The sequence below is a fragment of the Balaenoptera acutorostrata genome, chromosome 11, assembly GCF_949987535.1.
Source record: "Balaenoptera acutorostrata chromosome 11, mBalAcu1.1, whole genome shotgun sequence".
Taxonomy (NCBI): Eukaryota; Metazoa; Chordata; class Mammalia; order Artiodactyla; family Balaenopteridae; genus Balaenoptera; species Balaenoptera acutorostrata.
This window is the reverse complement of record NC_080074.1, coordinates 2,175,045-2,247,133: the sequence shown is the minus strand read 5'-3', so window position 1 is coordinate 2,247,133 and position 72,089 is coordinate 2,175,045.

The following is a 72,089-nucleotide window of genomic DNA, read 5'->3' as shown; positions in this document are numbered from 1 at the left end:
AAATCCCCTGGGCTGGATGCTCAGCTCTGCGTTCATCCCGGTCAATCCACCCTCCCAGATTCAGGCGGTCAACTTTCATAACTTCTTTTTCCTTAAATATCCATTATTATCGAAACACCCCACCCCATCTTATGACCTCATTTCTTATTTCACACACAAAACCGAGAAATAATTGTAAGAGGCCGTCTCCCCATCACCAGGAAGCCAAGCGCCCCTCCCCCGTGACCCTGTGTCCAAGAGCTATCCACACCCCCACTGTCTGCAGGTCTATAGCCAACACCCCCGTCACATGTGCACCTGACACTGACTCTTGTCCCCTTCCGAGGACTTTGTATGGTTGTCTCCACTCTCCAGCATCACTGGTTTTTCCCTTCTTTTGTGGATATTCCCATAGCCGTACAAACGTGCTCTAAAATCACTCTTCTAAAAAAGTTATTTCATGTCACATTTCTTTCCAGGTACTGGCCCGTTTGTTTGCTCCTCTTTATAACAAAGTCCTTTACAAGAGTCATCTCTCTGCTTTCTCTCCTCAGAGTCTCTTTCGAACTCTAGATTCAATCACATTTTTAAAAACAGCATCTGTGTTGCCGCATCCGACACCGACACCCCTTGAGCTGGCAGAGCTCGACCGCCCCCACCATGCCCTCCCTAACACGTTCCCTGCTCTTGGGTCCAGTGCGCCCCGGCCATCTGGTCTCCCTCCTGCCTCCCCAGCCACCCCTCCAGGTCTCCTCATGGACCCTCCTCCTCATCACAGCCTTTCACTCTGGCTTCGCTGGGGTCCCATCCCTGGGCCCCTTTCTTCTCTGCCTTCCCAGAAGATCTCTGGGATCCAGTCCTGGGTTTCTATCACCATTTCCTCCCTCATCTTTAAGCTCAGGAATTGTGCACACAAATGTTCACTCTGCATCTGTACTTGTTGTCTAGTGAGTTTCTAAAATTTAGCACGTTCAAGTCTAAAACTCTTGTCTCTGCACCTTTCAAATCTCTCTCATTCTTTCTTATTCATTGAGCTTCCAAAATTTACCAAACTGCGGAGGCAAAAACCTTAAAATCACCCATGATTCCCCTCCCCTTTCTACCCCATATCCAATCCACATCCATCACCACTCAGAGGGAAACTCAAGCTGCATCCTGACTCTGAATAGCTCTCATACGTCTTACCACAGTAGCTGATGCCTCCCTTTTTGCATCCCCATTTTGGCCTATTGTCTACACAGTGTCAATATATCATATTCCCCTCCTACTTGAAACCTAGTTAGGGGGTCCTTGTATTTAGAACAAAGTCCTTAGCCCTCCCCTGGCCAACAACCTCACACAATCTCCCTGGGGGTCCAGAATTCCAGGAGACATCCATTTATTTTGGATGGGCTGGGATACCAATGTTTCAATCTTAACAAAAATACCATTTAAGTTGAACAATTTATATCTTGAGATCAAGATCAATGACTTAGGGCTTCCCTGGTGGCGCAGTGGTTGAGAATCTGCCTGCTAATGCAGTGGACACGGGTTCGAGCCCTGGTCTGGGAAGATCCCACATGCCACAGAGCAACTAGGCCCGTGAGCCACAACTACTGAGCCTGCGCGTCTGGAGCCTGTGTTCCGCAACAAGAGAGGCCATGATAGTGAGAGGCCCGCGCACCGTGATGAAGAATGGCCCCCGCTTGCCACAACTAGAGAAAGCCCTCGCACAGAAACGAAGACCGAACACAGCCAAAAATAAATAAATAAAAATAAATTAAAAAAAAAAAAAAGAGATCAATGACTTAATCATCTGATGTAGGCAAAACGGTGGAACAAAGTGTAGTCTACAAGTCTGGGGAGGGGGGAACAAGTATATACATATATACAGCAACACAAAGCTTCTATTTGAATAAAGGCTCTTTCCGAAGTCCAAAACTTTCTGAAGAAATGGAATACAAACAAGACAGACTGAAATAGGTATGGGACTGTGGAGAATTTCCATGTATACATGACAGAGATAAGAGAAGATAAAGATGAACGGGAAGTATCCTGCCATCAGTAAAAAGATAAAGATATCATGGTATCAATAACAAGATACCAGTCCTTGAGAAAAATAGCTCATAATAATAATACCAATAATACCAATAATAGCTCATAAAAATAATACCAAGATTATCAAATGATGAATGGGGTATTTGAAGATTAAAAAGTCCAAAAATTAAAAAAAATAAAGTACAACCAGAGTTACCTTATAACTATCTCCTCACTCTTATCTTGAATCAGAAAGAGGTTTTCAGTGGATGAAAATATTTTCATGAAAAAAAGCCCACAAAAAAACAAACTCAGTACTCAACCATCATAAAACCAACAACAAATAGTGTTTCTTATGATTGCATTTTAAAGAAATAGATTTTCATATTTGTGGTTACTTTTATCCTACACAGTGTTTATTTTATTTCTAATACTTTAATCGTATTATTTTTTCTCCCAATAATTTATGGAACAGGAATGTGTACTTAACTACATTTTTAAAGATTTTATATTTCAGTTGATTTTTTTTAATATGTTTTATCGTTTTTGGTATGTATATCATTTAGTTTCAATTTCTTTTTTAAGTGAATGTTGAACACTTAAAATAAAATGTCTGTGTTTTGGCCCTGCATAAAATACCCCAGGGGCAGTACTGTTACTTCATTACAGCCTAGGCATCATCGCTAACCCCTCCCCCAGTCCACTCTAGCCCCGCCAGCCACCTGGCTGGACTTCACTGTGCACAGTGGCCGCTTTCTTGGCCGATGGCACTTGCTCTGTGTAGTGCCTGGAGCGTGTTACTGGGAAACGCAAATGTCCTCTCAGTTCAGGCTTTTCTGCACGTCATCATCTCAGAGATGTTTCTTGACCATCCTTTCTGGAGAGATTCCCTGTCACTCTCTGTGCCTGTACCCTGTTTCATTTGTCTTAATGGAATTAATTGATCTGAGGTTAAATAATGTATTTGTTGCTTGTGATCCGCCTCCCTTGTTAAAATTAATCACCATAAAAGCAGGGGTATTGTCAGGGTTGTGATAGAACAGTACCTGGCACGGAATGACATTCAATATGCATTCCTTAAATAAATGAATGAGCATCGCCCAAAACAGGGGTGTGGGGAGGAGGAAAAATGAAATGTAAAAACCAGAGCTCAGAAGTGGAAGGAAATATCAGAGATGTGGAAAGCAGAAAAAAATGAAGTCCAACGTTACTGATAAGTGGTGTCCCTTAAAAAAGAATCCAAATAGTGTCTTTGAAAATGTAAAAAAGTAATTCAAAATGTTATTTCAGACATTAAAGGAATCTTTAATCCACCCATTACAGGGCACCTCATTATCTGGGAAAAATTGATGTCAAACAAATCATCACTGAATCCTATCACAATAAAATTCATTGAATTTTAAAATAAATAATTTTTGAAAATGCATGCTAAAAGATTAAATCATCTAAAAGGGGAGAAACATCTCTTTGCTTAAGACTTCTCAACTATAATACTCAACACAATGAAAAAAAAATTCCCCAAAGAAAGAGAAAGAGACCAAGAATCTACTACCCAGCTACACCCTTTATGAAAATAGAAACAACAGATGCCCATTCTTAACACCCGGGACCCATGGCCACTTGACATATAACAGGGTAAACTTTGCAGGTTAGTGGGTAAAGAATAGCTCTTCAATGAATTGTGCTCGGTCACCAGTAACTATAAGAAAATAGTAAACAGATCTCTACTTTGATGTAAGAACAAAGGTGATTTAAACACTCAAATCTAAATGACAAACTTTGAACATCTAAAACAAAATATAAGAGAATGCCAGGGAGAGGTTTTTAAAAATAATAACACTGTAAACATACACCTAAAATTAATACTTTGTAAGTTAATTAAAAATTAAAAATAATAAAAACAGTGCAAATCATAAAAGAAGAGAACTTCTTTTTTGAAAAGTTACCATGAAGGAAGGGAAAATTCAATCTACAAAACATATTAGCAATTCATGTGATTTATAAAGAACTAAAATTCAAAATATGAAACAAAATAACTTTTCAACAATCAATAGTTTAAAACAATCCAATTGGCAAAATATATGAATAAGCATTTTATAGAAGAGGAAAAGGACAATTAATACATGAATCAATTCATGTATTCATACATGCCTGATTAATAACCAGGGAAATGAGAATTTAAAATGACATATCTTTTAAGCCAAAAAGATTGACATAATTTTTAAAAATTTGACATTTGTAGGCAAATATGTAAAATAATAACATTGCTTAAATATTGCTTGTTACAAACACTTTGGTAGTGAAAACAATTAGGCTTTATCTTGTAAAAAGTAAACATATTCATAAACTATGACTCAGCAGAACCATTCTAATTATATACACCTGAACCAAAAAGGAAATAATCAGAACACAAAAATTTATATGAGCACAGCAGGAAACATACAAAGTATTCAGAGCAGCTTTACTTATAATAGCATAAAACTTGGAAACAATCCAAATGGCAATAGGGCAATGAATGAATAAATTGCAATAAAAAGATTCTGCACTATATAACAAAAACATTGAATAGAGTTATGTCCATCTATATGTATGAATCTTAGACCTTCACCATTGAGTGACAAAAGCAAATTGCAGAAGATTGCAGAAACACTGGTACCATTTGTATAAAGTGCACAAGCAAGAAAAACTAAACAATCTGCAGCTTAGGGATATATATTAGTTTGGTAAAATAATAAAGGAAATCAGAAGATTCGTGAAACCCAGACCAAATTATTTGGTACCTTGGTGGGATGGAGCTGGGACGAGGAAGAAGCACATGGGAAGCATTAGCTCTGTCATTCTGTTTCCTAAACAGGGAGGTGAGTGCGCAGGTGCTGGTTTATTATAAACATGTATAATATATCTTCTTTTGCATATATTGATGTATATCTTTAGCTCCTAGAACACTGCTTGTTACATAATATATACTCATAAATATATGTTGGGTGAATGAGTGATTACACATTTTCTCAGGATGACCTCCAAGAAAGCAAGGGAGTAATTCACAGGAGACCTGTGATCCAGGAAATCGGGGATCCACCAAAAGAGCGAGTTAAAGACATCTCAGAGGATTCTGTGAGCCCACCTGAGGGAGCGGGAGACATGCAGGGGCCAGAAGTGAAATGGATAGAGAAACTGGTGTATCTGCCTGTGACATCATGGCGATGGGTTTGCAGCTCTCTAAGGGGATCTGGTGAAGGATTCTTGGTCGTATTTAGATCAGCAAATGAGGCATTATTGGCTCCAGGGAAAATAGCAATGGTTACCATAGGGAAAGCGGTCATGGAACACTACAATACTGACATGATCATTATGCAGTAGGTACTGAAGGCTGATTCCACCAACACGGTGTCACCACCCATGGTGCTGGGCAGACAGGAGGAAGGCGAGTGCATGCCTGGGGTGGGAGACGGGGGAGGAGGAGATTGGTAGGTCCTCATCTTCCGACTCTTGCTACGGTGGGCTTGTGAGTATACAGTAGGAAATGTCTACAATTTACAAACTAAGACAGAGCAGTGTAATTATATAATTTAGAATCTTGGAGACAAGTAAAAGATGAAAGAGCTATAAGAGATGAAACTAGGTCCCTCTGGGGAAGACTCAGGAGAAAGAAAAGGAAGGAAAGAAAGAAAGAAAGAAAGAAAGAAAGAAAGAAAGAAAGAAAGAAAGAAAGAGGAAGGAAGGAAGGAAAGAAAGAAAGGAAGGAAGGAAGGAAGAAGGAAGGAAGGAAGGAAGGAAGGAAGGAAGGAAGAAAGAAAGAAAGAAAGAAAGAAAGAAAGAAAGAAAGAAACAAAGGGGGAGGGAAGGAGGGAGGGCGGGAATAAGAAAGGGAAAAGGATGGGGCCGTTTGCTGGTCATAAGTCTTATTATAACAACATCTTGTTAACCATATACACTCATTTCTTTAAAAAGTTAAAATTAAACATAAAATACTTAGTTCTGTAACTTAGGAGAACAAAAGCAAAAAAGGGAAAAATAAAATTTCCAAAATATCACCAGAGGGGGGAAAATATATATATTTTCATCCAGAAATATATATATTTCATCATCTAGAAAGTTATTTTATTGCTGTGAAAACCTTATTCTTTTGCAAACTAGCTGTCAGGCTCTCATTTACTTCACTCTATAAGGGTGTGATTTTACCTGAATTTACTACAAAATTAATGATGACCTTTAATGAAACAGTGTTCAGACCCTGGTACAACCTGGTTACCTAATTGCAGATGTGTTTCCTAACATTTTAACAGCACTTTATGGCTTATGAAATCCTTTCTAACACCATTTCGTTTTATCCTCTAATGCTACTTTTAAAATTATTATCATGTTGCCCATATTTGGATTTCTCTCGACACCACAAAAAAAAAAAAAAATCATGATATCCTCTGACAAGCTTTTGATGTGAATACAGGAACACAAAGCTTTGCTATTTATATTACTTCCCTTGAGTTTGTTTTATCTTCCATTTTTTTTCCAAAAGATATTTCTGACGCTTGAACAATGATAAGTCTCAGCATTTTTCTCCCAGAAATTTTCTTCCCAAGACCATGCTCCCTTGTTCTATTTCTCCCTCCACGCTAATAAAATGCCATATGCTTTCCACAGTTGGATCACTGTTCCCTGTAACTCTAGTTGGCTCCAAAAGCCTTCTTTGAGGCACAAAGGGTTCCTTTCCTCTGACTCAGTCTCTCTTGCTATTTAAACAGTCCAAGAGTACAGAAGAAAATTATAAACCAATCTCAGTATCAATATACATATGTGTGAAAGTATTACTTTTGTATGTGGATTTTTAAAATATCTTTTATCTATCTTGTCCTATTCTGAATCCCAAAATCTTTCTTTATGGAATATTCTATTTCCACCCTTCATTTTTCAATAGGAGCAGGTGGATTTTGGAGTTCACTTTCAAATTGTTCGGTCTGTTTAAAGATGAAGTCCAGACTCAACACTGACCAGGTCTCTCCATTGTTGATTCAGGAACTGGTCACATGCTCACTTATAAATGAGCCCAGAGTACTGTGGGGGCTATCCAGAGGTCCCCATGGTGAGGATGAGACAAACTCTGCTGATAAAAACCACAAATAACACATACCCAGGAAATTATCACCAGAAACTGCCTGTTCAGATTCACTGTTTCCAGACACGAATTCCCAAAGCTCCCATGTCACATTTCTTTGCTCATAAATTTATTTTCACCTCCAAGAATTCTGGTATCTCTTTTCCTGTCAGAGTTGATGCTAAAATTTTCACCAGCCTATCTTCTATTTTTATATTTCCATAATTTAATATCTCTATTCTCTTATTTCAGTAATTTTGCTCATGATTTTCTAAGTCTTTTGTATATGTATGTGGGCTTGTTACATCATTTTGATGTGTCAAAAATTCATATTTAAAAAGTATAGGGCTTCCCTGGTGGCGCAGTGGTTGAGAATCTGCCTGCCAATGCAGGGGACACGGGTTCGAGCCCTGGTCTGGGAAGATCCCACATGCCACGGAGCGGCTGGGCCCGTGAGCCACAACTGCTGAGCCTGCGCGTCTGGGGCCTGTGCTCCGCAACGGGAGAGGCTGCGACAGTGAGAGGCCCGTGCACCGCGATGAAGAGCGGCCCCCGCTCGCCGCATCTGGAGAAAGCCTGCACACGAAACGAAGACCCAACACAGCCAAAAATTAATTAATTAATTAATTTTAAAAAAAATTAAAAAAAAAAAAGTATAGACAGATGAAATTAAAGAAAATATTCTCTTTATACTAGGGATATCAAATTATAAAAGTGTGTAAGAATAAACCCAAATAGAAATGTGCAGTATTGTGCAAAGAAGAGTATTAAACAGTACTAAGGGATTCACCCAGAAAATCTTCAAACAAATGGAAGGTCATAGAATGGTCTTGGCAAAGCAGCCTGGACACCTTTAGATGTCTGAGAAATATATGATTTCCCTGAGAAATATATGAGTTTAAAGTGATTTCACCAATGTATACTACCCCAATTATGGTTGCATACTTTCTTATATCTCCAGTGGTGTGTTTGTGTGTACAGTATATATATATACACACACACATTATATATATAATATATATGTCATATCAAGTTGAAGTATCCATATATACTAGCAAGAATATCCAAGAGAGATATGTTTTAAAAAAGTCAGAATTTGCACTATTTACCAGATATCATAACATAAACTTACACCAATTAATACACTAAATAAAACAATGTGGTACTGGAATATCAATAGATCAATCAATTAAGCAAAATGCATAATATAGAAATTCACCCAAGTGCATATAGTAAATTAATATGAGATAAAAGCATCATTTCAAAACAGTAGGAAAAAATGGAAAATTTGATAAATGCGTGGAGACGAGCATGGCTATTTGTAAAGAAAAAATAATCCTGTGAGATTTTTACCTTATGACTCACATCACATAAATTCTCCATGGATTGCTTAAAGGTAAAAAAGAAAGAAGGATAGAAGGGAGGCAAGGGAGGGAAGGAGGGAAGGAAGGAAGGAAGGGAAGAAGGATGAAAGGGAGGGAGGGTGGGAGGAGACAGGAAGTGTAGCTGGTGAGGTTCTGCCCAGACCCCATTGCCGGGCTTTTCTTGCCTCCCTGGCTGCTGCAGATGTGGGCGCCAAGGGTTCCCACTGACTCTTCCCCGGAGGGTCCCCCTGTCTGTGGGGACACTAGGTGCCCGGAGCCACCTGCAGCCAATGACACTTGGGAGGGACAGTGCATCCTCTTTGCCCCCCCCCAACCCCGGGGGAAGGGGAACATGGCGCTGCCTGCATTCCAGAGCCCCCATGGGGCCGAGCAGAGACCAGGCTCCTGAAACCAGGAATCTGCTGCCCTCTCTGGCACGGTTGTGCCCCTCACTCTCTGACACTAAGTCGCCAGACCAAACACCCGCCCTCAATTCATCACTGGCCAGTGATCTCCAGATCAAGTTCTGCTTCTAAGTGATCTGGCCCAACACAGGTATTTAAAAAGCATAGGACGTTTTTTGAAAAAATTTTAGAGTAAGGAAGCCTTTTCTAAGAGATTATCACTAAAACTGTAAACTAAAAGAAAAAAAAATGAATTCTACTAAAATTATAAATATTTAAACAGCATGATAAAAAAACGTAACATAAAGAAAGCCAATAGACAGAAATAAAACAAAAAATGTGTAGACATATGTCTCTGTATAGATACAGATTTATATCTATATGTATTATAAAGAGATAATTTTCTTAAAATTTCAAGATCGTTATCAAATCATTAAGAAAAATGCTAACAACTCAATAGATAGTTAAAAGATATGAATGAAGATTTGGCCAAAAAAGGAAATGCAAATATCACTTAAACAAATGATGGGCTTCTCAATCCACTACAAAAGACTAGAAAGGAAAAAAAACCCAAAACACTACAAGAAGACATTGTTTTGAATTTGTCAGGTTGGAAAACCAAAAAACCAAAACCCCCAAAACCTCACTGGGATCTCCGTAAATTGTCAGGGTGCTGGTAGACAGTTATGCTTATAAATAACTGAGAAGAGTGTAAAATTTTCCAACCACTTTGACAGTCTGGCAACAGTTGTGAAATTACTAAGGTATCCACCCTTTGACTCAGCAGCTCTGCTTCTAGGGATTTATTGTACAAACATTCTTATGCATGTGCGGGATAATATATGACCAGGGATATTCACGGCAGCGCGGTTGACAGCAGCAAAAGAATAGGGATAAAAGGGAATGTCTGTGAACAGAGGGGAATGTTTAAATAGATTGTAATACAGCCCTACAATGAAATGCTCTGCAGTCATTAATTTATTTAAAAGAGAGAAAGAAAGAAAAAAAAAGAGTACCATATTTATTGAAAAGGAAACTCTCTCCAGTAAGTTTTAGGTGACAGAGGGGGTGCAGGACAGTGCACCCATGCTAGAGTCTGTGTTGAAACTGGCAGCATGCCCTTGAGAGCGTTTTGCGCACATCACAGAAGTCGGCAGGAAGGATGCCCAGTGAGCTGCTGCTGACTGTCTCCACAGAGCGGAGTTTGGAGGCTGGAGCAGGGCTGGAGCGGATCTGCATGTGATACAAGTGAATTCCTCCGAGTGAGGGATCAGGTCCTGTTTCTCCTCGAGGGGAGGAAAGCCTCTCCCGTGTTACCTGCTCAGCCCCCCTCCAGAGCCCCCACTGGTCAGCTCCAGCTCCCTCCCGCTCACCCCTGCTCTCCATCAGCTGCGGTTCCTGGCGTCCCGCCGTCCACTGCTCCTCTGACGATGGCCACAGCGCGTGTTCGGTGCCCACTTAGTTGGCCAGGCTCCGCAGTATGTTTTACTAGCACCAACATCATCTCCATTTAGTCCTTTGTCACCAACCCCCTTGTAGAGATGGGCAAAATCCAGCTCAAAGACCCAAAGTCACAGGAGAGTAAGCGTTCTACATCAGGGTTCCACCGGGTCGTCCTGGGGAGCCAGTGCCAGGCAGGTGCAGGAGGTGGTCCTCCAGCTGGTACCCTCAGGGCAGTGGGCTGGCTTTTAGCTGACCAGCCTAGTGGGAGCAGACTGCAGCCATTTCTACATCTACGGTCAGTTCCCTGTCACAGTGAGAAAGCCCCAGGCCTGGGGCGGGGGGGTCCCCCAGTTCTGGTCAGGAAAGGAGCGTGAGTGGAAGCCACCAGCTCAGAGAACAGCAAGGGCCAGACCACAGAGACCAGGGTCGGGCATTCACCCTAAGGGCTGGAGATGGAGAGGAAGCTGAGGGTGGGGACCTGGGACTGTCCAGGACCTGCATCTCGGAGGGTGGGCATGCGGGAGGGTATAGAGCCTCGAGTTGATGGACAGGGTGTGTACAGGTAGCTGACTTTACCCACCAGCTGGCTCAGGCCCGGGTGGCCCGGAAGGGGGTGCATAGACAGCTGTGAGGCCTCCCTGGGGCCTGGGCCTGTGCTCTGGGAATTTTCATGGTGAGTTAAGGCCAGGAAAGCTATGGTGCAGAGTGACCAAGGCATGGAAGACATCAGCCTGAAGCCGGGGTGTCTCACCCAGGGTCTCCATGACCCCCAAAATGCATCAGCCACACTTTGGCACGTGTGTGCACACTCCATCCCAATTGTCTGCTCCAGGACCAGGGACCCTGAACGGGGAAGGAGAGTGAGGGCCAACACGGTCCCCGGGGAATCCCGGTGCTGTGTCAGCCGTGTGCCCCAGGGGACGGTCACTCCTCAAGAGGCCAGAACAGGCATGCGGGTGAGTAAGAGGGGGGCTTTGAGGTTGTGGATCTGAGCCAGAGCTGCTGCTCAGCTGCCGTGTGACCTCGGCAGGGTCAGGCCCATCCATGCTGGGAGCAGGGCACCCCGTCGAGGCTCTGGCCCAGCTGGCATCCAAGGGAGGCTTAGCCAGTGGGTGAAGAGCCCGGCCCAGAGGTCAGCACACAGGCTGCTCCCTGGTTGCCTTGTGTTGAGCATCTGGTCGGGGGCTGGCCTTCCTCCCCTGGATGGCAGCGTCCATCTGTAAAGCCACGCTATGGACTTCTGACAAAGCATCTTTCCCACTGACCTGCTGCTCTGCATGGCCAACTTGATTTATCTTCATACTGGACACACTTCCACCCCGGACAGGGTCCTGGCTGCTTCTGGCAGGGCTCAGACTGAGGACACTCGCTCTGGAGTACATGTCGGAGTCCGCGAGGCTTCTCTTGGGCCGTCCCTCTGCCTGTCTGAGCCTCAGGCCACCACAGATGGGCATCTCACCCACCCCGGGCAGTGCCCGCTCCAGCCCCGCACAGTCGTCCTTCAGGGGCAGCTGGAGCTCTCTGGGATGGTTGTGGTCATGCCAGCGGCGCCCTGGCTGGGAGCCCTGCCGTGCGTGGGGGCGTGTCCACCTGGAAGCCGTGCACAGGCCAGCACTGCCGCGGCACCGGGACTCTGCCCTTGCACTGGCACTGCCTTCAGCCACTGCTGCAGAGACAGAGCCTCCCCAGCCGGGCACCCGCAGGCGCTGCAGCAGCCGTGTGTGGTCACAGAGGCCTCCAAACCAATGAGGGAGACGGAGGCGCCTCGGAAGACCCGGAGGAATCGCGGGGTCCCAGCTCCGTGACTCAGCCTCGCTGGCACGGGCAGTGGCCACTTCTCCTAACTCCTGCCCCCCACGGGGATACATGCCCCCCGGCGTCCTTCAGTTCAGAGACCTGCGTACGAGACGGTGGGGACACGTGTCGGCAGGGAGCGTGTCCTGCTTCCAACCGCCCACTCCTTAACCAGCTGGGAATCCTTCGGTTTGTGGAAGAGAGAGCACAGAGCACGTGTGGCCTCATTTCAACCGAAGAGCGAAACCAAAAACAAAGAGGCAAAAGGGAGGTTGTTTTCTCCCCGCATCTAAACGAACACAGGGCCTCATCGGGAGCGTGACGCAGCCTGGAAATCAGGGTGGGGACGGGGTCCGGGCCGGAGCGGGGCCAATCTGGGCTTCACGAGAGCCCACGGCTCCCGCCTGGAGGAGCAGGGGCTGCGCCCCCTCCTGGCCCACCCCACCCCGGGCGCAGCCCTCTGAACACCCCTGACCTGAGACCCTCAGACGGTGGTGGTGTCAGGGGTCAGGTGGTGCTGTTCTTGCGTGCACAGCCCCTGGCCCAGAGTGAGGGCGCCAGGCCACCACCAGGTGGACGAGGTCCACCCCCCGCCCCCCAGGGTGAAAGGAGCTTAGCGATCAAAGCCTGAGTCTCTGGATGGAGAAGCTGAGCAGAGAGCAGTGATCTGCTCCGAGTATCCCCTCTCCTTGAGTCTGCGGCTGCTCAGCCCTGGGTCTCAGTCCAGCATCAGGCTGTCCGGGTGTCTCCCTGCCTCTCAGACCCCCGGGCGTGGTCCCTCCTCAGTCCAGGCGCTGGGCGGAGCTGCAGCTCAGCTCCATCCGCAGGGACTGGAATGCGGGGAGGAGGGAGGTCCCAGGCCTGGGAGACTCACAGCAGGGCCCTTGACCTGCTGGGGCCACAGAGTGAGGGTGCCGGTTTAGAAGGGAGATGTGCACACACGTCTTCCCACCATGCCAGCGTCACAGACCCGGCCCACGTCTGAAACCAGGCGGACGTGGTGCCCCGTGTGCAGTCCTCCGACGGCACTGCCCTGTCCTGCGGGTGCCCCGGTGGGGCGGAGAGCAGGAGCCTGTCCACTGAGGCCTCGCCCTCCCATCCTGACGCCCTTTGAACATCTACACCTGCCATTCTCGTGGGAAGAGAGGGCCGTGGCTGGGGCGAGGACCCGTCCGGCAGGGCTTCTGCTTCCTGGGCCAGCGGACGGGCCAGGCGTAGCTGTGAGCCTCGTGGAAAGATGCTGGGAAGCGTCGATGTGGTTGGAGCGATGGCTGCCAGGCCCGCGGGGTGTGAGCCGCTGGGCCGCCATCTCCCCACAACCTAGAGGTGCTGAGTCGTGAGATTCAATCCTTTCATCTCCCAAGAAAGGAAAAGGAGCCTCGATTCCCGGCAACCGTGGAAAGGCTCCAGGTTTGCTCGGCTGCATGGGGTTTGCACGTGGTGGGTGGTGATAGCCACGGAGCTTCCCGGGCTGGCATCTCAGGGTCAGCCCTTCCCTCCAGCCACCCCTCTGAGCATCTTCGGTTCCTGGAGCTCTGTCCACGACAGCAGGCTAACTCCGCCTCCAGCTACCGCTCTTGGGGCCCAGTGGCTGGCGCAAACCTCGGCTGTCCATCGCATCCTGGAGGGGCTCAACCTCACCCCCTGCACAGGACCCCCAGGACTTCCTGTCCCCCTACCTGCCCTCGCGGTCCCGTGTCTGCCGTGTGACGCTCCCCGGCCACTGGCAGATGCCTCGTGAAGCAGCCGGCACACGCAGGACCAGAGGTACAGGGCCTCCCACCCACTTCCCCACCTGGCACTGCTCCCGAGCCCCCAGGACCTCAGCCGGCTTCGGGAAGAGGTCGTGGTCCGGGGACTGCCAGCTCAGAGTTCCTGGAGGGACAGATTCTTCCACTGACAACGTCGCTGAAGTCAGCAGCAGCCTCTCCTCCTGTAGCTGATCTCTCACAATTATAAGACTACAAAGTCTGCTTTTACCTTATTAGGCTGCTTCTATTCTCGGCGTGCACTCAGAAAGGCACCGTGGGGCTGTCAGGTGTGGGTTGTCCCTGATGAGGAGCCCGTGGGGACCGTGAGCCTCCACAGAGCTGCCTTCACCCCGGCGCTCACACCGTCATCCCCGTCAGCCTGGAGATAACCTCCTGCATCCCTCCTGCCCCGGCTGGTCTTCCGAGTCCTGCGGGGCATGTCTGAGCCCCTGGGGCTGGTCCAGCATCCCTGGCAGGAGACCTTGGGGGCAGAGATCTGATTCTGAGGCCCAAGGACCAGCTTTGAGGATGTGCTGGACAGCACTTTCCAGGAGATTCCGGGAGAGCCGGCCGCCCAGATCTCGCTCTCCAATTCAGGACCTACAAGCCACGTGTGGTGTTTCACCCTGAAACTGTCAAAACTAAAGAGGTTTCAGGATTCTGCTCCAACACTCTGCTTTCAGGCTCCAGCCTGAAGGCGCTGTAAGGAGGGTGGACGATGAGGAGGGTGGATGGACCCGGCCCAGCTCAGCCGCGCTTCACTAATCCAGAGCCTGTCGCTGCTTCCTTGGTCCTTAGCACCCACATCTGGAGGAGCTTTGCCCTATGGGAGGGTCTAGAAGGCTGAACGAGGGCTTCTAACTGTGACTCTGACATGGGCGGAGGAGGAAAGAGGAATGTGCATTTCTGGAAGTCCCGGGGCTGTTCCCTGCAGGGTCCAGGATCCCAGCATCACCCAGGACTCTGCTCATTTCTTTCTTTCTTTGTTTTTTAAATGAAATCTTGTGGGGGGGGGTTTTGTTAGTCTTGTTTTGTTTTTTAAATATTTATTTATTTGCTTATTTGGTTGTGCTGGGTCTTAGTTGCGGCACGTGGGCTCCTCAGTTGTGGCATGTGAACTCTTAGCTGTGGCATGCATGTGGGATCTAGCTCCCTACCAGGAATGGAACCCGGGTCCCCTGCATTGGGAGCGCAGAGTCTTAACCACTGCACCACCAGGGACGCCCCTGTGCTCATTTCTCACAATCAAAAATACCCAGTGTTCTCGTCCAGTTGAGCGCAGGGCTTGAGGGTGGGCTTTGGGCAGAGCTGGGGCACAGGTACCTCTGGGGGTCATTGGTGAGTGACAGTGGTGACCGTGGCTGTTGTGTGTTGCACATTCACTGCCCAGGGTGTTCTGCACATGCATGACCTTAAATCCAGAGGCATTATGACGAAGGGATGCTCATTTCCACTCAGCCGTTAAGTGAGCTAAATCTCGGGAAGGTGGAATCAGACGGTGCACATAAGATGTTCACAGTGTTGCCTACACATCGTAAGCTCTAAAAAGGTCTCCGTTAGCAAAATCATCTCCATCGTCATCTCCATCCCCGGAAGTCCTGCATCTCCCAGTGTCCAATGGAACATCCAAAGCAAGATTCTCAGCCTGTAAAATGTGAGGGCATTCCCGACACCACCCCAACTCCTCTGGAGGGTAGCGCGTCCTTGGCGGTGGTGGTCCCTCAGGGGCAGCTGACTCCACGCACTGTCCGTGCCCTTCACCCCGCTTCCTGCTGGGTTCTGTCCAAAGGCTGTGTTACCTCTTCCAAGCATTTATTGTTTTTACCCCTAAGGAAAGCTCACACCTTTGCTGAGAACTACATTTATTTTTATCTGTTATTTATTCCCCTGACTCATGAAATTGCACCCTTCAAGATGCCAGTACAAAATGTTAAATAAAAATTAGTAAAAATGCGTAAAGTGGATGAAAGTTGTTAGGCTTCTTTTATCTCCTGAAATATGAATTTCAACACTTTCACTTTAGGATCCTGAGAGAAAAAATTAAATAAAAAAGTAAGCACAAATCAAACTCTCACTCCTTCAAACTTAAATTGAAAAAAATTAATAAACGAAACCCAAAGCCTTGGCCCAGAACAATAGTTTTGCTGTCCTCTGAATGGGCAATGAGAAATCATTTACTGATTTACTGAGTGGTAGGTAATTACTCCAACTTCAGCCCCAGCCCAGGTGTCTGCAGCCTGATATGCCCCTGCCCCCTTCCCCCACCGCCCCATCCTAGACCCCCGCCTGTGGTCCAAAGCCGCGGCTGGGAGGGGCCCTAGTTTCTCCTGCCTGTTGATGGGGGAGAAGGTGTGAAGCCCCCAGCCATGTCTGCTCTGTCTCCTGGGGACACCAAGGGCACTTGAGAGGCAGGCTGGTGGGGGGCCAGGCTGAGCACCCGGAACACATGGCTCCAGACCCCCAGATTGGGACCGGGAGGGTGAGGACCCCCATCTCCATCCCACCCCACCTGCCGGTTGGGACAGAAGGGCAGGAGAGGGGCGAGCTCCGCCGTTAGCCTTAGGCTCCTGGGCAGTTTCTCCACTGGAGCAGAGGGTTGGGGGCCAAGGAGAGCCCTGAAATGAGGCCACCACGTGTCCTGCCCTGGGGAGTTGCCTACTCTGGCCTGAAGCATCTACAGGCTCTGAGCTGAACATGGACGGGAGCTGTAAACAAGGGTAGGTGGGGTTGTTTTGTACCTGCCATGTACTGGACACTCCCAAAGGTTCCATCCTTTCATTTTACCACACATAGGGGGAAGCCGGGCTCCAAGGGTTTAAGGGACTTGCTGTGGGTCCCATAGCCAGTGGAGCAGAGGGCAAGCCCAGGTCGGCGGAGCCCCTGGCAGGACACCAGGCAGCTCTGCAGAAGCCACTGAAAGAGTGCCAGGATCGAAAGCCTGTGTCAAGCCACCTGTGCCACTTGGAGGGGACGCGTCACTCCCCACGGGTGTCACCCAGCAGAATAGAGACAGAAAACCTGCCTGAAACAAAGCCAAAGGGAGGAATATGTCCCGGAGCTCAGTACCGGTGCCTCGAGTGGCATGGATGCTGGCTCAACCCCGGGGCCTCTGGCCGTGGAAACCGTGTCCTGAGTGAACTGGCCTGATTTCAAGTCAGTCCACGGGCTCATACACATTGAAAGGTCAACCCTCCCTCCCTGCTAAGACTTCCTAAATTTTACATGGACTGAAAGCCATCTTAGCAGAGCCTGCCTCGCTAACGGTAGGGGTCCTTGGTGGAGGACGAAGGTGTCAGAGTGTGGATACACAGCACACGCAGGGGGCAGGGAGGGGAGCTGGAAGGGGGGTTTCATGGTTGAGGGCTGATACCGGGATGTTTCCATCACAGCAGCACTGAAATGCCCTGATGACACCTGCACACTCCACCGAGCTACACTGCACCGGCCCCAGAGTGCAGAGGGTCTGAGGCTGGGCACCACCGGACCCGGGCTCCATTCCAGCCTCTACTACCAGCCACTTTCCCTAAGTCCTGGTTTCTGCACTAAAATGGAAAATTAGTGCCCTTTCAGGTTGTCATGGTGAAGACAGAGTGAATCACCAGCAAAACACAAACAGCCTCGGAGACACCCTGTGAACACTGGTTGCTTCCTCCCCTCCCTTCTCAGCCTGCTCTGTTTTACTCACAGGAACTTCTCGAGACCAAATTCAAGTTTCTCTGGATGACACAGGTGTCACTTGGGGCCGATGGGTGATGCCAGGGTTGGACATTTATAGGGCACCCTGGCAGGGCACACTGATGCACTAGTGACGTGTCTTCTCCTGGGCTCTGAAGATGGGCTCAGGAAAGGCAGCTTCCCAAGCACAGAACTACCTGGGCCCAAGCCCGCTTTACACCTGGTCCGCCCCACTATGAACCTGGGATCGTTCTCATTGGGGAGTCAGCCAAGTGTCTAGTTGGGGACAGGAATGAAGTGATGGTCCTTTCCACCCACAGTTCAAGATGTTACTGGTCATGCAAAACTAACATAGTGCACATTCAGAGCCCTCAGTGTGTGGCTCTGATTAAAGTAGGAAACGAGGGCCAGAGAAAGAGAGGTTTGGGGGCCTAAGTAATGGAGGGGCCTTCCTGGAAGTCAGGGTACAGACCTGTGTGTAAAGACTGGGAGGCTGTTGAAGAACTGTAATAAGAAGGAGAGGCACCAGGAGAGGGACCTCGAGCACAAATCAAGGACCAGGAAATCACAGGAAGAGTGATGCTCATCCCCCTGGTGCTGTGGGTGCATATCCGTGTCCCCTGAAAATTCATACCTTGAAGCCTACTCCCCGATGTGAAGGTGTTGGGGGCAGGGCTGAAGGAGGTGATTAGGTTGTGAAGGTGCAGCCCCATAAATGGGATCAGTGCCCTTATAAAAAGGGACAGGAGAGAAGCTCTGTCTTCACCACATGAGGACATGGCAAGAAGGCAGCCGTCTGCAAACCAGGAAGAGAGCCCTCACCAGGGACCAAAGCTGCCAGTGCCTCGATCTTGGTCCTCCTGCATCCAGAACTGGGGGAGATAAACGCATGTTTAAGCTCCCCAGTCCGTGGCATTTCCTAAACTATAACAAGCAGCCTGAGCAGACAGGAAACAGGGGCTTTTGGGTAAGTTTTTAGAAGAGCAGCCCTTGAGCTGAGTCATGAAGAATGAAGAGGGTCTCCAGGAGCAGGGCCACCGTTTAAAACAGATGCTTATAACACGAGAGGTGGGGTTTCCCCAAGGTCCCCCACACCCTGAGAGAGGTTCCACAGAGAAGAGACAACACTTCTCCTGCAAGACCGGGGAGGGTCTCAAAGGGCCAGACTCAGAGGTCAAAAGTGGTTGGATGGATTAAAGAATGGAGAGGAGCTTTGGGGAAGAGAAAGTAGGACCTGAAAATCACGGAGATGCAGAGAATGGCGCATCTGGGAGGAAGAAGGTGAGGCCAGCTGAGACGGGAGAAGTGGGCTGGGAGAGGGTCTGAAGTCTTGAGAGCTTTCAACTCCATCAGAAGACTGTCAGGATTTATCGAGGGAGGCAAAGAGGGACTCGGCAGAATCTTTAGACGGAGGAGAGAGCTCGCCTGAGGCCCTGCTTTCTCTGCGTGCCCCACAGTGCCAGGCTCACCTGTGCCCACAGAGCTGGTGCTGAAATCACAGGGTTCACTCTGGAGCCCAGAGAACAGAAAAAGGGAGGGTTGGGTTAAGGTGCTTCTTGGGAAGCTAACTTTGGGGGAACAAGCAGTGGGGAAGGGGCGATGTCTTCACTCCGAGCCTCTCTGCGAAGAGAAACTCTCCTGCAAGTGGCTCGGGTGCAGGATGGCAGGAGATGGCTATTTCTGAGCTCAAATCCAGGATCTTTTATGATGATCCCAGCCCCCATGTGAAGGCGAAATCATTTGGACTCTATGCTATTTCTGTCCCAGACTGAGCCCTATTTGAAGAGAGACAAATTGTGACAAATGATGTGCAGTTGTGTTCTCATGGGGCTGATTGTCAAGACCAAGTGAGTTTCCTTGAAGGTCTCCCCAAAATGGAGCCGTATTTCTCAGGAGTAAGGAGGCAGGTGCTTCTCTGCCTCAACCCCTGCCTCTCTGACCCTGACCCCCTCAACCCCTTCCCCACTCTGGAGCAGGAGTGATGAAAACTGGAGTCTCTGTGGTCTTCATCATCGCTGCCCATACTAATTGACCCACTCCAAGTGGAGAAGGGCTGGCAGATGACACTCTAATAAGGAAACAGGTGCTTCTGTTTTAATGGGGCCGTCACAGCCACCTGCAGAGCCCGGGGCTGGAGTGCTTCATTAACAGGAATAGAGTAGCCCAACTTTGAACTTGAAAATCATTACAGAACTTGCGTTTCAAATACCTCCCCAGAGGCTTGGGGTTTTTCTTTGCTGTGCTCCTAATAAGGAACATTCTTCCAAAGAAGTTTTTATATCTTAAAATTTTATTTTTAAATCTTAGAATCATGTGCATTCTTCTGCCCCTCTGCTAGGTGAAAAATATGTTGTTAATTGTGCAATTCTGTGCCATTCACTGGGAAGTCAACACAGGGACAGGCACTTCATGATCTTTACAGAAGACTCAACACAGGTTAGTTTCCAAATTAGCAAAGGTCACAAGCAAAAGGTTCAACCAGCCCAGCCCTGATGAACAAACCCATTCAGAGGCATTAAAAACCAAATGAAGTGTCATTGCTTTGAATGTGGTCCAAGAAGGGAAGCAAAGTCTTTTCCTCAGAGGTGTGTGGAGTAGAATGTTTTCAAACGAACACACTAGGAAGAATTTTCTACACTAAAATGATAAAAGTTGGACAAGCCTGATGACATGCATGTCTGAGGACACACCTCAACCTCCAAGACATCCCAAGGATCTCCCTGTCCACTCAGTGTCCAGAGACTCTGAGTTCTGCTGTGTCCTACGTGCCATGTGTGGTAGGTACATGAATGAACAAACAATCAGACAATTCTAACTCCGGAGACTTATTCTTACTTGTCTCAAGCCAGAGTGGATTTGATGAATGGTTTTGAAAATATGCAGAATTCCTTGCATGCATCAGAAGGCTTCTGCTTGAAATATTGGTTTTTATCTTATTTGAAAATAATTATTCAGATAAATATTAATCTTGGATGACAAAGAAGCCAAGAAACACGTAGAATACCAATAAGAAGGCAGATCATTTTGAACACGTGGGAGGCTTTGTACAGAATCAGAAACACATACATGGTTACCTCTTCAATGGACACCCCCAATCTTTGTGCCCGAGTGCCCTAGCCAGACTGCTTTCCTGACCGTGGGAACATTTTGTTCTCTCATTAAATGTTTTCTGAGCGTTGGGCTGCTCTGTTCTTGGAATTCTGCCTTGTGCAGAAGATACAGTCAATAAAGCACAAGGCTGGCCCTTAAAGTCGCTTGTAGACACAGGGGACAAATAAGTAACTAGACAAGTGACGTGTAGAGCAGTTGGTGTGGAGAGATCTACAAGCACCCAGGTGGGCATTCACAACTGTGCTCATCTGCTCGGGCTGCTGTGAAAACACACCAGATGCTTATTGTTCACAGTTCTGGAGGCTGGAAGACCAAGAGCAAGGTGCCAACAGGGTTGGCTTCTGATGAGGACTCTCCCGGGGGTAGCAGCTGGCTACCTTCTCTCTGCGTCTCACATGGTCTTTCCCTGGTACTTGTGCCCAGAGAGAGAGAGAGAGAGAAGTTCTCTAAAGTCTTTTCTTTTAAGGGCACCAATCCTGTGGGATCAGGACCCAACCCTCATGACCTCAATGAACATTAATTACTTTTTGAAGACCCCGTCTCCAAATATAGCCACACAGGGGTTTGGGGTTTCAACATGTGAATTTTGGAGACACAAACATTGTCTGTAACAACAACCAAGGCAGGGAGGAGCAAAGGGTGTTTGTGTGGGTAGGTTTTATAGAGGACAGTAGGGTCTCTAGGACAAAAGGCCAAGTGCAAAGACCTGGAGAGTGGAAAGAATGTCGGTGATGGAGGAAACCAGACTGAATCATGTGTGTGAGTGTGTGCATGTGAGTTCTTGCCTGTGTGCACACGTGATCATGCGTGCAAGCACCCGGGTGCGTGCATGCGTGTGTGTATGTGCACCCGTGCCTTTGTGGTGGAGGAGAGCGGGGCCTGGGGATCATTCCCAGAGTTGGGAGTTGAGGTTGGGAAGATCAGAACTAAAGAGCCACAAATGCCATACAAAGGAGCCTGGAGTTAATCTCGAAGGTAGTGATGCTCCCTTAAAGCAATTTTCTGAAAGAAGCCTGTCAAAGGAACACGCATCTGAGGAAGAGACTGCAGGATGGTGAATAGTGGAAGTGGGCGATGCGGAAAGCCAGGAAGACCAGTCCCTCAACAAGCCAGCAGGAAATTCTCACGGGTCGTTGTGAGAAGTCGTGAGATCAGCCACATGAAGAGCGAAGGCACCGGACATCCAATGACGTGAGCAATAGTGTGCCAGTCACCTGTCTGCAGGTTCTTCACCTCCACAGGGTTTGGGTTCTTCAAGGGAAGGGCCAGGGTATCTTTCCTCTCTGAAATCCCTATGTCTGGCACAAGGCACGTGCCCCACCATTCAGTTTTACAACTGTTCCATCTTCCTGGTGAATCACACCTGTATGGCTAGGAGATGTCTTAAAATTCTGTTTTAATGATTAATTAACACACTGTAGCTCCAAAAATTACACATCATGATTATTCTCTATAATCAATATTTGTTTAGGTTTACTAACATGTTTACCATTTTTTTGCTCAACAATCCTTTAAACATCTTTTCCCTTGCCTCTGAAATAAGTATATTAGACATTTCTTTAGGGAGATAAACTCTCTCACTGTTAATTATCTAAAACTGTCTTTTACCCTCATTGCTGAATAATGGTTTCACAGGTGAAAATGCGAGTGTAACTCTTTAGAGACAGAATTCCACTCTCCTTTGGTTTCCATTGTTGCTGTTGGAATATAAGCTGTTGTTTCAAGCCATTTCCTTGCAGGTAATCTGGAGGCTTCTACAATCGTCTCCTTTTCCTCTGAATTAGGGTTCTCCATTGGTGTGTCTTGATATTAATTCATTTCTATTTATTTGGATTAGGATTTATTAAACTGTCAGTATATGATGATTTATGGTCTTAATCTGAAAAATTCTTTGCCATTATGTTCAATTTTGCTTTTTTCCATTTTTTCTTTCTCCCTTCCTTTCTTCCTTTCTTTCCTTCTTTCCCTTTTTTTCTAGAAGTCATATTTAAATCTAGACGGTTTTTCTCACTCTATCCTCTACTTCTCTTAAACAGTCATATTTCCCATATCTGATCTCTCTGTGTTGAATTTGGGGTGGTTTATTGAGACCTACCTTGCATTCTACCTGTCTTCTGCTCAAGTACTTCAAATCTTCCGTTTAACCCATCCATTGAGAATTAAATTCAATTGATGAGATGCTTCACTGTGAAAGTGCTATTTGCTTTTCAGCTATGCCTGATCTTTTTGATTTTCTCATTCTTTTTAACATGTTTACTCAAAAATTTATTTTCTTTAAACATATTAAACATATCTGTTTAATATTCTTTTAAAATATTAAGCCTTGTGTATATAAGTCTTCTGCCCCCCACCCATACCTTTCACTCTTGATGTGTTTTACCTGATTTTAGTTATTTCTATTCTTAAGCTGAGTGTTTTTGTTCTTTGAAATCCCATTGAAGTCATGGATGGTAGTTTTTGAGGGGAGTGGGTACCACCAGGGAGGGCATGTGTTTGCCTCAACCAAGCGCCTGGGAGTGACAGCAACTGAGAATGATGTTAACAAATGCATCCACTTGGGACCCAGCTTCTCATTCTCAGTGGTAGCTCCTGTTTTATCTCTGGTACCCAAGGAAAATTACCTTCTGGTCTCCATTGGCATGAGGGGTGGGGGGAGTATTTTCTTTGCACGTCCACTTTCTCTATGAGGGGGTAGCATTTATTTAAGAGTCTCAGTTCAAGCCCCCCTCTCTCCTGGGGCCATCCCCATGTCTCCCTCACAATTGAAGTCTCCAGGGTCCAGGGTCATAGAATCCCTTTGAGGCAGTACAGCCATCAGCACAGCATGGATTTGTGCCATGAGGACTCCCTGTGCTTTCATGGAAGCTTGACTACACACTTAAAATGCTGTTTTAACATGTAGTTCAGCATGTTTAACCTTGAGTCATAGGAGGTTTTCCAGGGTGGGAAACCCACCATGTGTCCCACAGAAAAGTTCCCCTGTGTATTTCAGACACATCTCAGCCACGGCTCTCTCCATGTCTGTTTACCCTCCCTATTGTCAGCCACTCAAGTACAGGGACCTTAGCTTCCCCAGCTCTGAGTCTCCTGCACCCGGCACAGGACCCTCCCAGGGGAATGATTTCATATCACGAGCATCTTCTCATCCATCATGTATTGCACCTCACAGCTATTCTACACTCCAGGCGTAGCAGATGTTTTCCCACTTTATCATGTGGGTAAAACCTGAGACTCAGAGATTTTTAAGTGACTTGCTTGTGATCACACAGCTCATAACTGGCTTGCTGACATCTCAAATTTTTTTTCATGAGACCCTGATCACTGTCTGCATGCTCTGCCTTCATGACAAAGCTTTATCTGTGTCCATGCAGTGTGTCGTATTTATTTTACTGCCTATGATGGGTTCACAATAAATTGCAGACATTAATTTTACAGCCAGAGGGGCTGTTCATTCCTCAGCACTTTTAGAGCAGAGTTGCTACTGCATTTTCCTTTAGAGGGAAAGTTCTTTGAAACGTCCTGAAAAGTTTTTGCAGGATTTGACTGAGGAGTAAAATTTGATGAGTGCTGCAGAGGATAAAATAGACCATCATACTCAGTGGCTTTGACCAGAGGACTGGCAATTGCTGCTCCCTCAATTTCTCCAGGTCTCTGTTCAATTTCACCCTTCCCGTCAGACCTTCCCTGATGGTCTCTTTAAAACAGCAATCCAACCTCCACCCGTGTGCTCCCCACACCACTTACCATGCTCTGTTTTTATCTATAGCTTCTACCATCATCTGACATGCTGTATGTTTTGTCTGTCTCCCCCATTCGAATGTCAATGCCACAATGGTAGAGACACTGGCTGCATGCTTTATTAATGTGTTTCCAATGCTGAAAAGAATGACAATGATATAATTTACAAGTATGTGGCTCATTCTTTCCATTATTTCAATTGAGACTGGTATCAACCTTCTGAGATAAGCAAGGGAGAAGTACAATAACTCCCCTACATACGAACCTTCAAGTTGTGAACTTTCAAAGGTGTGAACATGCGTTCGCATGTCCAATCACGTAAGTTAGTTCACACGTGTGGCGTACATTGTCACATACGTGCATCCTCTACAAGTGGTTGTGCTTTTGTGTACTTTACTGTACAGTACTGTATAGAGTACCATAGTACAGTATCTTTATTTCAAGCCCAGGATGTCCGGAAGCAAGCATAAAAGCAGCGGTGATGTAGCTGGTACTGCTAAGAAGTGCCAAGTGATAACGATGGAAACAAAAGTGAAAATAATTGAGAGAGTGGAGCAACAAGAGGAAGAAGAAGTAAGTGAAGAACTGATGAGATTCACAATGCAGGAAATGGCAAGGGGATTTTCTTTATTTGAGGAGGCACTGTTAGTTTTTGAGGCACAGGACCTAAACATAGAACTGTACATGAAGGTTGCAACAGCTGTTCAAAATGCAATTCAGTGCTACCATGTCATCTATGATGTGAAAAAAAAAGAGCTACTACCCAGACATCAGTGGATCATTTTTTCAAGAGGGTAGATAGAATTGAATCCAGCAAGGAACCAGAACGTCTGCCACCAGCATCAGGTGTGAGTGAAATTGCAGCTTGCCCTCCCTCTCCTATTGCTGAAGATTCTTCAGCTCTACCATCTCCCACCTCTTCTCCCTCCTCCAGGCAGTAACTCTTCACCTGCCTGTTCACTTGATGCCAGTCCCTGTATGCCAACTGTAGTACTGTATTACTGTACTTTTCAAGGCACTATACTGTAAGATTAAAAATGTTTTCATTTTGGTGTGTGTTTGTTTTTTATGTATTATTTGTGTGAGAAGTATCATAAACCTATTACGGTACAGCACTATACAGCCGATTGTGTTAGTGGGTACCTAGGCTAAATTTGTTGGACTTATGAACAAATTGGACTTGCGAATGTGCTCTCAGAACAGAACTTGTTTGTATGTAGGGGACTAACTGTAAATGATGGGAATGCAAGGATACTCAGAGAAACCTCTGTGACTGAGAGCTCGGGACTCATGACCAAGATGGTGGCCAAACTTCACAGCAGCCAGTGACGGTTCCCAGAGTTCCCCTGCTGCCCAAGGGCAGGGAAGCCAATTAGTCACTGAGTGGCTTTGGGTAATATACTGAGTCTTTCTTTACCTAAATGTTCCCATCTGTAACCTCTCAGGTGGTTTCCAGATCTGAGTCATTGTGAATGATCTGGGGTGCTTCTAGACCAGTGACATATTTTTATCAAATCCTGAACATATTTTTTCTGCATTATCTCCTGTACGTACACGTGGTCTCATTCTAACTCCAGATCACTTCTTCTACCCACAGTTTATACCCCACAATGTCACAAACACACAGTATTCATATGAAGCCACCTGGTAAAAGCCCTAGATTTTCTACACCACATGGTGAGGTTAAAAATAATAGTACTCACATCTCACAGTTGCCTGGTTCTGGATAGGCACTGATTGTCTAGTTTGAGCATCACAAGAACGTGAAGAGTCCCATCCAAAGGATGAGAAACCTTCTAAAAGTTGTGGGAGGACCCTCGTTGGTCAGGACCCCCTCTGATGTCCAGAGTTTCAGCCCTATGTTCCCCAAATCAAGGCCAGTTACTAATGCCACTTGTGCATTGATGGTCACCCCATGGACAGGTTTCCGTAGCCCAAGGGCCCAAAATAAGTACCACATAACACACAACACAAAGGTGGTCCTTGGGTTTGTTTTTCATTCTGGCAACTGAACAGAATTAATACTTTCACAAGATTTGCTTTTAAGAGTACTATGGGGATTCAAAACTGTCAAAATAATCAACCAGAATGTATCAGTATTCCTTATTTGTTCTCACCCTCCAAAATCCACATGTTCAACCTTATAGGTTTTCTCAAAACACAAACCATTTAAAATTCCCAGCCGGAGAAGGAGCCAAGAAATGACATGTCTAAAAATGAGCTGCACCATAAAAAAGAACTAAATAATGCCATTTGCAGCAACATGGATAGACCTAGAGATTATCATACTGAGTGAGGTAAGTCAGACAGAGAAAGACAAATATTATATGATATCACTTATATGTGGACTCTAAAATATGACACAAATGAACTTATATACAAAACAGACTCACAGACATAGAGAACAGACTTGTAGTTGCCAAGGGGGAGTGGGGGTGGGAGGGATGAACTGGGAATTTGGGGTTAATAAATGCAAACTATTATATATAGAATGGATACACAACAAGGTCCTACTGTAAAGCACAGGGAACTATATTCACTACCCTGTGATAAACCATAATGGAAAAGAATATAAAAAAAGAATGTATATATGTGTGTGTGTGTGTGTGTGTGTGTGTGTGTATAACTGAATCACTTTGCTGTACAGGAGAAATTAACACAACATTGCAAATCAACTATATTTCAATAAAAAATAAATAGATACATATCAAAAAATGAGCTGCACACACAAGTACACATGTGCACACATGTACACACACATGCACACACACATACCCACACACACTCAAGTGGGTTTGGGTTTGGAGCCATGGGGTTTAGGACAGCGGGTCAGTGAGATTTATGAATTGTGACCCAGTAAGGGGCAGACCATTGTTTTATGAATTTCAGCTTTTGTGACAGGCTGTCATGACGGAGGAGTTCACAGCATGCCCAGCTGGGCTCACAGTCTCAATATTTAAGTATCATTCATAAGTTTATGAAACTGTCTGAAAATGTTCATCTCCCTGTTGATTCTAAAGATTTATTCTTCCTGGAACTTTTATTTATGTAGCTAAGTCCTGGAACTGAGACTCAGAGCAGGATTTTATTCTATTTTGGAGGGAAACGTATCTGTTAAACAAGTAGGTGGTTTCTGCGGCACTGAGCTGAAGCACCTGGCTGGGCTGGGAAACGTTCAAACCAGTGGTTTCCAACAATTTCACAGCAAGTACGGCATTTGTCATTTCCTTCCTATTAATTCAGGTTTTTAAATAAAATAGTTCTGAAAGAACCTGACTACTGAGTGCTGTTTTACAAGTTCCCTCTGTCTTCTTGGTCAGGGTTGTACACCTCCAGTCTGGGCCTCATGCCTCCAATGTTCTATATGCTCTTTTCTTGTCTGTTTGGACTATTGGTGAACTTTGACCTCCCTAACACTCTGTGAGCTTGATTTTATCCTGGCATTTCCAGTACGTCCTCGTATGATGCCCGGCTGCTATGTGCACCCAGAAATAGCTATTGAATGAATGGATAAAGAAGATGTGTGTGTGTGTGTGTGTGTGTGTGTGTGTGTACTCAGCCATAAAAAGAATGAAATAATGACATTTGCAGCAACATGGATAGACTTAGAGATTATCATACTAAGTGAAGTAAGTCAGACCGAGAAAGACAAATACCATATGATATCACTTATATGTGGAATCTAAAATATGACACAATGAACTTATCTATGAAACAGAAGCAGACTCACAGACATGGAGAATAGACATGTGGTTGCCAAAGGGGAGGAGGGGTGGGGGAGGGATAGACTGGGACGTTGGGGTTAGCAGATGCAAACTATTATATACAGAATAAACAACAGGGTCCTACTGTATAGCACAGGGAACTATATTCAGTATCCTGTAATAACCTACAGTGGAAAAGAACATGAAAAAGAATATATGTGTGTGTATATATATATATATGTGAATCACTTTGCTGTACAGCAGAAATTAACACAACATTGTAAATCAACTATACTTCAATTTAGAGAGAGAGAAATACCTACTGAGCTGAAATCCAGCACATACTGGAACTCAACAAGCCTGGGAGATAATTAGCGTGGCTGTGCTGAGTCTCATCGTTCAGCTGCAGTAAATGACATCAATGGAGTGGCTACAGGACACCACTCTTCCTTGAGGATGTAGATGATTGCTGTTTCACACCCTAAAGTCCCTGAGATCCTTACGTCTTCTGGCCCTTGACGGACCACTTGAGTTGGCAGCGGAGGCCTTTGGGAGCCAGAGGACACTTGTCCTGGGGCTGATGCTGAATTGACGGTGGTCCCAAGGGGGTGGATGTACTGACAAGCCGTCGAAGGCTGCAAAAAGTGGATGAAAAGGGGGCGAGAGACAGGGCAGAGAGTGAAAGGTTGGGAACAGGCTCTCAACCTGCAGGTGTGAAAATATATTCTTTGCAGACCATTGTTCAGAAAGAGCCCCGATATGATATTTGCATTGATTGGTCTGTAGGAATTGAATATAACACTGTGTGTGTATGTGTGGGTGCGTGGACCTGAGCTTATGTGTCTGCATGCTTGAGGCACCACATTGCTATTCACTGGCATACACACATACACCGAAGCAGAAACTCGTAGGGGTGAAATGATTTGTATTGTTTACAATCGTGTTCACGATGCACAGGATTTGTGCCGAAGGTCTGTTTGCTTTGCTGCAGCTTTTGGTCCCGGGGGTGCTGCAGAAGCAGGCTTCCTCCACCAGTGGGGACAAGCAGACAGGAGGCGGCAGAGGTGGAAGGAAGGAGGAGGGTGCTCAGTGAGGCTGCATGGATGCTCGGGTCCGGTGGTCCAGGCTGTGCTGTTTCCGTGATTGCATTTCCTTGCTGGGACCATGTGGCTGCGCCCCTTCCCAGTGCTCAGGGCATGGCTGGACTCCCAAGGGACTCAGGAGAAAAGCTGCCAGGTCTCCTGTTGGACCATATAGGAAATGAGCTGGGATCTCTTGGGGGACAGATTCTGGGCCACCGAACTTCTCCCTGATCCTCGAGATGCCTGCTGTCTCCAGTCTTGTCAGTTTCCATGTCCACAAGCTTGGTATATCAAGAAGAGGTGGTCAGCTCAGCCTGTAGGGATGGACAGGGGCATTTTGGGAGAGAAGGGGTCAGCTGTGAAGGGTATCATTAATTCACTCAGTCATTCAACAGACACTTATTTGGTATCTACTGTGTTGTTTCTTGTTAGGATTACATTTATGGCTAAAACAACCCCCCAAATCTAGGTCTTCTGCAGGAATTGGGAAAAGTTCCCATCAAGGAGTCAAACTTTTTCCTCCAGGCAGTGGGTGCCAGTTTCTCTGTGCTCTAGTTGTTCCAAAATTCATTCTGTACTAAAATCTACATTAGAGATTTATCTAAGTGAGGGGGAAGGTTTATTTCTTCCTTTATAAAATGGGAAGTGAGAACTAATGGACCTTAGAAGTCTTTTCCACATCTAAGAAATGGTGACCCCCCAGCTCTATGACCTGCACTTGGGGTCATTTCTTCTGTCACTGCTTCCATTGGATGGTGTCAGATGGGGGCAGTTGTCTCCCCTAGATCATTTGTCCATCCATCTGTTCATCTGTCCATCATCCCCCTCCAAACAACTACCTATCCACCCATCACCCCTCTATCCATCCACCCACCTACCCACTCACCCACCCATTCATCCTTTCATCCTTCCAATCTTCCACCCATTTACCCAACACCCATTCATCTCTTTACCCATCTATCTGTCCATCCCTTCATCCCTCCATCCAACCATCTCTCCTTCCTCCCTCTTTCTCTCTATCCATCCACCCATCCATCCATCCATCATCCATCCATCCATCCATTCTTCCCTTCCTCTTCCCTCTCTCTCTCTCCATTCCTTTCTTTACACTAAGCCAAGCACAATGAGCTCACCTATGCTTTCACCTGGGTAGATGCTGGGGTGAGGATGAGATGGAGAAAAACATGTGTCCCTGGCTTCCTCCGCTACAAGCCAGCAGCTTACCTGGAAGACAGTCACGAGTTAACACCAGTATCAAGTCAAGCCTGCTGCGTGGCAGCTCCAGCCAAGCTTCCAGGATCAGGAGTGCAGGGCTTGAGACCCAGCCTTGCAGGAAGGCCCTGGAGCCCTCTCTGGACAGTAAGCCTGGTACATCAGGCCACATGTGTCAGAATTAACCCCTGAATCCAGGAGGGGCTCCCATGTCTCTGCTGGGTGAGGAGGCCAGGCCTGGCCTTGCCTTGTTTCCTGTGTGCTAGATGGGAATTCTAGAATACTCTGCTCCATGTCCTTCACTAGTGTTTTTTGTTTGTCTCCTTCTTATTCCACAAAGCCTCTTCTGTGATCACTGCAGCCTCCCCTCAATTCCACTTGTTCTACAATAATTACTCTAAATCAGTCCACAGTGAGGGAGTCAGTTATGGCATCTTTCCCGGCTTTCTGGGATCACATGGAGCAGACCCTCTGCCTTCACCATGAGGACATAATGCTCACTCTGCCGTCTACACTTCTGTGTTAACCCTCCTTGGTTATTTTATAAGTAGACGTCTTATCCAAACATCAGTTTCCATGTGGCTGTGAGTAATATCTCGATTTTCTTTCTTTATCTTCCACAAACCCCAGCACCATTCTGGGCAAACAGTGGGGGCTAACTTGTTGGTTTAATTAGTTTGTGTTTCCAACACCTGCCCTAGTGTTTTCACAGCTCTTCTTAGCTCTCTGCCACAGCCTGAGCTGCGCTTCCTCCTGGAGGCTGGAGATACCTGCTCCTACAGCCCATGGTCTTATGCCTTGAGCAGCTCTGACCTGATCGCCACTCCATCAGAACACAAGCGAGTTCTGATCACAGCTTCCACACAGGGAACCTAGGGCACTTGTGCTATATCTCTACACTTCCTCTCCTGCAGCCTTCAGAAGCCCACCCTGGCCCCAGAAAATCCCCTTTGATTTGATGTGTGTTATCCCCATAAGTTCTCCAAAATTTACCTCTGACCACAGACACAGTCCCTGTATTAAGTGACAAAAGAAAAGATAGAACCTTCCAGAATGTGGTGCCGGGCTGTAAATCTCAGACAGTGCACTGGGGGAGGGTGCGTTGGGATCAGGCATCAGGACAGGGTTGTGTGTGGGCTTGTGCGCTTGGGGGCAAAGCAGGCAGGAGGAGGGGCTGTGCTCAGTGTCTGCAGGGGGCCGTGAGGGACAATGCGCTCAGCTGCCCAGTTCTAGTACTGAGATTAGGGACACGGAAAGCACCTGCCACGATCTGTGCTGTAAATCATTTTCTCTGTAGATGAATCCCAAACTCCTTATGATGAAAAACATAAAAAGCAGACAAAAATCAATAGTGCCACAGGGTGAGTTAAAGAATGCCCAGAAGCTGAAGATATCCTTATAGTGCATCCGCTGAAGGATGGGCCACTCGCCAGGGTCTGTGAGGTCTTGCTGCCACCACTCTGTCCTGAGGAATCCAGAAACAATGGACCAGCCCATCGGGGAGAGAGAATGTTCTCAGGTTCAGAGCCAAGGTGGAGGTGGGCTTGGGGGAATTAGGGCTGGGGGTACAGCATGAGCCTGGATTTTCAGTGCCTCAAATGCCAGCCTCAGTGGTTTACCTTTGATCCTGGAGCCATGGGTATTTTCCTGCGTGCAATCCAACTGAAAACTCCCCAGCACCCATTTGATATCCTAAGTGTCGGCAGAGGGCTCCTCTGTCGGAGGGGCTGGGGTTCTCATTCCTCCTTTCTGCAGAAGATCTATTTTTTGTTTCATTCGGAAGCTGGCCTCTGCTTATCAAGTGCCGTTGCTCTATCATTTTAAACAAAATTGTTCCTTTTGTGGTTTCACCCCTGCATACGCTTTAATTCACGGGAATCCAATTGCACTTCCCGAGGGACATTGCTTAATGCGGTGTCAGAGTTGAATAAATAATAAATAGAGCACATCAGGGTTCCCGCATCCTCACTGCTGGTGGCTCTTCCAGGGGTGCACGTCGGCCAAGCAAGGGGGCGTGACGTGCCCAAGCCAGGCTCCCGCCCAGACTGACAGCCCAGTACGGTGTGGACAGTCATTTGGGAGGGAGGTTACTGACGTTCAGCATCCTCTCTGCACGTTTTGACGTAACCCACTCACCAGCTCTCCTTCCGGCTCTCCATGCGCTGTGGGTCTGCAGCTTTCGGCCCGTTAGATTTCTGGGGCTGAAGAGGCTACAGGCTGGCCAGGAGTCTGGCTGTGACCGGTCCGTTGAAGGATGCTGGACCAACATGATTGGTAGAACGGCAGGAAGGGTGAGGCTTCTTGCTCTCGTGGAGAACACGGGATGAGGACCCTGAGACCCAGGCCCTGAGCTGGACACGGACCCTGTGATCTGGGATAATGACATTTTAGGGTCTCGGTGATCTCGTCTATCAAACCAGCAGGCAGACCCCTAAACTGCTCCAGTTTGTTTGAAGAGGCAGGACCCATTGTTGAGTCCTGGGAGACCATGTCTACTGGGGAGGGAGACTGTGGGCGCCTAAGCCCTCACACGAGGAATTAAGGGATGAGGGGAAGATGCATAACCTCAGAGAGGACATACTCACAGATGAGGATATTTAGGGATGCTGGCTAGGGGACCCCAAGTCAGGACACAGAGAGAAAGCAAAGGTTCCAAATCTGTCCTTCCTGTTGGTCAAGATTTGTGTCTCATTTCCATTTTCTAATAATATGTATTAAAAGTAATGGAGATATAGAACCCCTTCCCCAGCCATGCACAGAGAAGCGGGCTCTGAGATCCTGATGTGTAATCAACGTGCTTCCCACAAACTAATCCACCCGCCGAGCCAGGAATGATCGCTGCCCCTGAGCAATGGCAAAGACCCCTGAGAAAGCATTTTGGATTCTGATCCTATCTTTTGTACCGAAGGAGGAATTTCCCCCCAGAGTCCCCACATGACCTTCGGGCGAGGGGACACGAGAGCCCTGGATGTCACAAGGCTGCAGGTATCCACACACACACATGCGCGCGTTTCTGGGCTGCTGTCTGAGGCTGAAAGGGCAGGTGGTGGGGTCTCCTCAGTGGAGCCAGACTGCCCCCACGGCTCCTGCAGCCTTGCAGGGGGACAGCTGTGTCCTGGAAAAGCACAGGCTCCGGGAGGGTCGCTTTCCATTGGTGTTTCTGGAAGGCAGAGAGGGATGAATGGCTCCGTGACAGTGGGAGTGTGGGACAATTACAGCGTGATTTCTCTACGTGTGGCATGGCAGCTCCTAAACCCCAAAGACGGAAAGCATCAGCAATAGAAGGCACGTTAAAAGAGAATTTAACCGTAAGAGCATGACTGTCCCTTTAACAAGAGTCTGCCTTCCCTTGGAATCAGCTCCAGAAAGCCCAGCCAGAGATATTTGATGAGCATTTGCTGCGGGCCCAGGCACCTTGAGTCCTGCAGGCTGGGCTGGGTGGCCCTGTGGATCGCCTGCACCCCCTGCTCTTCCTGCCCTTCTCGGCAGCCTGGTCCCGCCACATCTGAGTAAATCACCTGGCATCAACCTTGAAGGCCTCCTGGACACTGGTGATAAAGTGCTCTGAGTTCTGCAGGGCCCCCCAAACTCCAGAAAGAAAGTGGAAGAAACCAAGCAAAACGGTAAAAGAACAAATACGTATTTTCAGGAAATGCAGGCAAAATGATCCAATCTAGAGCATGGGAACAGCTAAAGCTGGAACTTTGAAAGGCTGGCAAGATTGGCAAAGAACAACCAAGGGAAACACAGAAAGCACCATGACCTTAGGGAAATGGGCAGTTTCACAGAAAATATACTCTTATTGAAACTGAACTGTAAGGATGGAAGAGCTCGGTAGCCAGTAGGAACCCGAATGAGCAGATGATACCTTCCCCCAAGACCAGCCCTCTGAACTTCAGATCTGTAAATCAAGCTGGACGTTTTCTTTTTTTTTCTTCTTAATTTTATTGAAGTATAGTTGATTTACAATGTTGTGTTAGTTTCTGCTGTACAGCTATACAGCAAAGTGACTCAGTTACACAAATATTTATTCTTTTTCATATTCTTTTCCATTATGGTTTATTACAGGATATTGAATATAGTTCCCTCTGCTATACAGTAGGACCTTGTTGTTTATCCATTCTCTATAAAATAGTTTGCCAGAGAGAAGTCCCAAATAAACAAAATAAGAAACGAAAGAGGAGAAATCACAACTGATACCACAGAAACACAAAAAACCATAAGAGAATACTATGAACAATTATATGCCAACAAATTTAACAACCTAGAAGAAATGGATAACTTTCTAGAAACATACAGCCCACCAAAACTGAACCAAGAAGAAACAGACAACTTGAACAGATCAATCACTAGAAATGAAATAAAATCTGTAATTAAAAAAAAAACTCTCCCTACAAACAAAACTCCAGGACCAGGTGACTTTACTGGGGAATTCTACCAAACACACATGGACATTTTCCCTGAGATGTCTCAAAGGGATGTGGAACTTACCCAAGAACCCTTCTGTAATGCCCGCGGCCCTGATCCTTGCCCCAACCTGTGGCCCCAACATTGGTTCTTATGAGCATTACCATCGTGTACTCCACCCCCAACCTGAAAGCTCCAGTCACCTCTGTCCCGCATCCCTCACATCCAATCTTCTTTTAAGTGTGTCTGGACTCTGGCCCCTTCATCCTTCCCCCCCCCATCATCTCTTTCCCAGGGTGGCAGGGACTGCTCCCCCAATTTCTAGGGGTGCCCTATTTACCCATAAGGTGGAGGTCATGTGATCTGAGAGCGTAAGTGGTGTGGACCGCTCTGGGCAGAGGCAGGGAAGGACCACCACATCTCTCTTCCTGGGGGCACTTAGCACAGCTGCAGGATGGCAGCAGACCACCCACTATGAGGAAGGTTTAGAGCTGGGGAGAAGTAAACCTATTATTTTGTGGTGTGTGGCTGAAGTAACACACCTGCCTTGACTTACTTGCCTGGAATCACGGCTGTGCCGGCCTCACTGGTGTCTCTGATCCCCCTGGAATTCACCCCAATTCGTGTTTAATGATGTGCTCACAGCAAGCTTTCCTAGCGCAGATTTCGTCTACGTGCCCTTCAGCAAGTGGCCAGCTCTGCCCAAGCATCATCCACTGTTTCCACAATCCAGCTCATTCCTTGGCAATAAATCTGTTTGCTGCCCATCTCACCACTAATTTTGAAACCTTGTATGTGTAATCTCATGGTAGAGCATAAACTCAGAGGAATCATTCAGACGGACATGCCATGCAGGTAAGGAACAAACAGGATTTCATCCTGGCTCAGCCCCAAGTCCTCCAAGACATCCCCTGAGGGGCAGCGTACTGCAGCGGTCCCTGGGAACCTGTCCGGGGGGAAGTTGGCCAGAGCTTGGATCCTGGATTCTCCACTGACTACCCAGGTGGCCCTAGAGAAGCTGCAGAAGTGTCTGTGCCTCTGTTTCCTCAATAACAGCTACCCAAGAAGGGGGTGGGTGGGTAAAGATCCAGGGAAATCATGCCTGCAAAGCGCTCAGCCCTGTGCCTGGCACACAACACGCTTGCTTAACAAATGTTCAATACGGTTCCTCGTCACGGTTGGGCAGCTCTGATAATTTTTCCTCTTTCTGCATTTACATCTTCTCCCCTTCCACTTCCTTCCATCTGTCTTGTTCCAATCCCTACGGCCACACAGAGGAGGCCCTCTCCCTTCCTCACATGACAGCCCATCAGAGACGTTGTAAGACAGGAATCATCTTCCTCCAAATCCTTGCCTTCCTTCCTGCACGGACCCAATTCCCATATCAGCTGCATCCCTGCTGGAGTCTCTGTCGAATGCCTGGTGTTGTTACCTGGCTGCCAACAAGGCTGGACCCTTGTTATCACAGGCCAGACTGACTCCGAGTCAGCATTCTTCTCCCATCTTCCGTGGAATGCATTAGTTATCCTGAGAAATGCCTCTGCATCCCTAAAAGGTAATCACTTTTTTTCTAATTTGTCGTGAGCATCAGATTTCCTAGTGAGCTGCAGAATTCCTAAGCCCTTTTTGAAGGGAATACCTTTTTACTCAATAAATTAGAAACTGATCCATTCAGCGGGACACCAGCGCTGGGTTGTGGAAGGGAAATGTTTGTGCAGTAAGTTTCTCCCGGAGGCCCGTCTCTCCCGTGACCAGGCGCTGAAGAAGGCATTCTTGTCAGACATGCACCAAAGGCTTTCAGGGAGAATGGCAGCGCGCTACAGTCCTCTGGATGCTGGCGTGAGACACGCCAAGGTCTCCCGCAGGCTTCCAGAGTTCGGGTTCGCTACGGCAGCTGCTCTGTGTTTGCAGACCCCGCCAGGGGCTGCTCCTCCACCTCCCGAGGGGCCCCTGGGCCGTCAAAGGCTCTGACTGCCGCACAGGGAGTCGCTGGGCCTGCACAGCATCTGTCCGGGCTTCCACTCTATTGGATGGTCTGGCATTGGGCGCAGTCTCCCTGCCTCCGCTGTGGTCCCGCCTCTGCCTCTCTCTCTCCGCTGCACCCGCACCCCCTCCTCTCTCTTCTGGCCCGGCTCCGGCTCCTGGGGCTTCCTCCACCTCCGCCTGCTGACCTTCCTGAGGGAGGGCTCACCGTCCAGGAGGATCTCAGGCTGAGATCCGTGCAAACAGGCATTTCTCCGCTTGGCACTGAGTGAGTGACACCCTCCTTGTAAACCTTATCATGCACGCGATCTCACGTGAAGCAATTCCCACATAGGGCTGGGGACTTGCCCCATCTGTGAAGTCTGCCCCACGGCCCTGTGATACACAGAGAGTTCTTTTCTTTTCTTTTCAGATGAGAATTCTGAGGCTTGGGGGGTTTGGAGACTTGCCTAAGGTCACACACTGAGTCTGTGGCAAGATTTAAAAGCAAGTCCACTGGCCCAGATTCTTGGTCCACACTGATTCTGGTGCACTAGGGCTCACCAATATTTAGAACCAACATCCTCTTCCTCCTCCATTGCAGATGTGATGAAACAGGTCTACAGGGGTCAGGATGCTATTCCCAAGCACAGACAATGATGGACAGAGAACTCTAACCTAGAGGTTCCAGCTCCCAAATCGGATCAGATCCCTCTCAGCAAGCCACAGCCACTACGCGCTGGAAGTAGAGGTCCCCTCATCAGCCCATGAGCACATCTGAGCAAGTCCTGGGCACCAGGCACTATGTGGGGCAGGGATGGGAAAAGGACCCCTGTCTTGGGGAGGCAGCAGTTGCCATGGGGGGAATGAAGAGGAAAAAGTCATAGGGAGAAGCTGACATCGTGGGTGGAGAGTGCTTGCAAAGTCCCTGGGTGGACTGGATTTATTTATTCTTTTCTTAGCGTGCACACACTGCATTATCTTCCAAATATCACGGTAAACACTTCACAAGGTTGTGAACCCTTGAGGCGGCGTGAGGGGTCTCTTCTTACCCCTTTGCAGATGAGGAGCTGAGCTACCGAAGGTTCTACTCCATTATGAGGGTCAGACCGCAGGCAAGGGTCCCCGCTCTCCTCCGCAGGTACCTGCACAATGGCGGTGCCCTCGGGGCTTCCTGCTAAGCGGGTACATCAGTACCACGTGACATGGTGACAATCGGCCCCGCTGCCTCCTGGAACCCACTTCTGCCTGAGTCAGGAGCCTCGGGGTGCTGAGGCCCGGCCACGTTCCATCAGCTTCAGCACTTGGCGCGTGCACAGGACCGCCACAGGGAAGCGACCTTCACTCCCACACAGGAAACGCTCCTCATCTGTAGAGCCCTCTGGGTCTTGAGGACAGGCTGGGGGTTAGCCAAGCAGAAAGGGCATGAAACAGCCTTCCAGGTACCAGAGTGAGTAAGAAATCAGGGCAAATGGGTCGGAGACATCCCAGGCTGAGGAAGGAGGATGCAGGGGTCCCCTCCCTGCCAGCCCCTCCTCCCCAGGGTTGCTGCGAGCAGCAGACAGAGCGGGGAGCCGGATCCAGGCTGTCAACACGAGGGCTTTGACGAGACCGGTTCTGACAGCCTCAGAGAGCCGCAAACACCCGGCATCGTGACTATTTATAACTCTGTGCTTCTCGTCACCCAGAAACAGGGGAAACGAAACAGAGCTGTTTGGTTAGAGGTTTGGGCAGCCTCGATGTGGGGGATGCATCTTTCGGGGGCAGGAACCACCCACATAGCACCAGGGGCCACGTGATCTCTCCCTGGACGGAAAGCCATCTGGTGCCCTCACTCTGGAGCCAAGATGGCCCTGGGCACCTGGAGCCCAGGTGCGGGAGCTGGCGCTGAGCTCACCCAGGCTGGGGCCCGGCTCGCCCACTGGCATCATGGTGGGACGAGGTTGACAACATCTAGAAGCCTGGGTCCCACCCACAGAGCTTCTGCATTGGTGGATCTGGGCTGTGGCCTGGGCACCAGGATATTTTAAACCTCCTAAGTGATTCCAATAATCAGAAGGTCAGGAGACCTGGGAAAAGAATGTGTGGTTTGGGGCAAGTTATTTCTACTTTGGAGCCTCAGTTTCCTTCTCTGTACAATAAACAGCTCGGGCTAAATAATTTACAATTTATTTTTTTGGCTTAGCTTTTCTACAATTTAAAATGCCACCGTCCTCAAATTCGATGTCCCTCCTAACTCAGGTTTTCTGGCTTACGCTGCTGGTGAAGGAAACAACCAGTGTGGGAAGTGGGCAGGGAGAGCTCGGCTTTCTGGTTCCTGGGCCAGTCCCGCCCCGCCCCACAGGCCAGCGACAGCCCAGCTGCCAGCCTTGGGGCGGCCAATCCATCCTGAGACGCAGTGATGCTGCTATAGGCTCGTGCGGAGGTGTGTTGATGCAGGAAGTCAGTCTGAAGTATCTCCCGGCATAATGTCAGCTGGTGTATTTTCTGTCTGAATTGCCGGTGTGCCCCTGATTGGGACATCCACTGCTTCACTCCTCGGCACCCAAGCTGCTCTCCGAGTCTATTATCCATCCTCATTTCTATCCTGAGCGAGGCCACGCTGCCTCGAGAGACAAAAGGAGCCTCGTGGGGAAGTGAAGAGACCTCTCTCGTGTGATGAGCTTACAGAGAGACGAAAGTGACCAAAACACCAGGAGGAGGAGGTGGGAGGGGAGCGGCCGCCCCCACCTGTCCTCCTCCATCATGGCCTCCTGAGCACCTCCCTGCATCCAGCCCCTTCCCTTCCAGCTTGTTTGCTGGAGTTTGGAGAGGGGTTTGCGGAAGATAAAATTGTAGTGGCCTTCCTCCCCTCTTCCAGATGGCTCTTGGCTTCCCCAAGCCCCTCAGCAGCGCCGTCACACCTACATCTCCACCCCTCATCTGTGGTCCATGATGACATCTCCGCACCCCACCCCACCCCCCCGCCCATCAGGGTCTCCCCAAGCTCCACAGGCTGCAGGGATGCAGAACTCCCTGGAAAGCCTTTAGCGCTCACTGGGATTTTCAAGGCTGGTCCCCACATCAGGAGCTCTGGGTCTCAAAACCAATGCCCATTGTGTCACCGGATCCCATCTGGAGATCTGCCTTAGCTGGCCCTGGGGTTGGCCCAGGCATCAGGATTTTCAAACGTGGAGGGTTATTACAGAAGGACCTCCCCCTGCTTCTTCCCCTGGGGACCCTGCTGGTTCTCCAGTGCCAGGTCAAGCCCCAGGGAACCTGTAAATCCTTCCCTCTCTCCCTCCCCCCCTCCCTCCGTCTCTCCCGAGTGAAGGGCCCCTTCCACTTGTCTCCAGCTCCAGGGAAACATCAGTGTGTTTCTGCAGCTCTGGTCCCTGCTGGTCCACAGTGAGCCTGTTCCAAACACAGTCAGGATTTAGCCATCTCTGCTAGCCCAGCACAGAACGTGGGTCCTGCACTCTGCATCCCAGCCATCCTGGCGACTACCCCCCACTGCATTTGCATGTGCTGTTGACATTACTTGGATTAGCCTTCTTATGTTGTTTTTTTTGATAACTCCTACTCAATAGCCAGGGTTTAGATCAAGAGTCACCAGCTTTGTGTTGTGTTATGGGTTCATTTGTATCTTCCAAAAAAAGCTATGTTCTAGTCCTAAATCCTGTACCTGTGAATGTGAACTTATTTAGAAATAAAGTCTTTGCAGATGTCATCAGGTGAAGATGAGATCATGCTGGATTAGGCCCACCCTAATCCAGTGACTGGTGATCTTACAAGAAGAGGGAAACTTGGACCTACAGACTCAGGAAAGACGGCCATGTGGAAATGGAGCAGAGCTTGGAGTGATGCAGTCACAACTCCAGAAACTGTGACAGGCAAGTAAGGACCCTTCTGCAGAGTCTTCAAAGACAGCACCTGCTGACACCTTGGTTTCAGACTTCTGACTTTCAGAACTGAGACAGTACACCTCTGCTGCTTCAAGCCCCCCAGTTTGCATTACTTTGTTACAGCAGCCAAGGAAACTGGTCCAGGCTGCCTGTCCTGGCCCCTCAGCCTGAGGTAGAGACCTAGATTCCTCTCCTATCTCTGCCCCACATCAGGGTTGCTCCCCCACCAGCCGATAAACCCTGACCTTCGACAGGGAGAATCCAGGGCAGCTTGGACTCACTGCTCTGGGTGCAGAAACTCTCGTGCTGTGAGACCTGCCCAACCTTCATTCATTCATTCATTCAGCCAAGGTGTGCGGCCCCATGGGAGGCCCCAGTGCCCCAAAGATGTGTGATTTGGTCTCTGCTTCTAGAAGCTCAAGGAAGCAGGTGGAAACAAACATCGCATACAAGTCAGAAAGGATCCTCCCAGAGGCGGGGGAGCAAGGAGAAGGGGCTCACCTCTGCGTGGGGCTGTCAGGGAAACCAAGCTCCCTTGTGTTCTGGGATAAGAGGACTGGGACTCGGGGCTCACGTGAGTGTCAGGGGGTTCGGGAGTGTCCTCCAAAGTCAGGAGAGCCACAGCCCTGGAGCCCAAGACCGTGGTGGGCAGTCCCCAGCCCTCTCCTGGGAGCAGCAGCAAGGCATATGGGCTGAAACCTCCTTGAGAAGCCACGTGGGTCTCACGTCTGCCCGCGTGTGGGTCTGGGCCCCCCTGAGGATCCTGGTCCTGCTCCTCTTCCACCGGTCACCTCACACCCAGCCCCAGGGGAGGGGCTGGCATGGGAGGGGACGCAGGAGATGCAGCTCTGGATTCTCTCTCCCTTGGAGATCAAGGCGTGGTGGTGATGCAGAGATGTTGGATCATTGGCAGTGCCCACTGCTTCCTCAGCTCAGCATCCTGACAACTTCCCCACATCCAACCCCCATGTCTAGCCCAGAGCAGCGTCAGGCTCCAGTCTGACAAGCTGAACCGTCCCTCGTAGATCTGAAGATGCTCTCTCTCTCTCTGTAGAATGGCAGACACCAAATTCCACATCATCTGTCTCTGGGGATGTCCTTCTAGCTCAGACACAGTTCTTCTTTGATATTTTGTAACTTCAATCCTGAAACACAGGGCTAATCCTACTACCGCACATTACATGGGACACTAAGAGAGTAGAGAAGGGAACGAAGCAACATGATTTATGCATCATATGCTCTTAAGCATACTTTCCTCCAAAATACAGTGAACTGCTACCATCCTCGTTTCTGCACCTGGTTATGTGACCACAGCTGGTATTTATAACTTCCTTCCTCCATTATTCACTTCAGACCCCGTTTCCCCTGAGCCTCAGCTGATTGCAGATCTTTGTAAGGTGGGATGACTGAAACTTTTGTCCCTAAGGGTCAGGGTCATCCTGCCTCTGTTAGTTTATTGCCGTTGTCCATGAATTCTTACCGGTGGATGGAAGACCGGAGGAGACGTGCCGGAGAATGTCCTGGGTTTCAGGTTGCTATTGGCTAAATATATTTGTCCCCAACATTCATAGGTTGAAATCCTAACCTCCAATGTATTAAGAGGTGATGAGATCATAAGGGTGGAGCCCTCATGAATGGGATTAGTGCCCTTATAAAGGAGACCCCAGAGAGCTCCCTCACCCTTCTCACCCTGTGAGGACAGGGCAAAGGGTCTACAGTCTGCAACCTGGAAGAGGATCCTCACCAGAACTCAACCTTGTCAGTGCCCTGATCTGACTTCTAGCCTCCAGAACTGTGAGAAATCCATCTCTCTTGTTTGTAAGCCACCCAGTCTAGGGTGTTTTGCTGTGGCAGCCTGAGCAGACTGAGACACAGGCTCACTTCTCTACGCCCCCATAGGATCTGGGCAGAACAGCCCCTCCCCACCTGCTGGTTCAGGGAGAGGAAGACAGCAGGTAGCCTGGTGGCCACTTTCAGCCTCCAGGCCAATGGGACCACTGTTGTTTCCCTGATAGACACATCTCCCTTGGGAACTAAGACCATTAGACCATCAGAGCCCAAAATCATGGGGCCAGAAAGCTAAGGTTTCACTAGTGTGTGATTTTAGGTAATAGAGAAAGGAGCCTCTCCCACTTACTGGCTTCTGTTTCTGAACCCGTGGATATTAGCTGTGGGAGAAACAGCATCATTACAGAGCATTGGCTGCTATGGGTTGGATTCTGTCCCCCACCCCCAGAAAAGATATGATGCAATCCTAGCCTCTTGCAAGTGTGAATGTGGCCTTATTGTCAAATGTGGTCAAGCTGACACAAGGTCAGTAGGCTGGGCCCTAATCCCATGTGACTGATGTCCTCATAGAAAAGACGGACATTTGGACACAGAAGACATGCACAGAGGGAAGACCATGTGAAGAGACCACAGGAGAAGACCACATAGAGATTGAGAGATTGGGAATGTCCAGGGCTGCCAGAAGTGGGAGAGGCAGGAAGGGTCCTTCCCTCCAGGTTTCAGAGGGAGTGTGGCCCTGCAGACACCTTGATTTTGGACATTTAACTTCCAGAACTGTGAGTGAGGAGATTTCAGTTGTTTCAAGCCACTTGGTTTGTAGTACTTGCTACAGCAGTGACAGAAGTCAGTGAGGCACCCAGCTCGTCCCAGGATGCTTGGAGCTTGTGACAGCATCACAGTGAGCAGGACAGGCAGACCCACGTTCAGAGTCAGGGCTTGTCCTGGGGACAGATCACCGCTCCTTCGGGGATGGAAGTGGTCCAGTCTAATCCCTTGCCACCTCACGAGTGGCTGGTCCCCCAGGGAGTGGCACCACAGAGGGTCCTTATAAGGAGAGAGGGAGCAGGAGGTCAGATAAGGATGTGATGGTGGAGGCAGATTCCTGACTGACAAGGGGCCAAGAGCCAAGGAAAGTGGGGGACTCCAGATGGTGCTGAAGGTAAGGAAATGCTTCTCCCCAGAGCCTCCCGAAGGAACCAGCCCTGCCCACACCTTGCTTTTATCCCAATGAAACCCATTTTGGACATCTGACCTCCAGAACTATAAAGAGAATAAATTTATGTTGTTTCTTAAGCCACTAAGTTTGTGCTGATTTGTCACAACAGCATAGTCAACTGACATACTTGTTTCATAGTTAAATTTTCAGTCTCTACCAGGACCCTGCAACAAGCCAGAGCTGTTTCTCAAAGAACAGAAAAGGGCATGCATTGCCCAAAATCTGTAGGTTCTGTGCTGGGATCCACGGTCTTGGCCTCAGAAACATTATGCACCATCCATCTTCCGGGACTTATGGTCCAAAGGGCCGAGCAGCTTGTCCGATAGCCCAGACCAGCTACAGTGCCTTCTCCTATCTGGATCACTCGAAACAAGAGGTCTGTGGGTTACTCGGAAATGGGCCAGGGCAGCATGTGGAGGTGTATGTTGCCCCTGAAATCTAAAACCAGTCCAGCGGGTGTTGGAACTCTTTCTCATGGTCGGAGTGAACAGGGTCAACAGAATGTCCATCCGTTTGGAGGGGATTTTCTGACACACCACAGACCACTGAATCCCTCAAACCTTCACCCACGTGGCAGCTTCCTGCAACTTCAGGAAATGCATGGACAGTGGTGGAGGCGGGTAGCAGGGATGCCAATCTTACGACGGAGCCCAGCCAGGTACTTACAGAGCCCAGGGGGAGAGGCGCACGGTTCAGGGAAGGATGACAGGGTTGGTTGGGACGAGAGGGAACACAAAAGCCTTCAAGGCAGAGAGAACAGTTTGACAAACTTTGGAACCTCCTGACCCATCTCTGCCAACACGGAGCACCGAGTTTGGGGTGAAGAACAGGCTGCAGTACTGTCAAGTTTCAAAAGGACAGTGAGGAAGCAACTGAAGATTGATTTAGCTACTGGAGTGTTTGTCCCAGTTTTTGACTCAGAAATGTATGAGGACTCCTCCCTGACTTTGAAGATTTCCGAGAGGGCAGCACACACCGCCTGCACATAGCACCCAGCAGCTGAAGCCCCCCCTCATCCCTCCTCTTTCAAGTCCTTGCTAACAAGGAGCCCTGCTTCCCCATCACGTTTTTCATTTTATACAAGTAAACATCCTTTAATTGAAACTCCTGGGCATTTAACATTATTTATAACTCTGCGAATTAAAAGCCTCATGGAACCCTGGTTCCATCTCATAACCGGTGATTCCCGTACCGCTCTCTAATTATTTGGGAGATGTTGTGTAGCATCACTAATTATAGGGTTGATTTAAAATGGAGCGATCGGAGTTGCCATTTCAAAGGGAGACGAAAGACAGGCATATTTGGACTTCAAAGTTTCCTCTCAAGAGGAGAACCGTCCAGGAAGCTTCAGAAGCCAAACTTCTAAGTTTCCTCAAAACCGGCAAGAGCGCTTGCATTGGAATTCTGCCGTCTCTGCCTTGTAACCTGATCTAGCGTTGTCTCTGTTACTTATCTTCAGCAGCTCCCATGCAGAGACCCCTTCTTCCACATGTAAGGCCCCCTTCTCCCTGGAATTTGATGGAGACTGCTGCTCACAAGCTCTACTGTGAGTAAGAACAACATAAAAGTGCTGCTAAAATTCCATTCCCTTGGTGCCCCCCCACCCAGAACCTTCTGATCAATATGCCATCAGGCGGGGGTCAGAGAAACACCCCAGGCAAATCTGATGCACCCCCCCCAAGCATGGACTAGACCTCCTTTAAGTAACACTGGCTCAAAATAGCCCCTCATGTGTCTGTGCCACATCTTTCCTGCGATGAGGGGCTGCCTTGGCCACTGGGCACAGCCATTGTGCTGCAGGCATTGCTCAGCTCTGCCTCGGGCTGAAAAGAGGCAGAAGGAGGGGAGATGAATGTTTGGAGACAGCAAGGCCTTGGATGAGAAGCCCTGCGATTCCGTCAACACCATGTGGTCTCAGCTTCATCTTCTGTGCCCCATTTGCAGACAGCTGTCTGTCTCCCTGGCAGAGCTATTTGTGTCCCTGAAATGTACCCACAGGCGGTGGAGAAGACCTCAGAGGTCCTGACCTCGGCCCGCTGACAACCTTCCTGTCAGCTCGCTCCACAGGACCTGCTTTCAGCGCTGCTGCAGCTCCCCCCACCACCCCAACCCCCTGTTTGAAATCTCTGCTCCTTGGTGCCTGCTGGTTCAGCACCCTGGAGAGCTGCCCCGGGTTTCAGGACTTGGCAGGGCTCTGGACTCGACACTGCTTCAAATAGGACCGGGGTGTTAACCTCTGGCTCGGCCCACAGCAAGTGAGAGACCCCCTTTCAGAAACTGGCACCGCGGCTGCCTGGCCTGAGTCCCTGCGTGGAGGGCGCCGCAGAACCTCCACCTCCCCCCGCTGCTTAAGGATAGGTGTTACAACGATAAAACTTTCAAAAAAACACATAAAAGAAAATCTTTGGGACCTTACACTAGGCAAAAACTTGACACCAAAAGCACGAGTCATAAAAGAAAAAGTGATAACTTGGACCTCATCCAATGTAAAAACTTTTGTTCTGTGGACAAACCTGTTATGAGGATGGAAAGGCGAGGTGAAGCCTGAGAGAAAATATCTGCAAACCACTTAGCATCTAGAACGTATTTAGCAGGAAGCCATCCTGCTGAGTCCTGGTGCCAGAGCCAGAGTGTATGTTCAGCTCCCGCAGGGCCCCTGACACACCATCCCAGCAAATGTGGGGTTCTGACCCCCTGCCTCATCAACCAAGGATGGGGTGGGGCTCAGTCCCCCTTGATCCCCTGGCCACATCCCAGTGACAGTGGACACCTCCTCCCATTATCTCATCACCATGGACACCAAGTGGGCACCATCGCCATGACAGGGGGGAGCTGAGGGCTGGCTCACACCATTGTGTCAGGATTAGACCTTTCTGACACCAGAAGTGGGGAGGGGAGGGCTTACCAGCCCCAACACACACACACTTACGCTTTCTCATTGGGTTGGGGTGGCAATGTCCCTCTGCCCCTGTCCCCTGCAGGGGAGTCAGATCACCAGCTGGTTCCACTGGGTGGGGTTAGGGATGGGTGGGGTGGAAGATGAACTCTCCTTCAGCCCCACAGAAATTATGGTGTGTGTGTGGGGGGGGGGTTCCCTTACTAACAGCTTTTATGTGAAGTTTTGTCACATGCTTTTTTGATCCCAGTAATATAATAAATGATTTTTCTTCATTAACTAATAATTCAGTACATTAATTGATTTTCAAACATTAAACACTTTGCATTTCCAAGATAAATTCTACTTGATTGTGGGCACCATGTGTCTTTGCAAAGAATGTGTATTCTGCTATTGGTGGTGAAGTACTCTAAAGATGTCCATTAGATTCAGTTGGTTGATGGTTTTCCATTCTCCTAGATACTCATTTACTTCCGGTTCATCATTTCTATCTACTGAGAGAGAGGTATTGAAGTCTTCAACTGCAGGTGTGGATTGTCTATTTCTCCTTTCAGTTCTATCTGGTTTTACTTTATGCATTTTTTAACCACTTTTGTTGGGTGCATTCACATGTATGGTTGTTATGTCTTTTTGGTGAGTTGATACTTTATGATTATGTTATGTTCTTCTTTATGCCGGGTATTTTTCTTTGTTATAAAATCTAATTTATCTGATATTAAAATAGCCACTTAATATGGAATGTTAAAACCTTAGTAGTGCTCTGGTCCCTTTACTTCCATCCCTTTATGTTGTTATTATCTCATTATTGCATCTATGTACATAGAAAACCCTACCGGACAATGAATGGTACAATTTTGCTTTCAACTGTCAAGCATATTTTAAAGGACTCAATAGGAAAACAGTCTATTGTATCCTCTCAATTATTTACCATTTCTGTTGCAATTTCTTTATTCCTGATTTTTCAAGTTTCCTTCTTGTATCATTGCCCTTCTGTCTGAAGAAATTCTCTATAAATTCTTTTAAAGCAGGTCTGCCAGAAATGAATTTTCAGTTTTCCTTCATTGGAGAATGGTTTTATATGACCTTATTCTTGAAGGATATTTTCACTGTATTTAAAATTTTGGATTGACAGCACTTTAAAATGCTTTCAGCTCTTTAAAAATGTTTCACTTCCTTCTAGCCCCCATAATTTATAATGAGGAAGCTTTAGTGAGAAAAAACTGTTGTTACCCTATAACTAATGGATGAATTTTCTTTAGATGCTATCAATATTTGTTTTTGTCTTTACATTTCAATAGTTGCATTATGATGTATATGGTTGTAGATTTCATTTTAAGAATCTTTTTTCCTCTCTCTTTTTCACATTGGATAATTTTATTATCTATTTTCTTAATCATCTCCAGTCTGCAACTGAGACTAATGAGTATTTAATTTTAGTTATTACACTTTTCAGTTGTAAAAATCATTATTTGATTCTTCTTTACATCTCCTATTTCTTTGCTGAAATTATCTTTGTCTTTCCATTTGTTTCATGAATGCTTACCCTTATTTGTTGGAGCATATTTATAATAGCTCCTTTATTATTTGTTAGGTATTTCCAACATCTGCTTCACGTTGGTGTCACCGTCTGATATTTATTCCCAGGTAATTTTGGATTATATCCTGGATGTTGTACATATTTCATTGTGATACCTTGGGTCTTATTTAAATCCTATAAAGAATGTTATTTTTGTTTCAGTGGGCAGTTGGCCCAGTTGAAGTTCAGGTCTCCAGTCCCAACAGGCCTTTACTGAGTTGTGCCTTGAGGATCAATTTAGTTTTCAAAAATTTGCAGAGCTTTTCAATCTACCCTAAGTCTGGTGTTTTGGGGGTAGTCTATTCTGTAGTTCAGTTCTCAACATCTATGTGTACTGTCTGCAATCAGATACATACACTCACATCTCGGGGATGAGCCCAGGAATTCATACACAGCTCTAAGAGGTCACTTTCCCAAACTCCTCCCTCCTCACAACCTCCTTGGTGTTTCCAATTCCCGCCTTGTTCCTCTGACCAGTCATCCCATTCTGCCACACATTCCTGCAACTGTACCCACATATTGAGGCAAGCAGGAGAACATAGAAAGAGAAAAAGCAAAGGAATTTTGCCTCATCCTCTTGAGACCACAGCTTCTTTGGTAGGAGAGGAAGTTTCCTTCCCTTGGGCTGTTGGCTGCTGTGGGCTTTGTCTACACGCACAGCTCAGGGTTACAGGCTGTACCGAGTCCAGGCTGCAGGAATACAGAGTGTGGCAGAGGGACTCACTCCCTGTAGGTGGTACTTGGGATTCTGACCTTTCCCCCCCCAATCTTCCCACTGCTATTTACTTTTCTGAATCCTCAAACAGCAGGTCCAGGCATTCTGTTCAGGTCCTTCAGCACCTTCAGTGGAAGAGATGGAATGGATTGTGCTTACGCCATCTTACCTGGAACCAGCGCAGTCACAGCTTGTTTTATTTTCTGATGTTACTCTATGATAATGGGATGTAGTGTGTATTACATACACGTGCACGCACCCACACACACGCTGACTTCAAGGTTTCAGTCAAGTCTGCTAAAGAGCTAACATCTGGTAGGAATGATCTTAGGATGAGTCAAGAAAGATGTCTGTATTCCTTTAGACAGCTCATGTGAAACATTGCGACATTCCCCAGAACTAAGTCATTTCACAGCCAGAGTTAAAATATAAACCTGAAAATCCCCAGTTGTAAAGTCTATGGCCAAATCTAAGCGCACTAGACCATACAAGTTGTTAGAGACGTAACTGAAAAGTGCTTTTGCTGCCATACAGAGGTGATTAGATCCAAGTCCAGAGCCTTATTTCCTTTTTACCAATTCAATTCACCAAAACCTTATGGAATGAAAGAACAGTGTCAGACACTCCTTGAATTGGATGGTTCTGACCAGCTAACCTTTTTTTTAAATTTTTATTCACTTTTTTTAAAACATCTTTATTGGAGTATAATTGCTTTACAATGTTGTGTTAGTTTCTGCTGTATAACAAAGTGAATCAGCTATATGTATACCTATATCCCCTTCCTCTTGCATCTCCCTCCCACCCTCCCTATCCTATCCCTCTAGGTGGTCACAAAGCACCGAGCTAACTTTGAAGTCCCAGCTTTCCATGTGTCAAAGCACTCCTGCGTTGAGAGGTGCCACCCAAGCATTCAACGTTGAAATGTGAAGACAGAGAAAAAGGAGAGAACAGGGCATCACCTGTGTGGAGCGCTCTTTGAAGCTGGTCCAATCAAAGCCTCCTTTTCTCCTCTTGGGCTCAGCTCGTCATTTCCAGCACACCGCATCGACTTTGGTGTAACATAGCATGTTAAAAGCGCCTGTCAAGTGAAATCTGGATTTTTTTCAAATCAGTTTACATCACGTTCAGGTTCCATGACAAGTTTTATAATTAAATTTCAATGACTCCTACCAGGTCAGGTGTGCCTTAAACTCTTTTCACAGATGTGCTTTCACACACACAAGAGCAATGTGATTTTAATGCTGACACCTCTTTGGATGAATGGGTGATGTTTACAAAGGGAATCTCCTGGTTCTCTAATGTGTCAGTATAGGCTAAATGGGAGAAAGAAGAGGAATAATGTGTGAGGATTTGTTTCATTTGTTTGTCAAATATTAACTGGACATTTAAGTGGTCCCTGGCTCCCCTGGTTACTGGGTCTGCACGTGGTAGATAGTATTTTCATAGACTAAAACATAGCTACGCCAAAATGCAGCATCCTTCATCTTTAATCAAATGAGCTTGACTTCTGTGTGAAGCTCCCACTCCACCACACTAACATGGAAATCTTAGTCTGAACTCCAAATTAGGAGTTTGGGATTAAAATATACACACTACTATATATAAAATAGATAACCAACAAGGACCTACTGTATAGTGCAGGGAACAATACTCAATACCTTGTAATAACCTATAATGGAAGAGAATGTAAAAAAAGAATATATGTATTTATATATATGTATAACTGAATCACTTTACTGTACACCAGAAACTAATACAGCATTGTAAATCAACTATACTCCAATAAAAATTTTTTAAAAATCAACTATATTTCAATAAAAATATTTTAAAAATTAAAAAAATAAAAATTAAAAAAAAAAGAAATCTCAGTGTGGACAATTTAAGGTACACTCAGTCACACTGGGATGCCTCATGATTATTCCAACTGGAAACATACAGAGCTGTGGCCCCCTCCCCACTCCTTGGTGATATCTCAGTTCAGGAGAACTGTTGAAAGCATCCTCCCTCCACTCAGCTTGGGCGAATGGTGACAACAGACCTCCGTGGCCTACAGTTTGTAGGACCCATGTGCACCTGCCAGGAGCATCCTCTGCCACGACCAGAGATCTTCTTCCACTCTTCCCACTTTTTACCCCAAGGGCAATGTTGAATGTTACTCCACTCCAGCTGGAATTGCAGGAGACGAGGCATCTCCGCCCGAACCCCTCCGGCCACCACGCACACCTGGCGTCGGCCTCTGCACCAGTCGCACCTAAGTCTCTGGGAAAGCGTGGTCCCTGCTCAGGCTTCCCCTGGACACAGGGGAAGACCCGCCCCTTCAGCATCTCTCATGGGGTTTCCAGCCTTACCTGCCTCTCCAGCCTCCTCAGAGATGCACCAGTGACTGACTCCATTGCTCGACTGTTTCACCTCGAGAATGGCCAACCTCCAAAACATGTTGCCAGTTACTGTTTAGAACACACACTTCGTGCTCTGATCGTTCAAGGTTGTAGGTTTTAGGGACCTCGAACAACTGTCCTTAACTTTAAAACCAACCTCTTGCTTGTTTGTGGCCCTGGCTGTCAAGACTGATAGATGTCTTTCGTGAGAGGAGCACGTAACATAAGAGCGACCCTCTTAGCAAGTTTTAAGTATGTAACTCAGTATTATTCACTACAGGGTCTATTGGACAGTGGATCTCCAGAAATAATTCATCCTGCATAACTTGCACTTGTACTCTTTGATTGACACAGAAATTTTTAAAAATAAAGGGGCAGGAGGAAATTTTTGGAGGTGATGGATAAGTTAATGGCCTTGACTGTGGTGATGGGTTAATGGCTGTATACTTATCTCCAAACTCCTAAAGTTCTACATCAAATATGTACAGTTTTTCTGTGCATCAATCATATCTCAACAAAGTGATTTTAAAAAGAAAAAGACTGATGTATCTGATATGTATTTCCAAAACTTACTGTGAGGGAAAAAAGTTCAATATCAGACTCTGTTTCTGTATATAATCAGCTTCTGAAGCAATAGCTTTAGTGGTAGAAGGGCACTTTCTATTTCTTCAGATGGAAAGTCTAAGAATGAAAAGTCATTGACAAATATTTTAAGATAAGATGGAGACAAATCCTTCAAGAATATCACAGTCCATTGAGGAAGCATGTTAATTAGGGTCGGTTGAACAGTAGCAACAATAGACCTCCCAGATATCAATGGCTTAGGGATGAAAAACAGTTTTTGAAACCAGTTAACAGTCCTGGGCTCATGTTCAGATCCATGGGAAGCTCTCCTCAGGGATCCTGGCTGGCGGCCCCTCTGCCAGCCCAGCATGGGGCTTCCAAAGTTTTCCTGACAACACCACTCCCCAGAGGTGGAGGGAGGGTGTTCTGGCCAGAACTGGGAATGCTACACATAACCTTCATTCATATTCCATTGACTGTAGCTCAGTCAGGCTGTGGTTTCCATCTGCAAAGGAATCTGGGCACATGGGACCACTGGGTGCCCAGGAAGGGGAACACAAGGATGCTGGTGAACATCATTGTCAAGGGGTCCCTTTTGGGTCACCAAATATCCAACTGCCCCTGTCATCACATAGAGAATACACTCCTCCCCCCACCACGGAGACATGGAATGTCCTATTTTGCTCCTTCATCCAGCTCAAAGCCCTGAATGGCTAGAGGATGCTCAGGCCCATTCTTCTGGTCCAGATGTGGCTCCTCTTGGTTCCACCTCCTAGAAAGTATGAAGAAAAAAGGCCTCTCTTCTCTCCCTCTGGACACACACACCCAACCTAGGATGGTGGTGCAGGGCGAGGAGACCCACGCACAGTCAGCTCTGGCCCACAGCAATGACACACTGACGGGAAGGATGTGGGAGGTCCTCTGCACACGGTGGGCAATGTCGTGACTGGACATGGGGTCTGCTCTCCAGGGAGGGTGGGGGGCTCCTCTGTCCATCGTCTCCACGGCCCCTGTTCTCACACACTAGATGGCTCTCTGTTGACCACTGTCCATAGCCACGTCCAAGCATGTCTCCCTGGGGCACCGCACAGCTTTTCCAGGTGAATTCCTACAGGTCCACGTTCAGCAGCCCCAAGACCATGCAAATGCCTATGCGGTAAAAGCCTTCTGTAGCCCCAGTGTGTGGCTTCTTTACGAGTAACATGCAATGGGTTTAGCAAAATTGGAAACATCGTTTCCGTGTGCCAATAACCCTACCAAGAGTTCTGTTTTTCCCAGATATCATTTACAAACCTCCATTATATCTTAGTTTCTCTGTCCCCAAATCTTTCTCGCTCTGTCAATTTAATGGCAGCTTCCTTGAGGCTACTAGGGGGGAAAAGAAGTTTTGGTAAATAGACAGTATCCTTAATCTGTTCTTTGCTGCCTGGTTAAATTCCTCTGTTTAATTGGGAAGTCTTAATGGGATTTTGAAGCTCAATGTCTTTTCAATCTTATCTCCTACTGTTTGGGATCCAGAAGTGCTTTTCCAAACCAAACTTGTGGATTCTCTCTGTTTTCTCTAATTTTTATTTGCAGACTAAAAAAGTTAATGCCTGAGTTTATCTCTTTCTTAAAAATCTTTGCTGTAAGTGACAAGGAGTCACCAACACGTACTCCTGTTTTGGTCCTTCTCCATAGAGGTGCGGGTCTCCATCCTTCCTGAGGGGTATTTATTTCCTTACTGCTTGCTACCCTCATAAAAGCCAAGGCTGCAGCACCCCACCTCCACAAACCAATTTCTGTAATAATTAGGGTATGTTAGGAAGAAATCAGAAATAGACCCCCACATTTTAATGCCTTAAAAAAACAAGAAAATTATTTCATTTGCCATTAACACATGGACCGGTGCTCAGGACGGCAACTCAACCCTCCTGCACACAGCCCTTCAGGTATCCAGGCAGACAACGGCTTTCAGGGTTGTCCTGCCATTGCTGGAGGAGAAGAAGATCAGGAAAGGGCACGAGGGGTGTTTTTATGCGTCAGGCTGGGCAGTGACGTATGTCATTTCCACTGGCCATCCATTGAGTTGGATCAAGTCACACAGTGAAAATGTCCAGATCCTAATTCCAATTCATTCAGGGGTGGGTGGGGGATGGAGGGGGTGTGTTTTCATCACCAAGCGAATCTCTGGACACCAACTAGGTGTCCTACAATTCACTAAGTTCTGACACTATCTACCTGGAGATCCCACAGGTCAAGGGCTCAGTCCACCAAGACTTCCCCCACCCCCTGCAGGCAGCAGTCATAAGCCCAGGTTGACACCTGCACTTCTGACTGTCTGGTTGTTGGCCGGAAATTCCCAAGATGCCCTCCTTGGGTGGGATTAATTCACTAGAACTGCTCACAGAACTCAGGAAACCCACTTACTCATTAGATCACAGGTTTCCTATGAAAGGATATAACTCAGGAACAGCCAGATGGAAGAGGTGCAGAGGTGCACAGGACAAGGTGTGGGGGAAGGATGCTTCCACGCCCTTCCCAGGGCTCAACCCTCCCCACAGCTCCATGTGTTCACCAGCCCGGAAGCTCTCTGAACCCTGTCCCTTTGGGTTTTTATGATGGCTTTACTACACAGGTATAATTGATTACATCATTAGCCATTGGTGGTTGAACTCAATCTCCAGCCCCTCTCCTCTCCCTGGAGTCAGTGGTTGGGATGGGGGATCTGAAAGTTCCAACCCTCTAATCACATGCTTGACTCTCCTGGCAACCAGCCCCTACCCTAAGATGAGGTCCAAAAGTCACCTTGTGAATGTAGCAAATGATACTTTTGTTGCTCTCATCACTTAGGAAATTCCAACAGTTTGGGGAGCTTTGTGCCAGAAATGGGGTCAAAGGCCAAACATATTTCTTATTATAAATCACAAGATCACACATAGCCATGCCTGACAGAAGGGATCCTGAGAAGTGCAGTTTAGTGCATGCCCAAGAAAATGCAGAAATTGATTTTCCCAACAGTTTACAGCTTGTGCTGCAGAGAGGCTGCTATGGAAACAATGAGAAGGTCCTGATACACTGAAGGCATGTGCACATGGAGAGGAGAGCACAGCAGGACCAGAATGTCCGGAAAACTTTGGGTGGAAGGTGAGGTCTGGGTTGCTACTTGGGTGATGGGTGAGATGTTGCGGGCAGGTGGGTGGGGAAGGAAAATGAGGCAGAGGGAACACGTGGGTTAAAGCAGGGCTTGCAAGACCATGAGTGAGAGAGGTACAATGAGGCTGGAAGGGCTGGGATGCGGGTGGGTGGATGGAGGATGGCGGGTGTCCTCTGGAGGATTTGGGGGAGGGCTAATGTGGATTCCCAGGGACAGCAGTCTGTCAAGCAGATGGCTCTCAACCTGAAACGAAACAGGGTCAAAATTTTACCCTATTCCTCATAACTCAGGCCCCAGTAACTAAAATTTGGGATAACGCAGTTGGGCTAGGATGAGAGGAAGATGATTCATGAGTCTTTGGTCCAGTGCTCTTCTGTGAAAGGCTCAATACTTTGTCCTGTTAAAGGGTCAGGCTGCGTGTCCCTGCCCGAGACAGGATCTTGGCTCCCTAATCACTTCGAATGGTTGGGTTTTATCAGCAAAGAGGGACTTGAGAGTAGAAACGGTACAAGAAATGGACTTTTAACAACATGATTTTGAAAAACGAAAATGGGATTGACTTAACCAAAACTCTAATGATCAGTGAGACTGATAAGATGGGAAATGTGATGAGTGGAGAGGTGCTGTTTGGCCAGTTGGACAAGTCTGCTATCACCCTTCGAGGCTGCCTGCCTTTCTGGGGTAGGCTGACCCCTTGATCCCCACCCCAGGCTGACCTCAAGACCTCTCCTGGGGTCCCTCAGGGATCAGGGCTTCAGAACATCACAGCACTCCTCTGAGTGGACCCTGAGGGTCTTTCTACAGGCCTTCTTCTATCATTAAAATTCTGGCATCAAAAAAAAAAAAAGAAGAAGAAGAAACAAATATAAGGAAAAGATAGGTATCCTTCCCCAGATAATCCCTCGCAGGGAATTATGGTGAGTCTATAATTCATTGAAAATCTTTCCATGTCACAAAGACATCAGGGATCACCCCATCTATCTTTAGAAACAATTCAAAAATGGAATAAAACCATTTAAAAGAGAGATTATGAGACAACAAGAGAAAACAATGGAAAACAAATAAAAAACCTTTTAGAAATAACAGCTCTATTAGGAGCAGTAACATTTTGGGAAGCTGACTGCAATCAGATGGGAGATATGTCATAGGTACAAAGACAAAACAATGCATAATTGGTAATTTATAAGAATAAAACAGAAAATGTATGCAAACATGTAAAAAAAGACACTTTCCTGAAGAAATGGAGCACTTGAACGTGCCAATCAAAACATGGGGAGGGGGAAGGGTAAGCTGGGATGAAGTGAGAGAGTGGCACGGACATATATACACAACCAAATGTAAAACAGATAGCTAGTGGGAAGCAGCCGCATTGCATGGGGGAGATCAGCTCAGCGCTTTGTGATCACCTAGAGGGATGGGATAGGGAGGGTGGGAGGGAGATGCAAGGGGGAGGGAGGGGATATGGGGATATATGTATACATACAGCTGATTCACTTTGTTATACAGCGGAAACTAACACAACATTGTAAAGCAATTATACTCCAATAAAGATGTTAAAAGTTAACTAACAATTACAAAGATAAGAAAGAAACATAAAAAACAAAACAAAACAAAACAAAACAAAAACAGGATGTCACAGCCTGAGGGGAAAATGATAGCAGAAGATCAGCGCTGAACCCGTGCCCCAAAGGAGACGCCAATGTCCAGGGCATCACGTGGAGGTCTCTGAGTTGGTGGAGGGGTCAGGCTGTCCACAGATGTCCTCAAAGCAACAACCAAGGAAAAATTTAAAAGAGTAGGACAGTATCTACAAAGTTCTGAAGGAAAGAGGGCAAGCAGTCCTTCTAATAAAAAGATAAGAGATAGACATTCCATGTGCAAAAATCCAGAAACAAGACCTCAAAACTTTTCCTGGGGGAAAAAAAAATCCATCTCACCAAGAGATGAATCTAAATAAACACAAATGGAGACTCCAGAGTCGAACTGAGGATGAACCTTGGAACTATTAAGTATTAAACTAAATCAAAATAACTGTGGGAGCCGTGGGCTGGATTCCAACCAGGAGGGATGGTTATCAGTACAAACAAAATAAAATAATCGCATAATAGAAATACGAGCGAAGTGTAATTGTGCTCATTCTTTTACTTTGATGGCAGAGAGTAATTGCTACCATATAAATTTCAAACCCATACGTAAAAGTACACAATGATTGTTTTTCAACAAGGGTGTTCTTTCAATGGGGGAAAGAACGGTCTCTTCAACAGATGGTGCTGAGACTACTGGACAGCCACAGGCAAGAAGAAAGTTGAACCTCTCATTCATGCTGTGTACAAACATTAACTAAAAATGAATCATAGATCTAAATGTAAGAGCTCAAATTATAAAATTATTAGAGGAAAACCTAAGTGTAAATCTTTGTGATCTTTGCTTAGGGAATGGTTTCTTGGATATGACTCCAAAAGCATAAGCAATGAAACAAAAAAAAAAAAATAGGTAAATTGTTCTTTATCAAAATTTAAAATTTTTATACCTCAAATAATACTGTCAAGAAAGCGAAAATGTCCTTAGAATGGGAGAAAGTATTTGCAAATTATATATCTGATAATGGACTTGCATGCAAAATAGATAAAGAACTATTACAACTCCTACATATGTTATTTTAAAATAGTCAAAGGGTGTAAATAGACATTTCTTTAATGAAGATATACAAATAGCCAATAAGCACATGAAAAGATAATAAATATCATTAGATATTAGGGAAATGCGAATCAAAACCACAATGCGATAACACTTCATACCCACAAGGAAGGCTATTATTAAAAAGATAAACATTAACAAGGGTTGGTGAAGATGTGGAGAAATAGGAACCCTCCTGTATTATGAGCAGGAACATAAAATGGTTCAGACATTGGAAAACAGTTTGGCTGTTTCTCAAAATATTAAACATAGAATTACCACATGATCCAGCAATCCCTCTCTCTCTCTCTCCTCTCTCTCTCTCCCTCTCTCTCTCTCTCTCTCTCTCTCTCTCTCTATATATATATATATATATATATATATATATATCCATCCAAGAGGAATGAAAACACACATCCACATGAAAACTTGTACACAAATGTTCACAACAGAATTATTCATAATGACAAAAGGTGAAAATATCCCAAGCTTCCACCAACTGATGAGTGGTTAAACAAAATGTGGTGTATTCATACAATGGATACTATTTGGCCATAAAAATAATGAAGTACTGACACAAGTTGGCTGAACCTTGAAAATATTACCCTAAGTAAAAGAAATCAGTCACAAAAGACCACATATTTGTATGATTTCATTTATATCAAATGTCCAGAATAAGCGAATCTGTAGAGACAGAAAATACATTTGTGGTCATCAGGAGCTGGGGCTGGAGGAAACAGAGGATAAAACAGAGTTACTAGGTGCAGGGTTCTCTCTGAGGTGACGGGAATGTCCTAAAATTAGATGATGGTGAAGTCTCTGCTGCTTTGTAGATATAGTAAAACCATTGATTTGTACACTCTAAATGAATGCTTTTTATGGCATGTCAATTATATCTCAATTTAAGCTGTGATAAAATACTCAGTAACTCTAATATCCTAACACATTTAGTAGTCATTTTATACTAAAATGTGTACACATTTTTGAAACTCTCATGAATAAATCTTTTTTTTTAAAAACATCTTTATTGGAGTATAATTGCTTTACAATGGTGTGTTAGTTTCTGCTTTATAACAAAGTGAATCAGTTATACATATACATATGTCCCCATATCTCTTCCCTCTTGCATCTCTGTCCCTCCCACCCTCCCTATCCCACCCCTCTAGGTGGTCACAGAGCACCGAGCTGATCTCCCTGTGCTATGCGGCTGCTTCCCACTAGCTAGCTATTTTACGTTTGGTAGTGTATATATGTCCATGCCACTTTTTCACTTTGTCCCAGCTTACCCTTCCCCCTCCCCGTATCCTCAAGTCCATTCTCTACTAGGTCTGTGTCTTTATTCCTGTCTTGCCCCTAGGTTCTTCATAAGCTTTTTTTTTTTTTTTTTAGATTCCATATATATGTGTTAGCATATGGTATTTGTTTTTCTCTTTCTGACTTACTTCACTCTGTATGACAGACTCTATTGAGTTATTTGTAATAAATCTTTTTTGAAATTTAAAATTTTCATCAACTGGACTTCCCTTCCATTAATTCATATCTAATATGTATACTGCTTATTGTATGCTCAGCACTATTTGAAGCACCTCCATATATTAATATTAATTTTTTTTACTTCCCACAACCATGAGGAATATACTATTATTATCTCCATTTTACAGAGGAGGAAACTTGGGAAGACTTACTTGTTCATCTGGAGGTAAGTGGTAGCAGCAGAATCTGAGCACAGTCTGTCTTACTCCAAGCCTGTACTCTTAACCCTGACTCCACACTTCTTCTCCAAGTAAAATATGTCTTTTATTAAAAACTGATGGGTCAGAGCCATTTTCATTTCATGAGCCTATTACATCTGGCTTATGCATTTACCTGCCAGTCTATCAATGCATCCTTCTATTTTTATATATTCATAGAGATAAGTCTAGAATAACCTTCTCCAAATATTATCCGTGGTTATTTCTGGGTTCTGAGAATTGTGGAATCTTTACTTTTTCTTCTGTCAGCTCTGAGTCACTTGATGCTCTTATAGTAAGCTTGTGTCATTTTTACAACAAATTTTTTAAAATCACTGTCCTTTTAAGATGGAGAGACCAGTGGAAAGATGGGCAGACATAAAAATAGTTATGCAGATGGATGAATATTAGATATAGAAGATAGATATAGGTAGATAATAGAGTTAGAGATAGGTAGATGGATAGATAGATCTAAATAGAAAGATTAGATAGATAGATAATAGAGATAGAGATCAATTGATTGATTTATTGATAGATAGGTAGATAATAGATGATAGATAGATAGATAGATAGATGATAGATAGATAGATAGATAGGTAGATAGATAGATAGATAGATAGGTGTAGAAGAAGGAGGGAGGTGAGATACCATTAGAAGCAGATGGATTCTGACCCAATCACAGATCTCCGGACTCAGAACCTGGGCTGAGAATCAGATGCTTCAGAGCTCTCCTGGATGAGTCCAGCCCAGCGGGTCAGCTGATCACTATTTGGGAACCACTGATGTATCAGATCGTGCAGGGGACTGGGTGTCTGGAGACCAGGGTGTTGGTTTTAAGTCCACACCTAGTACTCTGTAAGGATAAGACACTTCTCAATGAGCTTCAGTTCTGGGACCATCATCAACCATTGTGTGTTGGGAATTAGGCTTCTTGTCAATTTATGAGTCTTCCCTGCTTCAGGGAGGGGTGTGACAACCACAACTGTATGTGACAGATGTTCTAAATTCTTAACCTCTGCTTTTCTCTCTAGCTTTGTTTTTAATGACTCTTTCATTAGTGCTTTATTTCTGAACAACCCCAAGCACTTCACTTCCATTGCTTCATTGATGACGTCATACTCTCCATCTATTTCCCCATCATTTCTCTTGACAGTTGATGACAGCATTTCCTTCTGTAGTTGTGTAAGTTTATTTAGTTTAATTTTTATTTTACATTGGACTATAGTTGATTTACAATGTTGTGCTAGTTTCATGTGTACAGCAAAGTGATTCAGCTATACATATATCTATTCTTTTTCAAATTCTTTTCCCTTTTAGATTATTACAGAATACTGAGCAGAGTTCCCTGTGCTATACAGTAGGTCCTTGTTGGTTGTCTATTTTATATATAGTAGTGTATATGTGTTAATCCCAAACTCCCAATTTATCCCTCCCCCCCAACCTTTCCCCTTTGGTAACCATAAGTTTGTTTTCTAAGTCTGTGAGTCTGTTTCTGTTTTGTAAATAATTTCATTTGTATCATTTTTTTAAGATTCTACATATAATCGATATCATATTATATTTGACTTACTTCACTTAGTATGATAATCTCCAGGTCCATCCATGTTGCTGCAAATGGCATTATTTCATTCTTTTTAATGGCTGAGTAATATTCCATTGTATATATGTACCATATCTTCTTTATTCATTCATCTGTTGATGGATACTTAGGTTGCTTCCATGGCTTGGCTATTGTAAAGAGTGCTGCAGTGAACATTGGGGTGCATGTGTACTTTTGAACCATGGTTTTCTCCAGTTATATGCCCAGGAGTGAGACTGCAGGATCATATGGTAGCTCTGTTTTTAGTTTTTTAAGGAACCTCCATACTGTTCTCCACAGGGGTTGTAACAATTTACATTCCCACCAACACTGTAGGAGGGTTCCCTTTTCTCCAAACCCTCTCCAGCATTTATTGTTTGTAGATTTTTTGATGGTGGGCATTCTGACTGGTGTGAGATGATATCAAAGGCAGCTCAGTGTCAAAAAAAAAAAAAGTGAACAACCCAATCAAAAAATGGGCAGAAGACCTAAATAGACATTTCTCCAAAGAAGACATACGAATGGCCAAGAGGCACATGAAAAGATGTTCAACATCACTAATTATTAGAGGAACGTAGTTGTGTAAGTTTAGTTTCATTTGCTTTACTTTGTAGATTCACATCCTCCCTCCAAGAACCCCAGCCTTTCCAGGAAATCTTTCACTTATGTATTTACCCATCCATTCACTTTTTCATTTTTCATTAATTCCAGGTGCATCATGGGGCAGTTGTGATTCTAGAGGCTGGGGACTGGAAGTACCCATCAGAACCCAATTCCTGGTTGCATGCGTGAACACAAGATGCTGTGAATGGGGGTCTTAGCAGTGGCAAAATAAACTAGGGGTCCTTAACACATCCATTCCATGGGCTTAGCGTGCCTGTGGAAACCTACAGTGGTTTCCAAGAACCTCAGAGTCCGGTTGGTGGTAGAGATGACGTTAACAAGCATGGAAGGAAAACAAACTTAACTTTTGCTCATTCATTCCTTCATTCATTTACTAGTTGGCTGGTGAGCAGAGCTGAGCTCAGTGTCAGGAAGACAGAGCTAGTCAAGCATATTCCTGCTCTGTAGGAGCTCAGGGGCCATCTCTGGAGGCTGACCTGACAACCATCACACAAACTGGAGAGGGAGGAGGGATTACTTGAATCCACTGGGTCAGGGTCAGGGTTAGATTTAGATAGATAACCAGGTGTTCAAGGAGTCATCATGGAAAAGATATTGCATGGAACAAAAACAGCATGTGTGAAAGCATGGAGGTCTGGGATTGCCGGGCAACCTGGGATTATAAACAGGTCAACAGAACGTGGGTAGGTAGACCCTGAGGCTGGGAGGGTGCAGGGTTGACTTCGCACAGAGGAGTGATAAGAACCTGAAGCCACAGCCAGAGCAGGTGCAGGACCTCACACGGGGCACCCCTGAGGTCAGACGTCCTTGTCTTCGTGGAGGCGCGTCAGGCAGAGAGACCAGATGGCAACTGTTGGCATTACTCCTGGTGACAGAGCCGGCACTCACAATGGCCTTGGGAGTTGGGAGGAGGGAAGAACACGGCCCACAAGACGGGAGCTAGGATGTGCAGGACGAGGCAGCTGAATGAGAAAGCAGGCCCCAGGGTTTCTGAATTCCCATTTGTGAGCACAGGTGCGTGATGATTCCACAAACTGAACCGGGGGAAGCAGGAGGCAGGCAGTCAGGGGGTGGGGTGGTGGGACACCAGCAATGAGGCTCTATAGACCTCGATGTGGGTCAAACGTCTATAAGAAATTGAGCATAAATTGCTAGGAGTGCAAAGCAGGAAGACACAGACATCAGCTGAGGGTCAGCAAAGCAGCCGGGGTCGGGGGAGACCCGTCCTGTGACTTGGAGTCTTTAGAAAATGTCACAGCACTTTGAAGCTCAGCAGAGGCTCTGACCATGCCTCTCACAGCAAGAAGAACCCTGGGTGCTAATTTTTGGCAGGATCATGTCTAAGGGATATTCTCCTGGATTTGGGGCTCTGTTTTTTTTTTGTTTGTTTGTTTGTTTGTTTTAATTAACTCTTTCCTCACCAAAAAAAAACCCCCACAGTGCTAAAACCTAGAAACCTGAAATCAACATCCTTGCACTAACGATCTTGCTGTTCAAAATATCAAATGAGATAATACATAAAGTGGGCTACACCTGGAACACACTCAGTTATCCCCCCTTTCCTCCCACCCTGGGTCAGGAAGGTGATTTAATAGAAAGTACATTTCTTTCTAGAAGCCCTGGGCTTCATCCTGAGGGGCTGGAGCATACCTGGGTCTGAATGCATCCAGCCTGGGCTCTGCATCACCCCTCCTCGGCATCCTGGCTCCAAACGCCCACATTTCATCCCTGCAGTTGCAATGTTATGGCAGAAATAACCATATTCTTGAAAAAGCACCGCGTTCAGCCATAAAGCCAGATAAATACGAGATTAAATTAAAAGTTCAGTGCTTGGTTTGGTCTTTAGGGCTAATTTACGTGCCCTGCCTCCCCCGCCCTTTGTAGCGTGGGGGCCATAATAGACGCCTCTCTCTGAAGGCACCCACTCCCGTTTGATTTCGCTCGCCGAGTCATCGGCAGGGCCCCGGCCTGGACACCTTGACAGATGGCAGAACCGCCGCCCAGGCCCCGCGCACAGCGGCGCCGTCTAACTCAGCCCTAAAGATGCCTTCCGCCAGGCCCAAGTCCAGCCTCTTCTTAGATTAAGCAACTACGGGAAAGAGATATTCTGTGATTTGGAAACTTTACTGTTATAGTTCTTCACGGGCCTGCCTCACTCATGGCCGATGCCAGGACTCCGAGGCCCAGCGTTGTGGCGTCACAAGAGATGCTTGTGTGGTTACACCAGCCTCCCAAGGCCATGGGGGCTCTGGTGTCCTCCCAAGAGTGGCAGGTGGCCCTCAATCAATCCCTTCTGACATCTTGCATGATCTAGGGCTCTCTGAAAGCTTAGAAGGTTATTCTACATTACTGACTTGTTTCCACAACTCAAGCCTACTTTGAGGGTAGGTTTTCCAGATGTGCTTCCTTTAAATTACAAAAACAAGTAAAAACAACAATGAAAACAGCCCACAGTGGTTTGCAGGCACCACATACCTGCCAGAAACCGCTCTGTTCTCCGTCTCCTTTAGTCCCCCAGACACCCTGTGGTCTATTGGTCCAGGGATTCACATAAAGCTGACTTGCTCGGTCTTGCCAGGAAAGAAGGTAGTGGTGGCAATGGCTTTTGAACCCCAGCTCTCTGATTCCAAACTTGGCACTTCTTTTTTTAAACTTCAAATTGCTGTATAACATATACACAAAAAAAGTGCACACAGTGTAAGGGACCCCCTGTAAGAATTTTCATAGACAGACCACCCATGTCAACAACATCCAGGTCAAAGAAACAGAAAATTGACAACATCTGAGAAGCGACCCTTTGGCCTTCCAGGAACTGCCCCTACAAGGGTATCCATTGTCCTGACTTCTGACTCAGCACATGCCCTGTTTCTGAGTTTCACACAGTGTGAGGACGCAGGACGTATGTTGTTAGTCTGGCTGGCTTCACTCAGGGTTACCCATGAAGATTTCTCTGTGTTGTTGCCCTTGGGGCCTGGCTGTAGGTTGTTGCTTCTCACTGCTGTGCTGTACCCCATTGTACGGCTACATGATGTCTACTGAGGATGAGAGTGTGAGTGGTTTCCAGGTTTTATAATTGTCAAGAGCGCTGCTAAGAGCATGTGGGTCCATGTTTCATGGTGGAGACATGGATACATTTCTGGTGAGTGTGTACACGAGAGGGAGGCCGCCAGGTGATTGGAATGTGTGTGCAGTTGTAGTAGATGTGACCCGAGTTTCCAAGGTGGTGCCCGATTACATGTGCACCCTCAACCACTGCTCAACACCCGCTCCTAAGTTCCAGACCATCACGCCCAACCAGGAGCTCTCCCAACCACCCCTACCCCCAGCTCCATGTCTTGACTCTTGAATTTGAACACCTCCCCATACAGAAAGGACGCAGGGTGCAGACTCCGGGAAAGCCAGAACATGACAGATACCAGTCATCCTGCATGTCGGGTCCTCCCTCGGTCACCTTTCCTCTTGGGGTGTGACTCTGACATTTAAATGAGGTCGCATTCCCTGAGCAGAGGCAAGAAAGTAGAAAGGCAGGACTTGGAAACAGAAAAATGCCACGCCCATTCTGAGACCTGCTGAGGGGACAATTCAAATCCTGTAACAGAGCCCCCCAAACCCTGTGGCAGAGAACAGCACACACAAATGATTTCCCACAGATCTGAGTCATCCGATCCTGGCTTGGCCTTTCGGGGGGCTCTGCCCCACATGTTCCCCATCCTCCAGGGGGGCCTGCAGCCCAGGATGCCCTCCTGACAGAGCAGAGGACCAAGGGCAGGCAGGTCCATTTGGAAGCGTCCTTCGAGGTCTTGAGGCCACGACAGAGGAAGTCCTGTTGGCCGCTACAGGTGTCCACCTGCTTGGTCTGCCCTCAGGGGAAGCATGGAGAGTGACTGACAGCCTGGGTACAGGGTGGGTGGGGGACAGAATCGGGGTCAATTTCTGAATATGCCACAAACCCTCAACTGGGAGGAAGGCAGGGGAAACTCTGTCCTCTCTTCCTGATGGAGCTGTGGCTGGGAGGGCACTTTGCTGAGTGTGGAGTAAAGTAGAAAGAAGGGAGATTATTATTATAAGGGGGCGTGGGATAAGTGTGCAGGAGGTTAGCAGGGGTCGCCTGGCTGGGACGAGCGATGCCCCACGGGGGAGGGAGATTCAGGCTGGGCAGGGAGCCGAGAGAGGGCGTGTGGGAAGAAGCCAGTGCAGTACAGGGCTCCCCTCACCACAGGCATCCTTCTGTGACCCAGGATGCCGAGCACGTGGAGGGAAATGCATCTCCCATTAAAAACCACACACCTTCCTGGATTTGCATTCCTACACTGTGTTTCATCCCCCACATCAAAGTTCCTGGCTTGCCCTCTCTCTCTGACGGGGTTCAAATGGAGAAAATGTCATATCACCGTTTCCTTTCACATCTAATTATGGGAGTGGAGTGTAGAAATTGCCAGGCCTGAGAGCAAATTCCCCTCTGCCCACCTGCTCCCAAGGCTGCGCATCCGTGGGTGCCTGAGGGCAAATGCAAAGGCCAGCCGAGATCTCAGCAAATGGTGACAGAGCACCAGGGGCCTGCACATCTATGTCAGCTTGTTAGGACTTCAGGAAGGCAACCTGGGGAGATGTTTCACTTCCCACAACTTTCTTGGGAGAGAAGGGATGGTGTGTGGTGCTGTGTCATCATGCCCAGGACCTGTGGACTGTGGGGCTCTGACAGTGCCCCCCAGGGTGGGGCTGGACCCACCCTCATCCGGCCCGGCCTCACCCCCAGAAAGAAGCAGGGGAAGGGGCTGTGCACTCGTGGGAGCTCCTGGCACCTGTTTCTACTGGAGACTGTAACCTTTGTGTAAAAGCAAATACCTCTTTGATCTGGCTTGATCAGTCCCCTTTGCAAAGATGAGTCAGCAGTGGCCTGAGAGGGTGAATTACCTGAAGGAGGGGATGCAGCTGGAGTGGAAGCAGGGATGTGACCCCGTCCTGGCAGATGGCTCATCTTTCACCAAAGGTGAAAGTAGTGATGTGGGGTCACGGTCAACGTTGTCTAACATCCCTGTACTTTTGGAGGAGGGAAGAGACGCTGCTTAACTTTGAACTTTACTAAGCCTGAGGGTGGTATAATGTTAAGAATAACCATTGCATTTTTAAAAAAATAAAATATATAACTTTTATTTTTATTGTTTTTAATTTCTTTGTTTTGATGTGGACAATTTTCAAACTCTTTATTGAATTTGTTACAACATTGCTTCTGTTTTATGCTTTGGTTCCTTGGCTGTGTGGCATGTGGGATCCTAGCTCCCCAACCACGGATCGAACCCACACCCCCTGCACTGGAAGGCAAAGTCTTAATCAGTGGACCAGCAGGGAAGTCCCTGTATAACTTTTAAATTGTAAACAAAAAGGAAGGAAATGAGACAATTCAATAAAACCAACGCAGAGAAAAGAGAAGATAAAATTAAGAAACTAAAGAAAACCATGGCAAACAGAAAGCATAGACTAGAAAGATAGACATGAATTCCAATAGTTCAATCATTTAAATTCATGCAAAAGGGTTGAACTCACAATATAAAGTCCTAAGTAAAAAAACACACCCCAAAGCAGGCGTCCAAGTATGCTGTTCACAAGTGCCTGAAATGCACCTGAGACACTAAAAGGTCTACAGTGTGGACACAGAAATAAACCACTCCAGGCCAAACATAAAAATGAAAAATAAATCCCAGAATGAGCTAGAGTAACTATATTGATATCATATAAAACAAACCTTAAGGCTAAAACCATTATTATGAATAAAGAAGGCTGCTTGACAATGATTGAAGGACCAATTCAGGAGAATAAAACAATAAACCTGAATCACTATGCACTTCATAATATAGCCTTGAAATAGACACAGGAGATCTGCGTGGAGTTACAGGAAATTCTGAAACACACACACGCCCCATCATGGTTGATTTGAATGCACCACTAACTAGGTAACAGATCAAGCAGACTGAACATTCCTAAGGACACAGAAGAAGCCTGTTGTTCTAAATAAAGTTTTATTGGAGCACGGCTGCCCTCATTTACATATGGTTGCCCATATGTAATGAAAAAGTGAAGTAGCTGTGACAGAGACCACATGGACAGGAGGCTGGAAATATTTCTGTCTGCCCTTTACAATAAGAGTCTGCCAACCCCGACGCAGAATCTGGGAAGGGCGTAACGAGGGTGCCGATCAAAGTAAAGGATTGAGCCACACCTGCTCAGTCCTTTTACAGTCGAGTAAAAGTCATCTTCTCCAGGAGCCACGGAAGTTACAAACCTCAACCGTGTTCCCAGTCACTGGGAAGTCTCAAAACTACTAGGAGATCAATATCACACAGATCATCTTGTCTGACGACAGTTTGATAAAAATGCATTTCTAAATGATTTGTGGGTGAAGGGAGATATACGAATGGAAAAGAGAACATATTCGAAGCTAAAAAGTAATGAAAGTGCTACTGATCACAACCTGTGTGGTGCTGTTACAGCAGGACTTGGGAGGTAATTTATACCTTCACGTGAACATTTTTGACAAGGGAAAAATGTTAAAATTACTGACTGCAATGTCCTCCTGAAAAAATGAGGAAAAGAACAAGGTAAATCCAAAGAAGGTAGAAGGGGAAAATAACTTTACTGAATATGGAGATGTGAGTGGACAGCAGGTCTTGGGCGTTATTACGTGGACACAGTGGGAAGTGTCTGGAGTCTGCAGGTGTGGCCTCTCCAGGCCCCGGCACTGATCTTGAGACAGAACAAGATACCCTGGGATATGCAGACCTCCAAGGGGTAAGGAGGGGACCTTCCTGTCATTTTACACAGGCAGGACTCTATATTCGAAAATCAGATGAATTCTGCATGCCATACAATGCCCTACTGTTGGGGGTTGAATTTTCTGTCCCAAAAATGTATGTTGAAGTCCTAACCCCAAGCACTGCTCAATGTGCCACATTTGGAAACAGTGTCTTTACAGAGGGAACCAAATTACAATGAGCTCATCAGGGTGAACCCTAATCCAATAGGACTGTGTCCTGATAAAAGGGGGAAATTCGGACACGGACAGACACACACGGGGGATGACGGTGAGGATGGAGGATTGCAGGGATGCGTGTGTGAGCCAAAACACACCTACGATTGTCGGCAGCACTGGAATCTAGGAAGAGGCAGGAAAGGTCCTGAAGCCCTACAGGTTTCAGAGGTCGTGGGGTCCTCCCGACACCTTGATTTTGTTTCTTTGTTGTTGTTGTTTTTTGGCTGTGTTGGGTCTTCATTGCTGCGTGCAGGTTTTCTCTAATTGTGGCGACCGAGGGCTACTCTTTGTTGAGGTGTGCAGGTTTCTCATTGCAGTGGCTTCTATTGTTGCGGAGCACGGGTTCTAGGCGGTGGGCTTCAGTAGTTGTGGCACATGGGCTCAGTAGTTGTGGCTTGCAGGCTCTAGAGCGCAGGCTCAGTAGTTGTGGCACATGGGCTTGGTTGCTCCACGGCATGTGGGATCTTCCCGGTCCAGGGATCGAACCCATGTCCCCTGCATTGGCAGGTGGATTCCTAACCACTGGGCCACCAGGGAAGTCCCAACACCTTGATTTTAGACTTCTAGTGCCCAGAACTGTGGAACAAGACATTTTTGTTGTTCTAAGCCACCCATTCACTGCACTTTGTTTTGGCAGCCCTGGTGAACTAACACACCTGCTCACCCTAATATGTGATTGCCTGGCCCGGGTGGGGTGAGTGGGCCCTGTGGCCCTTCATGAGGCCCCTCCTTTCTGGAGTTTAGGACCATCTTTAGGGCCCACGATGGAGGACAAACTCATCCCTTCATGGCTTCTTCCCCGCTTTATTGCTCTCGGAATTTTAACATGATGCACATTGCACTAATTGCCCTGGTCCTTCTTCTTTCCAACTGTGATGTGAGCTCCACCAGGACTGTCTGTCTCCTCCCCACCTGAACCCCAGAGCCTGAAGCAGGCCCGCAACCAATGAGAGCCCCATAAACATTGGTGAATGAATGATAACAAGAATAAACAGGTACATATTTCAAACTCTCTTAAAAAAAAAAAAGAATACAATAATTATAAAGATCTCATGGCACAATAAATGTCCACAGTTAGCTAAGAGACTACATGACAAAAAAATAATGAGAAAGCCCTCCACGTAACAGATGGCTGCTACAAAACCATTGTCATTACTAAAAGTCTGAAATGGCCTAAAAATAGACACAGAGAGAGGTGAGCAGACTAGAAGGAGATTCAGAAATAGAACACAATATTTTGAGGAATTTAATATAAAACCAAGAAAGTCCTTTAAGTCAGTGTAAAAATGATGGTTTATCATCCAGATAGAAGAAAATAAAGCTGAGCTTCACACCATGTCCAAAAAATAAATTAAATGAAAAAAGAAAGTCTTAGAATGAAATTTTGGAAACTGCATTTATACATTTTTAGTGTTAGGGCACCAGTAATGCCTTCCCCCCCCCCAAAAAAAAATCCGACAATAAGAAGAAAGTGAATTCCACTGTGGAATAAAAAAGAGAGAGAAGAGACCTGTTAATTTGTTGTGTTGGGAGGTATGAAGAGACAGAGGTGCCCTGGTTTGCTCACATTTCAGTTCTTCCACTCTTGGCCCAAGATAGAATGTTCTTAGGAGCATATGGACTTTGGGCCATCAGACATGATGACTCAGGTCATAGCCTCCCCATAGGGATGGGTCATGGGGCGTCATCTCCCAGAACTGAGTGCCAGTGGTCACAGCGGGAAAGAGCTGGCCTACCCAGCACAGTCCTTCCTCTGCCCTTTTGGGATTTTTGTGCCCATTTGCTCTTGGCCAAGGGACAAGCTCAGAACTCCATCCAGGGGCACTCGCAGGTCACGTGGTCCCAACACAGTGATGTCCGTAGCCAGGTTCGACCCTCCTCTGAGTCCAGCAGAAGCATGGCTGCACTGCTCTGCTCCTCCTCCCCTGGACTGTTACATCAGACTCAGAGGACCCATCTTTCAGTGGCTTGTTTGAGAAGTGTGAGGATTTATTTACAATCGGCTCAATTCCTCTTCCTTTATAGGGAGAAAATATTGACAGTTCTACAAATCAATATCTTTTCCTTCCTAGTTTGTGTGGATCAGCACCAAATTATCTCAGTTCTGCGACACACACTTTGATAATGGACGCATACCACCCAGGCTCCAAGTATGTCAATGTGACCTTAGCTTTGATTTTCCAGTGGAAGGAAACCAGCATTATTCTGCAGAATAAATTTGCCATGTCTAGTCTCGTGTATTTCTTTACTTTCCTCACCCTTCACGGAGCTATAAATCCACAAGCTGAATTTTTAAATTGTATTAAGACAATTAAATGGAATATTTCTTAATGTGCTTGTAATATTTCCTTTTCATAGTCAAGTCTGCTAAAATACTTTTAGTAAAAAATGTTTCCATCATATAGAAAATTACTGTAAATAGTACAATGTAAACCCAAGAACCCACCTTTCAGATTTGATTGATGCTATTATGTTACCATCAGGACTTCATGTCAGGGAGAAGAGTCCTATCAAATACATCCTATTATACTCACCCTTGTTGTGACTCAAGTTAGAGAGAGGTTTGGGATTCAGATGGCTGGAATGGAAATGACAGCTTTATTACACCTAAAAGCTGGGCTGGAGGAGCTGCCAGAGCAGGTGATCACGTACGTGGGTTTGCTGATGCTCCCTGGATTGGCTGCATTCTGTCCACACAGTGGAATAGCATTTAGCCATGAAAAGGAAGGAAGCAGTGATACGTGCTACAACATGGATGAATCTTGAACACATTATACTAAGTAAAGAAGACAGTCACAAAAGGCCACATTTTATATAACTCCATTTATATGAAATGTCCAGAATATGCAAATCTGCACAGTGAGTAGGTATAGTGGTCATCAGGGGCTGGTGTCAGGAGAGAAGGCTGAGTGATGGCTAACGAGTACAAAGTTCTTTTGGAGGTGATGAAAATGCTCTAAAGAAGATAGCGGTGATGGTTACACACCTCTGGGAATATACTAAAATCCACTGAATTGTGGATTTTAAAGGAGTGATCTTTTTGTCATGTGAATTATATCTCAATAAAGTTGTTATAGAAAAGGTTGTAACTACATTGTTCAAGCTAGCACATGTGCCCTTCAGAAGCAGAAATGTAAATATTGTGGCAGTTAAATGACTCCCATAAAACTGTATAGACACTTTAAAGGGATTCATACTGGAATAGATTATATGACTTTTGGCTTCTGATAATGGTGAAGAACCTGATGCTGGACGAATCTTCCCATCAATAAATTTATTATAAACTTTAGACCAATTGTAAAGATAAATATCTAGATAATTATAAAGCCAACTGTTTTAAGACATTGGCAGAACTTGGACATGTTCAATGCTGGACAAAAAGGGAAACACAGAGTAATATCCAGATTTAACTGGATGGATATAAAAGACTGTTTCTTTTATTCTCATAAATCCTTTAAAGAAATGAGCATTTAAAGCAAACACATAATGATGTATTTTGATGTTTATACCATATATGCAAGTAATATATACAACAACAAGAACACAATAGGTAAGCAGGCTGAATA